This window comes from Hyperolius riggenbachi, chromosome 11, assembly GCF_040937935.1.
Source record: "Hyperolius riggenbachi isolate aHypRig1 chromosome 11, aHypRig1.pri, whole genome shotgun sequence".
Classification (NCBI taxonomy): domain Eukaryota; kingdom Metazoa; phylum Chordata; class Amphibia; order Anura; family Hyperoliidae; genus Hyperolius; species Hyperolius riggenbachi.
In genome coordinates this window covers 51,552,015-51,624,103 of record NC_090656.1, presented here as the reverse complement: position 1 = coordinate 51,624,103, position 72,089 = coordinate 51,552,015, and the positions used below count along the sequence as shown (strand labels likewise).

The 72,089-nt window shown below is 44.1% G+C and overlaps 1 protein-coding gene across 1 annotated transcript; it reads left to right on the top strand.

Annotated features, from left to right (window-relative positions):
- The first annotated feature begins 17,415 nt into the window (after positions 1-17,415).
- LOC137539040 (chymotrypsin A-like) lies at positions 17,416-44,058 on the top strand. The gene is made up of 7 exons (XM_068261504.1): positions 17,416-17,467; positions 23,937-24,040; positions 25,664-25,740; positions 28,660-28,738; positions 30,407-30,587; positions 35,590-35,723; positions 43,833-44,058. Exons 1-7 carry the CDS (start codon positions 17,416-17,418, stop codon positions 43,992-43,994), a joined length of 789 nt encoding a protein of 262 aa, XP_068117605.1. The 3' UTR covers positions 43,995-44,058.
- The last annotated feature ends 28,031 nt before the right edge of the window (positions 44,059-72,089 follow it).

Below are 72,089 nucleotides of genomic sequence, written 5' to 3'. Positions count from 1 at the left end.
CTAATAGTATAAGTGGCAGACTTTACCCACATAATATACCTCCCCTAGTGGGCAGGTGTTTTTTATATATGTAAACAGTCAAGAAAATCGGCTTCTTTTGGTCAAGCACACTGCCCATCAGGATATTTCTGATGCAAACATATGCGAGATAGCTACACCCCATACATACTGTTGGGGGGGATCAGCAAAGACCCTCACTATAGTGTTGCAGTTAATTGATGGAACATTGTGCTGCATATTTATGCAAACCAAATGACTGTTAAATTGGTCTACAGGTATTGTGAAGCAAACTCTCCTGTTGATAACAGAGCAAGCAGACAGCTTGTATATGGAGTAATACAGGAGGAAAGGGCTAATTTAATCTCCTTTGTTTGTGTACATAAACGGTCAGGCCTTTGAAGGCAAAGTGTTTTATTGTTTATTTACCTGTACAATTTATTCGGTAGTGTGCTAGATAGGCAAGCTGCTCTGCATCTCCACCCCTCAGCCTGTGACAACTCCCCTCCCCTCTCCTCCTCTCCTCTCCTCTCTGCCCCCTTGCTTCTGGAATCTCGTGCATGCTTCAGCAAAAGCCTCCTCCTCCCCAGGCTGAGCTTCCATGAGCACTTGCAGCATGGGACTCAGAATGCCTAGGCGTTGGAGGAGCTGGGTGCGTGGATGCATTAATTTACATGCAATTAGGTAATACATTAAGTAAAAAAAAAGCATTTGGTGGGGAAGAATGCCCAATAGACTGCAAATAAGGGACAGTAGAAGAAAGGCTTAAAAACAAGAAGAGAATCGAGAGCCCAATATGGTGCAGTATTGTTAGGTAAAATGAAGAGTTCAATACAATTTTATGTGTATATACTCACAAACACGGGTTACCCATAGGCAACCCCTTTAAATGCAGGTGGGGAGCATTAGGACCTGACCCCACTCAGGTTAAGAAGTCGCTCTCTGTAGATAGTAGATGGGGATGCACCCCTCCACCCAGGGTGGACTAGAAGATCAGCAAAAGCTCGGTATACAGAGGCGCCAGAGTAGAGTAAACCGTTTTAAAAACCGTTTAAAAGCAGAGGGGGATGTTAGGGTGGTCTTACCTCACTCTTACAAAAAAGAAAACTCACTCGAGTCTCAATAAAACAGAATTGACAAATAATTTATTCAACTCCACAAATGCAACGCGTTTCGCGGGCGTGACCCCGCTTCCTCAGGCAAAAATGGGAGCACAACTGGAATAAAAACAAAAATGTACACACAATAACTACCCACAGAATTGCAACAATCAGCGCAGCAGATAATTGGTAGAAAGCACATAAAATAATTGCTACATAAAGCATTGCTGCAAAAAAAAAAAAAAAAATTACGGCCCACATAAACACAGGGCCATGCAAACAAGCTTAGATGTCAGAAATCAAATAGCTAAGGCTTAATGCTCACAGATTAGAGGTTTCATATTATATGTCTCAAAGTGAAACAGTTAAATGGTAGAGCTGGGTATAGGGCACGGTCTATTCCCAGACAGCATATAAAGCTTTATATGGACACAAAAGGAATTAATATAAACTGCAAGCATAAAGTATATGATAACTTACCTCAGTGGGTCAAGCAGTAGGTTTGAGCGCCTCTGTGTCACTATGAAGTGAGGCTTGCTTTAAATAGGGAGAAAGGTTAAACTGACAGGACTGAAGTCCAATCAGGAAGTGTTTGGTGACAGGAAGTGTTTAGTAACAGGAAGTGTGACTAAGGTCGCACAGGAAGTGAGCGCTTCCAGTGGGATAGTTATGGGATACCCAGCAGTGGCTGGAATATGGGATAGCCAGTAATGGCTGGATAGTGTAATGGTCAAGGGCTCTGCCAACGACACAGGCGACCCAGGTTCAAAACCCGGCTCCGCCAGTTCAGCAAGTCAGCATGTAATTCAGTGATATGGTAATAAGAGAGACTGTGCATGTGCGGAAACCCAAAGACAGGGGAAAATAGCTTTCTTTTGGGCAGATAGCTTTGTTGTCTAGCTGCCCAAAAGAAAGCTATTTTCCCCTGTCTTTGGGTTTCCGCACATGCACAGTCTCTCTTATTACCATATCACTGAATTACATGCTGACTTGCTGAACTGGCGGAGCCGGGTTTTGAACCTGGGTCACCTGTGTCGTAGGCAGAGCCCTTGACCATTACACTATCCAGCCATTACTGGCTATCTCATATTCCAGCCACTACTGGGTATCCCATAACTATCCCACTGGAAGCGCTCACTTTCTGTGCGACCTTAGTCACACTTCCTGTTACTAAACACTTCCTGTTACCAAACACTTCCTGATTGGACTTCAGTCCTGTCAGTTTAACCTTTCTCCCTATTTAAAGCAAGCCTCACTTCATAATGACACAGAGGCGCTCAAACCTACTGCTTGACCCACTGAGGTAAGTTATCATATACTTTATGCTTGCAGTTTATATTAATTCCTTTTATGTCCATATAAAGCTTTATATGCTGTCTGGGAATAGACCGTGCCCTATACCCAGCTCTACCATTTAACTGTTTCACTTTGAGACATATAATATGAAACCTCTAATCTGTGAGCATTAAGCCTTAGCTATTTGATTTCTGACATCTAAGCTTGTTTGCATGGCCCTGTGTTTATGTGGGCCATAATTTTTTTTTTTTTTGCAGCAATGCTTTATATAGCAATTATTTTATGTGCTTTCTACCAATTATCTGCTGCGCCGATTGTTGCAATTCTGTGGGTAGTTATTGTGTGTACATTTTTGTTTTTATTCCAGTTGTGCTCCCATTTTTGCCTGAGGAAGCGGGGTCACGCCCGCGAAACGCGTTGCATTTGTGGAGTTGAATAAATTATTTGTCAATTCTGTTTTATTGAGACTCGAGTGAGTTTTCTTTTTTGTAAGAGGGAGGTAAGTCCACCCTAACATCCCCCTCTGCTTTTAAACGGTTTTTAAAACGGTTTACTCTACTCTGGCGCCTCTGTATACCGAGCTTTTGCTAAAAGAAAGGCATTAAAAGTTTGTCTTGGAACCACTTTAAGAAATGTGCCCTTGGTGTAATTAACTATCGCAAGAAGTCGCTCTGCGCCGTGACTCTAGGCAGACATGCACGGTCCACTATAGCCTTTATAGACTAAGGAGGCGGGTGTGAGGTGTGTCAGCTGACGTAGGAGTCAGCTGACACTGGCTCCCGCAGGAGCGCTGCTGATTGGCTGGAAGTTCCGGGGTTGTGGTTATGTACTTTACCTTGGTATTTAAGTCCTGACTTGACAGTTGTCCAGTGTCCATTATAGCTATCAGTTTGCTGAGTGCTGGGCCTTGCCTTACTGCTGTGCCTAGTCAGCTAGCTTTCAGAGATATATATATATATATATATATATATATATATATATATATATATATATAATATATATATATATATTCTGTGTATGACCCGGCTTGCCCCTCTCTTTGATTTTGACTCATCCTTCTTGTACTGCAGTCATCTGATACTAGTTATGATCTCGGTGTGTTAAACTACTCTGACTCTGCCTTATCCACGGTACCTCAATTTCTGATAGTGTATGACCTTTGGCTATTCCTGACTTCCCGATATCTCTTTATTCTAAGTATCTAGTGTTCAGGCGTTACATTATAACGGACCTAAAAAATTACTATCATGGAGGAATAACAATGGCAGGTTCAGCTTCTTGCGACAGCGGTGAATCAACTCAAAACAACAGTTGCTGCTCAGCAAGATCAGTTGACACAGTTGCTAAACACACCTCAACCTGAGCACTCAGCAGGTCGTAGAGAGCAGTTTGTAGTTCTTCCTCTCATGGAACCTAAGATGCCACTGCTAGAAAAATTCTCTGGTTCCAGATCTGATTTCAGTAATTTTATGAATCGATGCTTGACATACTTTGAGGATAGACCAAGGTCATCTGGTTCTGAATCCCAGAAAATATCCTTCATTAAGACTCTCTTACAAGGCGACTCTCAAACTTGGGCTTATGGGTTATTCCCCGATCACGAAGCTCTGTCATCTGTTCTTTAAGGTTATGGCTGTGATTTATGCCAATCCAAACGTGTCTGCTACCGCAGTTTGTATACTTTACGAACTCCGGCAGGGCCGTCATACTGTGAAGGATTACGCCGCTGAATTTAGGCGTTAGTCAGTTTCTTACAAGTGGGGGGAGGCTACACTCCTTGATCAATTTCTATTTGGTTTGGCAGACTCTGTAAACGATGGCCTGGTTAGTCACCCTGAGCCAAAAACTCTTGAGGAAGCTATTGATTTGGCTATTCGTGTTGATAGGCAAATTAGATATTGCCATCATGGTGGTGCTCATTCATCTTCCACGCCTGCTCCTCATTCTATTAGTGCTGCTACATCCTCTGGTGAGGAACCCATGCAGTTGGGGTATTCCAGATTATCTCCCTCTGAGAAACTCAGAAGACGTCATGAGGGGTTGTGTATGTATTGTGGTGAAAAGGGGCATTTTGTTCTGAATTGCTCAGCAAAGAGGAAGGCAGAAAACTTCCGCGTCTAGGTGTAGTTGTGGAGTCTCACCTGGGTGAGCAGATTCTTCCCCTTAAAGTAAAAAAAAATATTACTGCCAGTAACTATCCTGTGGAATAATCTGTCAAGCACTGCTCAGGCCTTTGTAGACTCTGAGGCAGCGGGTAACTTTATTGATTCAGAGTTTGCTGCAAGTTTAGGAATTCCAACCTTACCTTTGTTAAACAAGCTTTATGTTACTGCCGTTGACAATTATCCTCTTCAGAGTGACCAACCCATTGCTATTACTCCTGAAGTTTCTCTACAGATTGGAGTTTTGCATTTTGAGAAACTGCAGTTTTTCATTCTCAGAATGCCTTCTAGTCCCTTGGTTTTAGGTCTTCCGTGGTTGAAGACACACAATCCACACATTGATTGGTCAACTTAGCAATTGGTATTCTCAGTGTTCTGAGAAGTGTTTAAAAAAAATTCCACTACACAACATGGAGATTGTGTCTGACAAATTACCGTATCCTTATAAATCTTTTGCTGATGTTTTTTCTCCTCAGTCTGCTGACAAATTGCCTCCTCACAGACTCTATGACTGTCCTATTGATTTGCTGCCAGGAACTATGCCTTCCCGGGCATAGTATATCCCATGCTAGTATAAATGTAGGTGTTGTGGTTGGTTTCATTATACACCTGATGAAGAACCGTGATGGTTCGTAACATGTAGTGTTGCTCCACTATCAATATATGCTTTAATTAGCAAGCCCTTTGTGTGCCGCCTCTTTACTATTTCTGTACTTGTATGCTCAAGTGGGTGACCTGAGCGAGGCGAAGCACCGGCAACGCAGGGAACGTTTTCCGTGCTGGGTTCCTGAACCGTGACCTATCCTTCATACATTTATATAACTAATCTGGCCCTGAAAAACAGGCTACAAAAGAGTATATTAAAGAGAACCTTGACAAGGGGTTTATTTTACCATCTACTTCCCCAGCTGGGGCAGGTCTTTTCTTTTTAGAAAAAAAGATGGTGGATTATGTCCGTGCATAGATTACAGGAGCTTGAATAAGATTACTGTAAAAAACATATCCGTTACCTCTTATTGATGATTTGTTTTCTCAGGTATCTGGCGCAAGAATTTTCAGTAAATTGGACTTGAGGGGAGCATATAATTTGATCAGGATATGTCAAGGTAATGAATGGAAGACAGCTTTTAACACCCAGGATGAACATTACGAGTATCTCATAATGCCCTTTAGCCTTTTGGCCTATGTAATGCTCCATCCGTCTTTCAAGACTTTGTGAATGATGTATTCAGGGATGTTCTAGGCAAATTTGTTTTGGTTTCTTTGGACAATATTTTGATCTACTCTAACTCATTATCAGAACATCTGGAACACATTAAATGGGTTCTGCAGAGGCTAGGAAAGAATTCCCTGTTTGCTAAACTAGAAAAATGCCTTTTTGAGGTTACTCAGGTACCATTTTTGGGGTATATAATTTCTGACTCTGGTCTGTCTATGGATAAGAAAAAAGTATCTGCAGTTTTGGATTGGCCACAACCCGGAGATCTTAAGGCCTTGCAACGTTTTCTAGGGTTCGCTAATTACTATCGCAAATTTATCAGGAAGATGGAGAACCTTGGTGGCACCTTTCACAGATCTGACCAAGAAAGGAGCTCAGCTGATCCTTCTAATTGGCCAGTTTTGGCCCTGCAAAGCCTTTGCCACACTTTTTGTTCCGCTCCCATATTAACGCACCCTAATGTCTCTTTGCCTTTCTGTGTAGAAGTTGATGCATCTGAATTGGGAGTGGGGGCAGTTCTCTCACAATATTCGGGTCAGCCAGAACGGTTGCAACCCTGTGCTTTTTTTTCTAAAAAGTTTTCACCGGCAGAGCATAATTATGACATAGGGAACAGGGAACTTTTGGCTGTCAAGATGGCTTTTGAAGAATGGAGGCATTGGTTGAAGGGCGCTGAACATCCTGTCACTGTTTACACCGACCATAAAAACCTGGGATATGTAGAAAAGGCCAAGAGACTCAATCACAGACACGCACGATGTGCGTTGTTCTTCTCACGTTTCAATTTCACCATCACTTATAAACCGGGAAGTAAAAATGTGAAGGCCGATGCTTTGTCCAGGTGTTTTGATTCTGAAGTTTCAAAACCTAAGTCTCCTGTTTCTATAATTCCTAAGCATTGTCATAATTCATAATTATTGTCTTCTTTTCAGGAGAACTGTCTACCCGGAAAACCCTTGAATGTATACTATGTACCGATTCACCTTCGTCTACAGGTGCTTCAGCAATTTCTTTTTTGGCGCATGCAGCACCTGTGCCAGAAGAAAAGTCTCTAGGAATGCTCCTAGAGGTAATCTGATGCCTTTACCCATCCCTCAGGTTCCTTGGACACATATTTCTATGGATTTTGTGGTCGATTTGCCTTCTTCTGATGGGAAGAGTGTAATTTGGGTGATCATGGACAGGTTCAGCAAGATGGCTCATTTTGTTCCCTTGTGTAAATTGCCTTATGTTAAAGAGTTGGCAGAATTGTTTATAGAGCATGTCTTTCATTTACATGATATTCCGGAGAACATTGTGTCTGATAGGGGAGTTCAGTTTATCTCCCAATTCTGGCGGTCATTTTGTTCTCGTTTGGGAATCTCCTTGTCATTTTCATCAGGTTTCCATCCTGAGACCAACGGTCAGACTGAAAGAACCAATCAATCCCTGGAACAGTATCTCAGGAGGTGTTTTGTGTCTGACGGTCAAGAGACCTGGCTTCAGTTTTTACCATTTGCTGAATTTGCATTCAATAATCTTTCTAGTTCTTCCACCAAGTTGTCACCATTTCAAGTAGTTACTGGCCTGAGTCCTAAATTTACTTCATTCTCCAGTTCACATTCTTCTTACCCTGTCTTCGAAGAATGGATCTCTCACATGCAGACAGTCTGGGATCAGGTCCTAAAAAATTTGGAAAGAGCAGTAGCTCAGCAAAAATTGCAGGCCGAACTTCATCGGTCTCCTGAGTAGGAGTTTACACCGGGGAATCTGGTTTAGGGATCTATTCGCAACATTCCTCTTCATCAGCCATCTGCCAAGCTAGGTCCCAAATACATTGGTCCTTATCCTATTGCTGAAAAAATTAATGATGTTGTATATCGGGTGACGTTGCCTCAATCTATGAGGGGAGTAAGGTCTTTTCATGTATCCTTATTAAAACCGGCAGCCAATGTGTCATCTCCTAATCCACCAATTGAGGTGGATGGGGAACCTGAGTATGAAATAGAAAGAATTCTAGATTCTTGGAAGTTCCGCAATTCTCTGCAATACCTGGTGGATTGGAAAGGTTATGGTCCAGAAGAGAGGAGTTGGGTTCCTGCCCGGCAAGCTCATGCCGATAATTTAATTCAGGAATTTCATTGTCCTTATCCAGATAAGCCAGGCAGGGAGCGTCCGGAGGCCACTCCTCAAGGGGGGGGGGGGGGTAATGTTACAAACTTATCTGACACTGCTGCCGGGGGCTCCTTCGGCGTTACTTCATCACCCCTGTGCATGTGAGCCAGCGCTGCGGTTCCGGCCCTGACTCTAGGTGGATGCGCACAGTCCAGAATAGCCTTTATAGGGTAAGGAGGCAGGTGTGAGGCGTGCCAGTTGACGTAGAGGTCAGCTGACACTGGCTCCCGCAGGAGCGCTGCTGATTGGCTGGAAGTTCCGGGGGTGTGGTTCTGTACTTTACCTCGGTACTTAAGTCCTGACTTTGTCAGTTGTCCAGTGCCCGTTATAGCTACCAGTTTGCTGAGCGCTGGACCTTGCCTTACTGCTGTGCCTAGTCAGCTAGCTTTTAGAGCTATATACAGTGGCTTGCAAAAGTATTCGGCCCCCTTGAAATTTTCCAGATTTTGTCACATTACTGCCACAAACATGAATCAAATTTATTGGAATTTCACATGAAAGACCAATACAAAGTGGTGTACACGTGAGGAGTGGAATGAAAATCATACATGATTCCAAACATTTTTTACAAATAAATAACTGCAAAGTGGGGTGTGCGTAATTATTAAGCCCCCTTTGGTCTGAGTGCAGTCAGTTGCCTACAGACATTGCCTGATGAGTGCTAATGACTAAGTAGAGTGCACCTGTATGTAATCTAATGTCAGTACAAATACAGCTGCTCTGTGACGGCCTCAGAGGTTGTCCAAGAGAATATTGGGAGCAACAACACCATGAAGTCCAAAGAACACACCAGACAGGTCAGGGATAAAGTTATTGAGAAATTTAAAGCAGGCTTAGGCTACAAAAAGATTTCCAAAGCCTTGAAAATCCGACGGAGCACTGTTCAAGTGATCAGTCAAAAAAGGAAGGAGTATGGCACAACTGTAAACCTACCAAGACGAGGTCATCCACCTAAACTCACAGGCCAAACAAGGAGAGCGCTGATCAGAAATGCAATCAAGAGGCCCATGGTGATTCTGGATGAGCTGCAAAGATCTACAGCTCAGGTGGGGGAATCTGTCCATAGGACAACTATTAGCCGTGCACTGCACAAAGTTGGCCTTTATGGAAGAGTGGCAAGAAGAAAGCCATTATTAACAGAAAAGCATAAGAAGTCCTGTTTGCAGTTTGCCACAAGCCATGTGGGGGACACAGCAAACATGTGGAAGAAGGCGCTCTGGTCAGATGAGACCAAAATGGAACTTTTTGGCCAAAATGCAAAACGCTATGTCTGGCAGAAACTAACACTGCACATCACTCTGAACACACCATCCCCAGTGTCAAATATGGTGGTGGCAGCATCATGCTCTGGGGGTGCTTCTCTTCAGCAGGGACAGGGAAGCTGGTCAGAGTTGATGGGAAGATGGACGGAGCCAAATACAGGGCAATCTTGGAAGAAAACCTCATGGAGTCTGCAAAAGACTTGAGACTGGGGTGGAGATTCACCTTCCAGCAGGACAACAACCCTAAACATAAAGCCAGGGCAACAATGGAATGATTTAAAACAAAACATATCCATGTGTTAGAATGGCCCAGCCAAAGTCCAGATCTAAATCCAATTGAGAATCTGTGGTAAGATCTGAAAACTGCTGTTCACAAACTCTGTCCATCTAATCTGACTGAGCTGGAGCTGTTTTGCAAAGAAGAATGGGCAAGGATTTCAGTCTCTAGATGTGCAAAGCTGGTAGAGACATACCCTAAAAGACTGGCAGCTCCAATTGCAGCAAAAGGTGGTTCTACAAAGTATTGACTCAGGGGGCTGAATAATTATTCACACCCCACTTTGCAGTTATTTATTTGTAAAAAAAATTTGGAATCATGTATGATTTTCGTTCCACTTCTCATGCGTACACCACTTTGTATTGTTCTTTCATGTGAAATTTCAATACAATTGATTCATGTTTGTGGCAGTAATGTGACAAAATGTGGAAAACTTCAAGGGGGCCGAATACTTTTGCAAGCCACTGAATATATATATATGCAGACACTGCTGATATATATGTACTCTAGTTAGATCAATATTGTATTATTGTATATTGTAATTCTCTGTCATCTGTCTTGTTCTTCTGATATATATATTCTGCGTATGACCCGACTTGCCCCTCACTTTGATTTTGTCTCATCCTTCTTGTACTGCAGTCATCTGATACTAGTTGTGATCTTGGCCTGTTAAACTACTCTATCTCTGCCTCATCCTCGGTACCTTAATTTCTGATATGGCTATTCCTGACTTCCCGATAATTCTTTATTCTAAGTTTCTAGTGTTCAGGCATTATACTGAGAAGGCTACCCAGCCGAAAACGTACTCTTATTCTTTTAAGTTAGCCAACAAATTGTATCATCTTGATTCACAACTTCTTGCTTTTACTGATGGCTAACACGGTACAACACTCCACTGCTACTACATTATGAAATGGGAAGTCAGTATCCTAACTAAATACACCTATAGTATTTATAGAAAGGACTGCAAAATGTATTATTTACACTGATATTAAATTATTATTTACAGTGAGATAACAATGCACAAGACTCTATTTCATTATCTTGCAGGAGAACCTTAAAAGCCAGTGCATGAAAAAAGAGGCAGTTGATTTACTTGGTTACAGCAAATTAAACACATACATTTATATAAAATATACATACACCCATTTGCTGCTTTTTCTGGTTTGCCAGTTATTATTATTATTCAGTAAATTATTATGTAGTTTAAAACAACACCTTTGACACAGAGTATCAGGGTTCAAATTCTGTCAGGAGTCACTTTTCCTAATTAGGTGAACAAATAGTGTAGGTGATACTGCTGATACAGCACTGTGTAAGAACACTCTTGCTAGCATGTGCCGGTTATCGCAACTATGGATTGCATACTGGGTAAGCTTCCGGCATGCCGGGAATGTTTCCAGGTGTTTTTCACTATCTCCTTCACAATGCAATTATATGCCTAGTTACAAATGAAAGCACATAAGTAGCAATGAAAAGACTTTACACTGGTGGGTAAAATTGGAACAGCTTTTCTGTTTCACATTAACCTCCTTGGCATTATGATTATTTCCAGATTTAGCGTCTAAAAGCCTTGCAATTTTTTCAAAGCTTTTAGACCCTAAAAACAAGAAAAAAACATACTATAGAGAGATCTGCAGCAGCTCTTGAATATAACTCACTCAGGCACGGGTATACAGCTCTGAGCTGTGGATTCCTGTCCCGAGCCTGACTCGGGATTATCACCAAGGAGGTTAAAGGATACCCAAGATAAAAAAATAGGCACTAAAACATGCTAATCCGTTTCTCCATGTAAGGCTCTGTTTGCCTGGCATTCTTCCTGTACTAGGCCCGACTAACACTGGTCAGAACCTTTGAGCCGGGAACTGATATGCGCATGCACAGTAACTGAACTGATATGCCCCATGCTAGCGCAGTAGCTATTTTGTAACTGATATGGCTGTGTGCTGTCCACACTCCAGGCTCTCCTATCTCAGGGTTCTTGCTCAAAGCTCTCTCAGCAGTGCAGAGTGGGCACAATGTAGGTACTGCACTTGTATGGGAAAATCAGTCCCGGTTGAAAGCGCCTGACCAATACTAATCGGGGCCTAGTATGGGAGGAATGCCGGTGGAGGGAAGCCTTATATGGGGAAATGGACTACGCTGTACAGCAGGGGATACCAACCTGCATGTAAGTGCACACTGTTTTATTGCAGATTTTTTTTCACCTTGAACATCTTTAAGCATGACGCCCAGTTTCTGATTCAAAAGATTAATCGATCTCTTAAGGGGCCCATAAACCTAACGATTTTCGCGCCGATATACAGCCGATTCAATCACTGTGATCGAATCGACTGTGAAATCGTTGCGCAAACGCTGACCGAACGATTGATTTCTGTCCGAAATCGATCGTTCCCATCGATTCCCGTTGATCTGTCCATGCGGAAGATTTCGCTCAATCGCCGGCGGGTCGGGAGTGCGTCAATAGCGGCAATTGAATGCCCGACGACCGACGCAATACCGCGCGAATCCCTGCTGTCACTGCTGCTTCTTCTCCGTGCTGGGCTGCGAGTCCGGCAGGCTTCACTTCTTCCTGTCCGGACAGGAAGTTTAAACAGTAGAGGGCACCTCGCGCGCCGCGGTGAAAAGTGGGGAGGACTGAGGAGCGCGCAGCAACAAAGACTAGGGGGGGGGGAGCGCCGCGGTTAAAAATGGGCGTGACCATGACATTGTATGGGCGGAGCTAACATAATGATGTAACAGCGAGGCATAAGAAAGCAGTGTTTACGCCATGATGTGGACAAACGAGACTTTGCATCATGGGTGTGCAGAAACTGTGTGATGCTAATAGTATACCGTAACCACACAGCAGCAAACATAGCCATCTATGACCATTAAATAATAAATGCAGTAACAGTTACCCCGGACACCAGAAAATAACCGCAATGGGCAACATGTCAGTACAAAATAAACGCAATGCGGGCAACATGTCAGTATAAAATACAATGCGGGCAACATGTCAGTACAAAATAAACGCAATGCGGGCAAACATGTCAGTACAAAATAAACGCAATGCGGGCAACATGTCAGTACAAAATAAACGCAATGCGGGCAAACATTTCACCAGAAAATAAACGCAATGCGGGCAAACATTTCACCAGAAAATAAACGTAATGCGGGCAAACATGTCAGTACAAAATAAACGCAATGCGGGCAAACATGTCAGTACAAAATAAACGCAATGCGGGCAAACATTTCACCAGAAAATAATGCAATGCGGGCAAACATTTCACCAGAAAAGAAACGCAATGCGGGCAAACATTTCACCAGAAAAGAAACGCAATGCGGGCAAACATTTCACCAGAAAAGAAACGCAATGCGGGCAAACATTTCACCAGAAAAGAAACGCAATGCGGGCAAACATTTCACCAGAAAAGAAACGCAATGCGGGCAAACATTTCACCTGGAAAAGAAAGCATTTACTCACCTGGCAGAGTCCCGAGGCCGGGACGTCCCGCTCCTGAAAGCGGGACGTTTCCCGGGACCTCATGCAGCCTGGGACAGCGGACCCCGAATCCGGGACGTGTCCCGGGCAATCCGGGACGTCTGGTCACTCTAACTCAGCGAGTCTATAAATGCCTGTAAGGTATCTGAGGCGACTCCCAGCCTATAACAATCAGCTGTCCCGTTTCCTGGACCTGTAGCTCTAGGAGTGCTTCACCTCAAAAGAAGAAATGGCTCCTCATAATGTAAATCCACTTTAAAAGTTTTTCGTCATAAAACAAATAAAATCTGTGCGATATACAGGCAGTGATGTATAAGCGCAGGTGTTGTGAACAAGCAGCCAGGTACCGGGTGCCGTAGCCGCCTCCTCGAATTGCACCGCTCGATCTACCTGTGTGATGCAGACGCAACCACGCTGCCTGATTTGCTTCTTACTTCCGCTATCAGTGACATTCCCGCGGCTCCACCCTATGCATTTCATTTTCCAAGGAAACTCATCAGCCCAACTGTGGGAGATGTCACAACTAGTGAGTATAGTGTCCAATGCTGTGCACTCATTTTCAAGAACATTATAAATATACTAGTGATCTTACCCCATTTAAAAACGGGCTAGGTCTGTCAGTTAACCGCCGTGTGCGGGCACCTGCCACGCGAACCCACACACGACCGCCCCTTCTGGCCCTGTCCTCCTTCGGCTCTCGGCAGTGTCTCTGCGTCTTGTCCATGCACATGCGCAGTGCTAAAAAGCACTGACACACACGGACAGACGCAGGGACACTTGCCTATTATAAGGTAGGATTGAGACAGGCGTGGGGCAGGTAGACTAATTAGACATGTCAGAGAGTGTAATGGAGGCAATGGTGATTGCCTCGGGTTCAAGATATGGGCGGTAACCATAACCAAGAGCAAATTTTATTGCAACAAGAAGCTAAAATAATTTCTGAGACCAAAGCTTGTGGTCCTTTGGGTCTCAATAACAGAAATGAATTGTTACTAGTAGTTTGTGTACAATTGTGCTGAGCCTCTTTAAATTATGCATGTCTACAGAATCCTCATATTTAATTGCACTGTGCATTAATTTACAGTTTATGTGATACGTTGATATGCTAGTTACATTATAATCCTTTGTTAATTACTTTTATGTACATTTTTTTATACTGGCAACAGCTTACTATTGGGGTGGGGAAGGGGTTGTCAGAATGCCCACACTTTCAGTAAAAGGCTAAGAGGTGCTGTCCTGCCCACACATGTTATGATGGAGGTTGCTGCAAGACAAGGTGATCTTGTCTTGTCTTGCAGCACCAGAATCCTAGGCCTGATCTCCAATGCCTGCATGAAGTTTATGTATTCTAATCTCCATATTTGCTCGGGTTTCCCTCCCCCCCCCCCCCCAAAAAAAAAAATAAGACATTTGAAATCTCATTAAAATCTCCCTAAACTGCCATAAATATTTTAGATTGTGAGCTCCTCTGAGGGACAGTTAGTGGCATTAATTATTCAGTGTAATTTATAAAGCACTGTACTAGCATTTTAAAGGGGCACTACAGCGAAAAACTGTAAACTTTAAAATATGTGCAACCATATACAAATAAGAAGTAATTTTTTTTCCAGAGTAAAATGAGCCATAAATTACTTTTCTCCTATGTTGCTGTCACTTACAGTAGGTAGTAGAAATCTGACAGAAGTGACAGGTTTTGGACTAGTCCATCTCTTCATAGGGGATTCTCAGCAAGGCTTTTATTCTTTACGGTGGCCATACACGGTACAATTTTTTTCATCTAATCTTACCATTTCTATGTATTATAATGGTAAATCAAGTGAATATACTGAAAGGATAATATAGGCTTATATTACATAGAAATGGTAAGATTGGATGAAAAAATTGTACCATGTATGGCCACCATTATAAAGATACTCCCGAAAAAGGATTTAAACAATGATGCTGGCCAGCTTCCCTGCTCTCTACACAGTTTTTTGGCAGTTGGACAGAGCAACTGCCATTCACTAAGTGCTTTTTAAAATAAATATATCCCTGAGAATCCCCTATAAAACGATGGGCTAGTCCAAAACCTGTCACTTCTATCAGATTTCTACTACCTACTGTAAGTGACAGCAACATAGGAGATAAGTAATTTATGGCTCATTTTACTCTGGAAAAAATGTACTTCTTATTTGTATATGTTTGCACATATTTTAAATTGTAAAGTTTTTTCACTGTAGTGCCCCTTTAAGTATAATCATAACAAGACATTGCCATTAACGGTCAAGGACGACGCTAGTTGAAATCTGTGCCCTGTTTTAAATGCTGTTGTGGCTGCCAGGCTGTAAATTTCAGCTCACCGTGCATTCTCGCGGCTCTCATCGCTCCAGCCAATCGTGTCGCTCTCTGCCCGCCACAGCTTACTCACCCTGCTGTCTCTATCACGGTAGAGCCCTGTGAGCCGGTCAGGAGCTGATTTCATTGACTCCTGATCCTGTCTATCAATGTAAGAAACACCCATTGGCTTACATTGATAGACAGGGTCAAGAGCCAATGAAAGGGGCTCCTGACCAGCTCACAGGAACTCTGCCATCATAGAGATGTGCAGCACGGATGGCGGTTGTGGTGGGTATGTGCGGTGATTTGTCGGTATTCCGCAGTTTATGGTACCAGTGGTCTCTGGTCCTTAAAGGGAAGGTTCAGGGACAGTTGGTAAAAAATAAAAATCCGAATCCACTTACCTGGGGCTTCCTCCAGCCCGTGGCAGGCAGGAGGTGCCCTCGGCGCCGCTCCGCAGGCTCCCGGTGGTCTCCGGTGGCCGACCCGACCTGGCCAGGCCGGCGGCCAGGTCGGGCCTCTCCTGCGCTCCATTGTGCGTTCCACGCCGGCGCGCTGACGTCATCGGACGTCCTCCGGGCTGTACTGCGCAGGCTCAGTAGTTCTGAGCCTGCGCAGTACAGCCCGGAGGACGTCCGATGACATCAGCGCGCCGGCGTGGAACGCACAATGGAGCGCAGAAGAGGCCCGACCTGGCCGCCGGCCTAACCAGGTCGGGTCGGCCACCGGAGACCACCGGGAGCCTGCGGAGCGGCGCTGAGGGCACCTCCTGCCTGCCACGGGTTGGAGGAAGCCCCAGGTAAGTTGATTCGGATTTTATTTTTTACCAACTGTCCCTGAACCTTCCCTTTAAAGAGGAACTTCAGCCTAAACAAACATACTGTTATTAAGTTACATTAGTTATGTTAATTAAAATAGATAGGTACTATAATCTCTTACCCACCCTGTTTTAAAAGAACAGGCAAATGTTTGATTTCATGAGGGCAGCCATCTTTTTGGTTGAAAGGAGGTGACAGGGAGCATGAGACACAGTTTCAACGGTCCTGTGTGCTGATCACCCCTCTCAGTTGCTAGGCGACGTGAATAACAACATAGGAAATCCCGCCATTATTTGTACAGCATCAGGGAAAAAATGCCCGGCAGTTTTCTTTGATGGGTGGAGCTTAGCTAAAAATGCAGCTAAAAATGATGCTTTGGTAAGAAAAACAAAGTTCTGATGCTGTGAAACTGTTAACGAAACACCAAGCCTTTTCAGTTCTGCTGAGTAGATTTTTAGTTCGGAGGTTCACTTTAAGTGGTCAAAGACCACTGGTACTTAAGTGGTTAAAGGATAACTGTAGGATATAAAAAAACAAAACAAAACAAAAAGTTTAACTTACCTGGTACTTCTTACTCCCTGCAGATGTCCTGTGCCGTGCGCATCCTCGCTACTGCTCATGTCGCCAGGAGCGTACTGCGCCTGTGCAGGATGGAAGTGAGCCACGGCGGGTGACCGGAGGATCGTATTGCGGGCACATGACGCCTGCAGCAAGACGGTAGAAGCCCCAGGTAAGTAAAACTCCTTTTTTTTCAATAGCTTACAGTTATCCTTTAAGTAAGTAGACCAGGGCAAGATCTCCCAGCTCCACATTAGTATGTCTCTCTTGTAGATTCTATGATGTGTTCTCTTTGATATGCAACATTTACTGGTTAGATGAAGATCTGTATGCAGGCCCAGACCTATTACATCAGAGAACGCACTATATATCAGCCTGCTGGCTCTGACTGTCTCCGGCACTTAGAAAAGTCTATTCTTTATAAAATGACAATGAAAAACTATGATATCTGTGTCAAATAAATTCTGCAGCTGACTCCAACAAAGAGAAAGCGGGTTTTATTGTGCCACCAATTGCTGCTGAAAATGAAATATCAGGACTTTTATTAATTGAATGGAGTAGGTTATCAGCTTGGAGGCGTAGTGTTCTGTACAAACTTCATTGCCATGTCTAAGTTTAGAAATGGTTATCAGCGTACCTAAGCTTTAACACGTGAAGGGGCGGCTCACTCACCTTGAACTTCCATATGTCATCTGGTCAGTTTCCAATCAACTCTGGTTCAGTTTCTATATAAAACTCAGTGTTAGATCCGGACATTCTTCATCTTGCAACAATGGCTTTCCTGTGGCTCGTCTCCTGTCTGGCTCTCATTAGTGCAGCCTATGGTAAGACTATTTGATCAACCAATATATCTAAGTGGATAACACCTCCTGTGAAACACACAGCACGGGTAAAGAGGTGTCCAGATAGAATTAAAATTAGGTTATAAACCAAGACAATGTAAATAAATGAGGAGATGAGAAGAGGTGCTCGATACTATTGGCAACGACTACTTAGGCACTTTTTATTGGCCTGAGGAAGCAGGCTTACACCCACGAAACACATTGCCTGTGCAAAATAAACCTAGTTTGTTGCATACAACTGTCATTATTGAGGTAAGCCACCTCATTTATTTACATTTTATTGTTTTTTAACCTAATTTTATTCTATCCGGGTGCCTCTTTACCCCTGCTGCATGTTTGATGCCCCCCCCCCCCCCACCTCTGTTGAGCTAGCTCTGATTACGCATGGTTGACGCCATTGCGATACTCAGTTGGTTTTCAGATCAACATGCCTTAAGTGGTTGGTTGCCCCAGATCTCCGATGAAGGACAGAGGTCCGACACACGCGTCAGATAGGCGCGGAGTTGGGCATCACTGTGCAGATACCATCACTTTGGGGGTAAGCATTTATTTTATATGTGCTGCAATGTGTTTATTTATGCATTGATTCATACAGGGTGCACATTGGCTTTTATTATGCCACCCTGATTTGCTGCAGCCCAGGCTTCATACCTGTCTACATTTTGCATTGCGAGGGTTTGTCCCCCATACCCTGCACACTAATTATGTATTTTACATGTCCGCACTCTGGTTTGCCCAACTACTGTGTTTGTTTTTTTATTGTTTTTATTTATGTATTCCTTAAATAAAGGTTACCATTTATTGTTCATGGAGCTGGATTGGTTTTGATTTCATTATGTCTTGGACGTCTTTTTGCTTATTACAGCTACAGCAAATGGCGGCCTGACAGCCGTTTCGCAAGAACACTTGCTTCCTCAGAGACGAGTCTCTGTGGTGTGGTGCACTTTGCAACTCAACTGGTGCCCGGATATCTGCTTCTCTTTACGTTTGAGATATATATATATATATATATATATATATATATATATATATATATATATATATATATATCAAGGGGAAGAATTGGATCACACATTATATACAGACCATATGTTCATTTTTAATTTACTGTGAGCAACTGCTATTTTTTATACAATTCAATCTGATTTATCTTTAAAAAAACGTGTACCATTAATGAGCTCCTACTTGCATGCTGTAGAAACAAAGGATTGTTCCTGCTTACGTTATTTCAGCTGTGTCTGTCAAAACAGGTTAAATCACACTCTGAAAAAGTCCCAAATCCTAGGTCAGATGTGTGTAGAATAGAAAATCTCACTGAATCTTTGTAGTACCAGATCTTGGAGAATCAGAATGGAGTACCAGATTTGACTAGTTTTCTATGTGCACATGGCTATCCTCACATTTCTCATTCATTGTAGAAATGGACTGTGAAGGATTAAGAGCATATGTGATTTAGCAGGCAACCTTACACTTTATAAGAGATGAATAAGAAACTGATTAGCGCATCATGTAGCTAAGGAGCAATGTTTTTTTTTCATAATTATTTATGAGATGTGTGAGGGTGTGTGTGTGTGTGTGTGTGTGTGTGTGTGTGTGTGTGTGTGTGTGTGTGTGTGTGTGTGTGTGTGTGTGTGTGTGTGTGTGTATGTATATATGTGTGTGTGTGTGCGTGTGTGTGTGTGAGAGTGTGTGTGTGTGTGTTGTAAATAGACAATAGAATTTATTACAAGCTCTCCAAATATGCAGAGAGCTTGTAATAAATTCTATTGTCTATTTACAACGACTCGTTGGCTGATCATTATATACCTGAGGGTGGTGTCCACCTACCCCTCTCCTTTTAAACAATTTTTAACCATTTTATTCCTCTGTTACTATCTAAAAAGGAAACTAAAGTTGAAGAGAAATCGAGAGCCCAATATGGTGTAGTATGTCAAAATTGATTGGATAAATGAAACAGTGAGATGGTAATACTCACAAACACGGGTTACCACCTAGGTAACCACTCATTAGGCAGGTGAGGAGATTAGACCTGTCCTCACTCAGGATTAAGAAGTCGCTCTCTGTAGATAGGAAGAAAGGGGGTAGATCACCCCTCCACCTGGGGTGGACTCAAATATATTGGTAGGTGAACAGAGGCGCCAGAAGGATAAAAGTACATAACATTTTTAAAAAATTGCTGGGAGGAAGTGGTGGACTCGCCTCCGTTAAAGCAGACACCAAGGACTGTAAATGTATAGACATACACATTTATTGAAAATACCCCAAAGATGCAACGCGTTTCGCGGGCACAGCCCACTTCTTCAGGCAATAAGCAGGGGATAAACAACAGCAATTCAGTTATAGCAAGCAGAGCACCTCTGTCCTCACCTCACAGAGGTGCTCTGCTTGCTATAACTGAATTGCTGTTGTTTATCCCCTGCTTATTGCTGAAGAAGTGGGCTGTGCCCGCGAAACGCGTTGCATCTTTGGGGTATTTTCAATAAATGTGTATATCTATACATTTACAGTCCTTGGTGTCTGCTTTAACGGAGGCGAGTCCACCACTTCCTCCCAGCAATTTTTTAAAAATGTTATGTACTTTTATCCTTCTGGCGCCTCTGTTCACCTACCAATATATCTAAAAAGGAAGTTGACATCCCTGTTGCTTTCTCCTTTGTGCAGTCGTAATTTGGGGTTGTCATAATTTTCCTTTAACCTACCTAACAGTATTTTTGACCAAGGCTCAGGGTGAAAAAAACATGCTGCGAGCAGTAATCTCGAGTCAGGGTCTAAAGAGGTTACTATGCAGAGCGGATGCAGCCAGGCTCGGATTTACATCACAGGAGCCTATAGGCACAGATGTCCTGGCACCCTAGACATCGTCCTTCATAAACCTACAAGCCCCCGCCAAACCACACAGCAAGTGTGCTGATGGTCCAGCTGTCACTTCTCCCTTACTTCTCTTGCCCATCATAGGTAGCTACAGGTATCCCTTAGTATTAGGTAGCCAGAGGTACCCTCAGGATCAAGAATCTAGAGGTACCCCCAAGTATTAGGTAGCTAGAGGTCCCCTGACTGAAGGGAGGTCTCGTCAGTGAAATTCCAAGAGTAGCCTCTCACTTATGCTCTGCTCAGGACTCTGAATAGGGAAGGCGGGAGGGAGGTACTCGGGGAAGGGAATGAGCTGCCTTTCCATCAGGCGCCTGTGCAGCAGAGTGGCACTTCTTACTCCAATCCCCAGGATCTGGACAGTCTCCTCCGTGTCCTCCAAGGCTCTCGGTCCCTCGGGTGAGATTGCCATCTGTCACGTCATGACCAATAGTGATCTCACCAAAGAGATAGCTGCTTAACTCTCCTAGTGGTACTGGGTCCCCATCAGCTATCTGGGTACTCTGCAATACCTTGCAAATGTAAACATGTTTTACAATATAGGAGTTAAAGTGTACCTGAAGCATATATTTTTATTTAAAATGGAGCACACAGGGATGCTAACATTGATCATACACACCTAAGTGTCTATAGCGCTGTACCCCTGCAATCATTATTTTATGTTCCACAAGTGGCTTGTGTGGAACAGTGCAAAGAAGAAGAGTCATCAGTAGAAGCAACGAGGCACCCAAAACATGCCAATTGCAGCCTAAAACATGACTTCTCTTTCACTTTAAAGCCTTTCCTTGTTTTTCTGACCTCACAAGTTGTAAGCCTCTGTGAAGAACTATTGTTACATTTTGAAAAATGACCTCTGATGCTACGCTTTTCTCATATTAAACATACACTACCATATTTTTACATTTTATGAGTGTGGCTAATATATTGTAGTCTGACTGCAGGGGATTGAAAAGCATAAAATCCATTAGTAGAATTGTAGAGCTGAATTATTATGTTTTAGATTCCATCAATTTATTGTTAGATGATTTGCTTTTTGTTAGACCGCTTGGCTTATTAAGCCATGTTTACACTCCGGCAATGAAAGAAGACATCAAAATTCCTTTCATGGTGTTCTTATTATCCTTAGCATAGCTTATTTTTATTATTTTAGCAAATAGTGATGAGAGAAAGGAATATTTTTTCATTTTGTTCAACTTTTATTTTGCACTTATTTTCGCAACTATAAAAATCATGTAAAAAGTTGAACTCTTCTAGTTCTGAGACCTTAAATTTAAGCTGTTTATGGAGTGGGAACACGGCTTAAATTGTGCCCACCCCTTCCTCCTGCATAAAACTGTCCCATTGTTATTATCTCTAGTCATGTGATATTGTGACAAGATTATTGGGCACTGGTCTAGAAGAGACAGTTGACTTATAGTTGCAGCTTAGTGAGAGAGGGTCATTTAAAACGTGGTCTTCCCACGTTGTAATCCGCAACAGTACTGGAATTCCTGATTGCTGATCACTATAGCCAAACCAAAGCTGAACAATGAACGGATTGCTATTGCAATCGCTTTTTAAACCACGTTCTTACAATTTCTTTCAGTTTATCATTCGTAAAAGTAATCAAATTTGATTTTTAAGTTGAAATCTTTTGTGCAATCGATTGTGAAAGGGGGCCGGTGCAGGCAAGGAATGGGTGGCGCTAAGCGAACAAACTTCCGACTGGAAGTATGCCCTGAAGTGCAACGTGGTCAGCACACAAGTGATTCCCCACCCCTTTTCTGCCCACCTACAGAGCTTTCTGTTGGTGTGCTATGATTGCTCCTAGGATGGTTATTTTCTTCTATAAATATTTATTGTAATTTTTTCTAAATAAATAAACCTATTTTTTTTTAAATTATTTTTCTAATCCCCCCTCCCTCCCACAGCCAGCCAATGACAGCGATCGGCTGTAATAGGCTTCAGCCTATGACATCGGATCGCTTCCCTGCTGGCAATCGTAGCGCTGTACAGTGTAAATAGACCGCATTTTCACCGTCTAACAGTCTCCTATCATCGATCACCACTGGGAGACTTCTGCTCCGTCATCCAAGTGGAGATGCCTTACTCCTGCAAATCCCCACCCCAGGACTTTACACCGATCGGCATTAGGCGGTCCTGGGGCTGCCGCCGCGATCACGCCCATCTGCATGACGCAGTCGTAGACCAGTTAAAGAGCTCAATAGAGACTCACAGTGTGGTCACTGGAGACAGCAGGTGACTTCTTCAATCACAACTCTGAAAAAGAAAAAAAAAAAAAACTTCCTCTCTGCTCTACAAGACTGGGCACAGCATGATAACCTTTGTGGTACCCATACATGATACAATAAAAACATTTATTCGCCCAAACGATCAAATCAGATGAAAATCAAAAATAATCTTTTTTTTTTTATTAAGAAAAATGAACAATTATCCCATTTTTTAAAATAAAAATCTGATTGGACATGTTAGAAAAATCTTTATATTCAAACAAAATTATCTAATCGAAAAAAAAAAAATTGTACCATGTTTGGACACCTTTAGGGGAACAATATGTTTTCAGTACAATTTAAGGTAATCCTAAAAAAACCCCTAAATTTATGAAAGGATGAACCTTGCAGGGAGCACTGAAAAGGTTAAGCCTCTGTCTTTTATGCAGAGGCAGAGTTGAGCCAGAGGCCAGGCAGTGCTATGAGCCCCATCTGCTGATAAGCTAAGTACACTGTAATGTAGGTAAACAAACACACAGGGCACATGACAATTAATTTCTACAGCACTTATATGTGGAGTGAAAAACCTTTCAAAATGTAATAGTGCAAGAGTTTGGGTCCACTTTCTGAAACAAAACATTGGCTATTCCTCTGAATTTCTATACAAAAGTAGTTTTATAGTCTCTCTCTTTATGTGCGTCCTTTACCCCGTTATTCAAAAATGTTCCTAGCTCTTTTCACTGGTGTTCGATGACTGTGCACACCTTACCCTCCCTCCAAAGCAAGGTTGTATACAGTAATCCATGAATAATATCACACTTAGCAGAGTAGCACAAGGCAGCTATCACTGTCACGGACAAATTGTAAAGAGGAGAGCAGACTAGCATAGACTAGGAGCATCATGGGAAAAAAAATCCTAACAGCCTACTGGCTGTTTTAATGATACAGGAGTTTGTGCCTGCAGTACCTATTTTCTGCCCCTAGAGAAGGGCCTAAGGTAAGCGTTTAAGGGTATATGACGGGGAAGAGGCGTGTGTCCCCGTCTATAGCGATTGCGAGCTGTGCACGCAGAAACACGTGGACGGCAGCTGAAGATGTGACGCCAGCTCGACCCGTAATCCGGCTGCACGGCCTGGCTCTCAATGTACGGGGGACTCGCTGTGGAAACGATCAGTAGGTAAGTTCCTTACATGTACTTTCTTTGATTTTGCTTTGTAGCATTTTATCCTTCCCTTCCAGTAGTAGTTCACAAATATTTTTACTTTTTTTTTCCCACCGTCTGTACTGAATAACACATTCTTCTCCTGTATATATAACATTTTGAATAGTGTAAGGCTTTACCTTTTAAAAGTTATTTAACTCAACTCCTATAGGCTGCGGAGTTCCTCGCATCCCCCCTGTGGTGACTGGTTATGCCAGGATTGTGAATGGTGAGGAAGCCGTCCCCGGATCTTGGCCATGGCAGGTGTCTCTGCAGGTAACTGAACATGTTTCTATCGTATAGATGAAATAACTTAATAATAACATTAATCCTTTTTTTTTATGCTATAATGATTTAAACTTACTAGCATGTATGTCAAAAAAATAAACTAAAAACTAAGTTTATATAAATAACAATAAAAAAAACCACCACCACCAACAACAACAACAACAAAAAACACTCTTAGGCCTAGAACCCACTAGGAGAGCTTTCCTGAGTGCTTTGTGATTTGTGATTTGAAAAGCTCTTGCTAATGTAATGCTATGGGTGTGATCCCATTTGAGAGATGTGATTACAAAAAAATCCCCCCTAGTATTGCATTAGCAAGAGGTTTTTCAAATCACTAGTGCTTAGAAAAGGCTGCTAGTGGGTTTAAGCCCTAAGGGTTAAAGGATACCACAACTGACATGTGGCATAATGAGATAGACATGGGTATGTACAGTGCCTAACACACAAATAACTATGCTGTGTTCCTTTTTTTCTTTCTCTGCCTGAAAGAGGTAAATATCAGGTATGTAAGTGGCTGACTCAGTCCTGACTCAGACAGGAAGTGACTACAGTGTGACCCTCACTGATAAGAATTTCCCCCTTTTTTATCTCTTTCTTGCTCTCAGAAGCCATTTTCTTCTAGGAAAGTGTTTTATAGTTGGAATTTCATATCAGTGAAGGTCACACTGTAGTCACTTCCTGTCTGAGTCAGGACTGAGTCAGCCACTTACATACCTGATATTTACCTCTTTCAGACAGAGAAAGAAAAAAAGGAACACAGCATAGTTATTTGTGTGCTAGGCACTGTACATACCCATGTCTATCTCATTATGCCACATGTCAGTTGTGGTATCCTTTAAGCATTATCTATGGGCCATAATTGCTGATTTATTTTGGCATTGTGAAATGTCATGAAAAACTGCATGTAGTGTGAATGGGGCAACAAGGGGTGTGCAAGGGGTAACACTTCAATCTAAAGGGGTTGATGCTGTGCTGGATTTTTTGGCAAAAGCACCCCTAGCGGTGGAAAAGTTATCATGTTACCAAACCGTGCAACAATTACTTAGAGAACAATATACCAATTAAGAAAGCTGTCCTACAGGAATCTGCGTGAAATATTGCAAATTGTTTTTTTATCACTTTAATTTTTTTTATTGCATGAAACAAAATACATCAGTAAATGAATTATGCTAAATCACTATACATTTCTTTTAATATACATACTTATTTTCTTAGCTAATACTCATGAGTACTAACTAAGAAAAAAAAGTCTTAGCTTTCCTGTTCAGTATCAATTAGTTAGTAATTAGTGTTGAAAAAAAAGACTATAATTAACTCCACCAGTGATTCAGCAAATTGGCATTTAAGCTAAATTATTTTTTTTCCAAACTATATCCTCTCTTCCCCTCATCCACTCTAGGAATGTGAGAAACAATACAGCGCCCCCTAAGTGACCTCTGGGGGCTTTCATCTTTGGGGTCATGTGACTCCACCAATTAAATTAACCGGCTGCTAACATTTGTATAAGTATTAATCACTGTTAAAAAAAATCGTTTTATTTGCTGGTTATTAGAAAATGGGATCTTCTGAACATGATATTGTGCTGACCGACGTTATGTCTTTGTATTGTAGGACAATGGATGGCACTTCTGTGGTGGTTCCCTCATTAACAGCAACTGGGTGGTCACTGCTGCTCACTGTGGTGTGATGTAAGTTTCGGATCTTCATAGTTACCAGAAACCTGTGGTCAAATCATAACTGGTAAAAGCAACATGGAGCAAACATAGGGAAAATGAGGGGGGTGGGGGTGGTCAACAGCTTGGGCGACATGGGGCTGCAAGGGTTAATGCTAACATTAGTGTATAGGTTAAAGATATCATTAAAGTTATTCTACACTAGGGCTAGTTTAGGTGCAGGATTAAGGTCTGACCCTACAGTCAGGTAATAGCTTTGAGGGTAGGAGGGGGTGGGAGAAAGGTGAGATACATAAAGAGTTGGGAAGAAAGCATCAAAGCTTAGCAATACAGTACCATGATTTGTAGTTATGCCCCTGGAACATGATGAAGGTGCAATTAATTTGTCTTTTTTTTTACACATTTACTAAATGCATAAAAAATCCTGGATGGTCTTTGAGTAGCCAGTGGTTTAGCCACAGCATTATAAGAGGAGTTTAAACCGTCAGTAGGAAAGATTAACACCAAACTTACATTACTGCTGTTTATTTGGCTTCCACATGGAGAAATGATGTGGAATTTTTAATCACTATACTGCTATGAGAAATAAGTAATCACACTCTGTTGCGTCCACTCTTACGCATATGCCATGCGTAATAATGCAAGACGCAAATACCAATTGGCTCGCATCCATTTAATGCGTCATAGGTACGTTTATGCGCGTGCACGACGCACGCGCATAAACATACCTATGACGCATTAAATGGATGCAAGCCAATTGGTATTTGCGTCTTGCACCAGCACGACGCTGATGCGCAGATGTACCCCAAGCTGGCACATTCGCACAGAGGATTACAGGGTGGCGCTACCTTGCGGCGTGAAGTCACACGGCCTATGCCCGTGGATTTGTAGCCTCCATAGAAGCACAGCAGGGCCCGAAACGGCCGTCGGGCATCCTGTAACCAGCACCCATCACTACTGTCCCTTCTCTCACGTCTGGTATGAGAACCACAAGTTTTATGATGTATGCAAGTTTGCACCTGTGATTTCTTTTTTTGTATCAATAAATCAAGCGCTTACAGCAGCGCCAGCTTTCCTCCTCCTTCATCTATCTATGAGAAATGTTTGCCAGGCCACAAAAAGTTTTATGTTCTTTGATTAGTCCTGAGGAGCTGCCACTGCAGTCAGGAACAGCTAAATGGAGAGCGACAAATTTGGGCGGGCCGTATCGATAGTGGGCTGCCCCAGCGCCCGCTATTTAGTGGTCGCCTAAATTTGTCTCAGGGGTTTAGGGTTGGGCAGGTGGGCTTGATGCTAGGGTTAGAGGGGTTAAGGTTAGTTGCCCACTGGGGAGGTTAAAGTTAGACACCATCGGATGGGGTGGGGGGAGGTTAAGGTTAGGCACCACCACAGTGGAGGTTAAGGTTAGGCACCATCAGGGGGGAGGTTAGATTAGACATCATCTGGGGGGAATTTGTGGGAGTAGGGAGAGTTTAGGTCATAGTGAAATATATGATATTTCATGATATCAAATAGGTAGTTGAATATGATTATTCTATTACTGCTATTTCCTGTGCCCTTTCAATCTTTTTTTTTTTCTATGTTTTTTTTTCTGCATCCAAATTAGTGTGTGACACTTTTAAATGTACATCTGCAGTCCCACTGTTCGCAGGGTCGGTTGTAGTTTCAATGTTGCCCCTGGGCAAAATTAACCTGGGGCCCCCCCTGACACCCCCGTTAGGCTCATTAAGGGCCCCTTTGTTAATGGCAACCAGGTAAAAAAATGTATATTTTGCTATGCTCCTCATCAGGCCATCCAGGTGATTGGAATGCCATTTTTTTTTAAAGGCTAGAAGCTTACTATACACCAGCAGTTCTGGGGCATAAACAAATGATTTGCATACTCAGCAGTGACGCTCCATGGGAGATCTGACTTGCTCACTTAAAGCTGGATTATAGCAAATACCTTCTGTTTTAAGAAGACAAAATTATGTTTAGCATAATTGTTTGTTTTTTGTAAGCGAGGGCTTTTTGGATTCTTTAAAGGCTCGTACACACATTGGATTTTTCCAAACGTCCGGTCGTTTGAACGTCCGGTAGTTTGGACGTCAAATCGGGCATTTGTACGACTAATAAGACTGGTTTTGACGGATCCACTTGGCAGATTGGCCGTTTGGAAAAATCAGACGTGTGCATGTACCTTAAGTCTTTTACACCTCCCTAGTTGTTCGGGTTCACTATGAGCTATCTGGGTATTCTTCAGTATGGAAGCAAAGCTCTTTTGAATGCCTTTTTAGCGAACCACCTAGTCAGATTACTGTTGGGATCTGTTTCCAATTGATTCTAGTAGAAGCAGTAGGTTCAAAACCAACTGATACTAGAAAACAAAGGGAGACATGGTGCCTTGGCAGGCACCAGGACACATCCCCACCCATAGGGCTCTCTGCAGGGTATATGAAGTACAGCATTAATGATGTGATATGCAGCGCCCAGCCACCTTCAGTATAATAGTGGAAGTGAAGGGGAAGAACTTGAAAGTCATGTGATTGCAAAATAAATTTAAAAAAAGTATTTAAAATATCTCTTTTTAGCTCTAATCAGCTGATAGATTTGGTGGAGGGCATGGATGGAACATTGCAATGCAAAGCAACACCTATGCATTGTTCACAGTGCGGCTGGTGCGGTATGGTCTAACAGTGTGTGGCATCTTAACGCACTACATGCAATGCATTACCACAAAACATGCAGTAAGGCATACGTTTCATTGACTGTATGCTTCACTGTATGTGATGCAACGTACAGATAATGTGCAGCACGACTTTTCCACTGCGTTCCATTGTCTTCCTGCTTTTACAGGGAACACAATGCCCAGAGCGAACGTAGCCTAAATCTGAATTATTATGTGTAGAGAAATATAAGCTGTTATAAATCTTGCTTTTGCATTGCTTCTCATAGAAGCACTGACCGTATCGTTCTTGGAGAACACGACAGAAGCTCTAATGCTGAACCAATCCAGACTCTGGCTGTCGGAAAAGTGAGTAGTTACGTTCTTTTCTACGTTCAACTCTTAACTGAAATATCCATGAATATTACTCTATGGAACTGAAAAGAATACTGCAAGTAACTGGTCCAAATCATCCTTTACCCATATAGTATACAATAATAAATATACATATAGCTAGCCACCCCTCTAAAAGAGCATCAGGAAAGTAGCAAAAACAAAATTGAACGGGATGTTTACATTTTGTTATACGGGATGTTTTAATAGTTATGTGATCATAAAATGTAACTTTTAATAATGATTTCCATGTAGCGATAGATGCAATAGTAAAAGTCCATAAGCCACATACTCTTGGTGAATGCGGCCTATTCCCCCATTCAATTTTTTTGTTTTGCTATTTTCCATTAACCCCGATAGCAAACTATAGCTGTGGACAGTGGACACTCTGGGCTTCATATTTAGACTCAGCATAGTTCAAAAGGCTTATTATAAAAAAAATGTATACACGGGCGTGTGGGCTGCTACTAAGGCACTTTTGTATTGACCTGAGGAAGTGGGCCAGCATTTGTAAATTGCGTTTCTGTCTTATGTGCATGAATTATTATTATTTATTGTATTTATAAAGCACCAACATATTACGCAGCGCTGAATAAAAAGTAAACTTACCTTTGTGATTTATCCATAAGAAGGTACGATCCAAAAACTCCTAGATGCACCAACCTGTTACTAGAATTATTAGGGTGCCTCCAACAGAGTATCTTAGATTTTTATACGTTTATCTCTGTGTATTGCAGGGATTACTGATAAGCATTATTTCAGTCATTTAGAAATGATGCTTTTAGATATTGATGGATAAGAATATAAATATTTGCTGTTAATCACTGGTCTATTGAAACTAATTAACTAAAGCTCTTGCCATGAGAACTAATTACTTGCAGCAAGGTTAGAGTTTCTAGTAACAGTGCTCCAAACAGAGAATTGTTGCCAAGGTTGCAAAGAAGTTAGTATTAAATTACAAAAATAATTGTGTAGAACTAATACATGCTCATGGCAATTTTATATTGTAATGAAAATTAAAAACAAATCTTTCCTGGACAATTATATATATTGCCATTATTTCAGGAAACAGCCTGTTCCTTCCTATGCAGAAGGGAAGTTGGAAAGTGAGCAGGATACTGACTATAATAGCAGATGGTTGAGGCATTCCCTGGAAATGCCTGTACACACAGTAGACTTTCACCATTAATGTGATCATTTAGGGTAAAACAGTTGTGTACATAACTCACAGCCAAGTTCCAAGACTATATGTATTTTGAACTTATTGTTCCTACTCCCCTCACACACACACTCCTGATGTACAAATCTACCCTACCCCCAACATTATTCCTAAAACTTCCTTCATATTTATCTATGGGGTCTGTCAGTTTTGGAGGTCATGTGATCTCCTGCTTTGGAGGAAGTGTGATGGGCAGGCTAGTGATGTCTCCTCCCATAGCCCCGCCTTCCTTTCTGATTAGGCCACAACAATGCCATAATGCAGTGCCCCAGTCATTGGCTATTTTACCCACAGCAGTGTTGGCCCACAATATATATCAGCTTCAGGGGAACATAACTATAGTGTATGAGTTCTAAGCAATTTAGAGAAATGTGATTTGCGTGTGCTAAGTGAGCAAAGCTAAAATATGTTTCTTTTTTTCTAAGGTTTTCACTCATCCCAACTGGAACTCCAACACCATCAACAATGACATTTCCCTGATTAAGCTTGCCACTCCCGCTACCATCTCCTCCACCGTATCCCCAGTGTGCCTTGCCAGCCCTGGTCAGGTGTACGATGATGGTCGCCTCTGTGTTACCAGTGGATGGGGAAAGACCAGATACAATGGTGAGCCTGAATAATAATTAATGTAAAATACCAGCAAGAAACTGCATTCACAAACACCCTTGCAACGTGCTATTTGCGCATACAATAGCTACAAATTTCCTGATGGAAAGACTGTTGCTTAATACACATGCTAGATGGGTTTCAGCCAAAGCAGCTGATTGGGAATGCTCTAACATGTGTATTGCAGCCCCCAATCTCCATAGATGTGCCAGCAACAAGCAATCAGCCTGGTGGATCTACTCAGGATAGGAGCAGGCCGAGGGCATTGTTCTCTATCCTTCTCCCCCCCCCCCCCCCCCGCCTTCATGATGCTTTATCATGGACCTTTTTCACCCTGCTGTAGCAACAGAATGCATTCCTAGCCAGTGCGCCTGTATGGAACAACTGAACCGTGGGCACCAGTCCAACTTCAACTAAGACTTCATCTGTTCATTATCAGCAAATCCCCCCCCCCTCCAAAAAAAACAAAAACAAAAAAAACAACAACACAGAATACAGGGGCGTAACTTGAAACCACTGGGCCCCCCTGCAAACCCCCCCAACCCCCCAAGAAAAAAAATCTGGCTGGAACCCCCCACTAACAAACTAGAAATCATGCAGGCCGCCAAGCCCCCCTGCCCCAAACCGAATTCAGGCACGCACCGCCCCCTCTCTCAATAAGTAAATCAGGCAGGAGCATCCTGAATGAGACACACACACAAAGCATAGCACCCTGACTGAGACACACACAGCACCACATCCTGACTGAGACACACACACAGCAGCACACTGACTGAGATACACACACACAGCACACTGACTGAGACACACACAGCACACTGCCAGAGATGCACACAGCACACACAGCACACTGACTGAGATACACACTGACTGAGACACACACACAGCACACTGACTGAGATACACACAGCACAGCATCCTGACTGAGACGCACACACAGCACACTGACTGAGACGCACACACAGCACACTGACTGAGACGCACACACAGCACACTGACTGAGACGCACACACCGCACACTGACTGAGACACACACACAGCACACTGACTGAGACACACACAGCACAGCATCCTGACTGAGACGCACACACAGCACACTGACTGAGACGCACACACAGCACACTGACTGAGACGCACACACAGCACACTGACTGAGACGCACACACAGCACACTGACTGAGACGCACACACAGCACACTGACTGAGACGCACACACAGCACACTGACTGAGATGCACACACAGCACACTGACTGAGATGCACACTGACTGAGATACACACACAGCACACTGACTGAGATGCACACACAGCACACTGACTGAGATGCACACACAGCACACTGACTGAGATGCACACACAGCACACTGACTGAGATACACACAGTACACTGACTGAGACACACACAGTACACTGACTGAGATGCACACTGACTGAGACACACACACAGCACACTGACTGAGACACACACAGCACACTGACTGAGACACACTCAGTACACTGACTGAGACACACACAGTACACTGACTGACATACACACAGCACAGCGTCTGACTCCTGACAGACACTCACACACAGTTTCTCACAACTAACGGCAGGGTGACATCTTCCTCCTGGCTGACGGCTGTGTCTCCCTCCGTCTTGCGTGCTTGAGGGGGCGGGAACCGGAGGCCGAGAAAGCATCTGAGCATCCGAGAGGAAGTAAGCCCCCAGGTCCTAGTGCCCTCCACCGCTCAGAAAGCCTGCTGCTGCTCTGCTCAGCAAGGAAAACATTATTGCGTCCGTCCACCCGCTCGTTACTGCACACGGGCGGGCGGTGGGTCCCAGAGCTGCGGGCCCCCTCTCACTCCGGGCCCCCCTGCATTTGCTACCCTTGCAGGGGCGGTAGTTCCGCCGGTGACCGAATAGGGTGTCCAGATAGCCTGAGAGCCATTCTGGGGGTGTCCCTGCTTCATCAGAGGGCACATTTTTTATGGCCTCTGATAAAGCGAATGTGCCAACGAAATGGCTGTCAGGCCATCTGTAGTTGCCAATCTGTGTTTGTAATTTTTTGTTGAGGATGAAATAAACAGGTGAAGTCTTAATTGAAGTTGGACTGGTGATTTAGGGTTCTTTTGACTTGAATTACGTTTGAATCTTCAGGCAAGCATGCGGCCATACACTTATATTCCCTCTGCCATTAACCAATCCTAAGTGTTTGGTGCCAGCCAATCTATTTTCTTTGTATAATATAGTGTCCAAACAGAACTTGGTCCCAGGATTCAATGCCTTGGGTGACAGTCGTCATATGTGTGCATGAGGCTTTTCAAATACTGTATATGTCTAAAGGCCCATACACACGTCGGATTTTCGTGAATGACGAGTCGTTTGAACGCCCCGTCGTTCAGTCGTTCGCCCACTAAATCAGGCGTGTGTACAGACTGTCGTTCGCGTGATAAAACTGAGTTTTTATCACCCGAACGACAGTCTGTACACACCCCCAGATTTAGTGGACGAACGACTGAACGACGGGACGTTCAAACGACCCGTCCACGAAAATCTAACGTGTGAATGGGCCTTTAAGCTACATACAAAATCTAGATTTGAGATTCGGTTTGAGATTCTCTCAGGAAAAAATCACAGGTCCACTGTCATTGTTGACAAAGTAATTAGTGCTCCATTATGTTAGATCTGTAGCTACTTATCTCTGTTGTTTATCTTGCCAGTAAGATGCTTTCGATTCTTCCTGCCCCTGCTCCCTTATAGTTGAGCTTTTCAAGCAGAATATAGACATTTATCAAAAAAATTAGCAATAAAATGTCATATTTATCATAACCTTCTGAAAATGCTAGTGTTCAACTGCAATGCAGTCCAAATATCAGAAGCATAATTGTCCTCCAGCCATTCCTTAGCAATAATGCCTGACTTGTGGTCGTGGTTCTTAAAGGCAATAATGTTTGCTCAGCAGTTTATAGTAAATCCATACATCTAAAACCAAATTAATGGGTTATCAGATGGAATGACACTGTGGAATTGTTGGGTGTCAAATAGTGATGTCCGGTTCATGAGTGATTGGTTCATTTGAGCTGGTTCTTTCCTGTGAGTTGAGTGATCCGACTCATCACACTGAACCGAATCAGTTCAATCGATGAGACAGGGGGCTTGATTCACAAAAGAGTGCTAAGTGTTAGCACACCAGTGATAAGCCACTTTGCATGTGCTAACATGTTTTGCACGTGCTAACTAGGGTGCTAAGAAGTTAGCACATGCAAACTACTTAGCACCCTAGTTAGCAGTAGCACGTGCAAACTACTTAGCACACTTGTTAGCACGGTGCTAGGTAGTAGTTTGCATGTACTAACTACGGTGCTAAGTAGTTTGCATGTGCTAACTACGGTGCTAAATTTGCATGTGCTAACTACGGTGCTAAGTAGTTTGCAGGTGCTAACTACTTAGCACCCTAGTTAGCACGTCCAAAGCTTTTAGGCATGCTAACTATGTTAGAACCCTTTTGTGAATCAAGCCCTGGAACTGCAGCTGCACAGGGTCCTTTTCCACTGCAAAACGCAATTTTGTTGTGCGCTTTTTTATGCGTTTGAGGTGCATTTTTTGTGCGTTTTTTATGCGTTCACATTTTTCTGATTGGCAAGTGTTTTTTATTTGTGATTTTTGAAAATAGGTACTAGTGGTTAAATCAATACAAAATGCAAACACATTTCTATGCGCTTTTCATGTGTTCCTATACTTTACATTAAAACGCAAAACACATCATAATCGCACAGACATGCGTTTGCTTTTTTTAAAAAAAATTGGAAAGCAGCAGTGGAAAAGGCCACCCAGGATTATTATTTTAAACAGGCTGCACTTAAGAATCAGCAAACGCATGCGTTTTGTGTTTTCGCAGCTAGTGGAAAAGGGCCCACACACACAGCTAAAGGAGAAGGAGCCAGGAGGAGGAATAATAGATATCTGGTCCAATTAGCAGGGGAGGGGAGTGACTAGCACTAGTTACTGCTAGCCACACCCTCCCCAGTGAAATGAATCAATGATTCGGTTCTTTTTATTGAGTTGAATCAAATGAATCGATTCATTGAAAAGAACCGGACTTCCCATCACTAGTGTCAGGTATAAAAGATATATGGTTACCTCGGCACCAAAGGATGGGCACCCAGGACCATCAAACCTGATACATCAAACTTTTGGGGTGTCGCTATATTGGACAACCCATTTACTATTTATAATGTTTACAGTTTTATTTAAAACTTTTTAGCAAGCATTGAGAGTTCTCTTGCTTGTGGTGAAGTTGGGCAGTAGGCCACAAAATGTGCATTAGGCCTTATTATTGTGGAATACCGTAATTTGCTGACAATGGTTCTCTGGACGTTCGATCCACATTATGTTGGGTCATACCATTTTTAGAAGATTGTAATAAATATAGAACTTGTTAACTAAAGCCACCTTGATAATTGGTTGCTGTCTATTTGAAAAGCTAAAAAGCCCAATATCTTGCTCTTTGTTTATGCATACTATATTTCTATATGGGGTGCTTTTATAAGCAGATTTCTACATCATAGTTCATTTCTTTTTTTGTTGTTGTTGCTTTTTTGTATATAATTATTATGGCCAAATCGGTCAGGTTTTATACTTAGTTTACATAAATGGATTAACATGATATGATGTTTCCTTTTTCTAGGGTAAATCTCCACTAGGTCCATGTGAACTTTTTCATGCCCGTTGTTCTGGGCCCGATGTACATGTGCATAGCTGTGCATTGTGCGGCAATAGACAAACACACAAAGTATCCAGAAAAAAGCAACATGCAATTCATTGTTTTGTTGTGTGTGCACAAAAAGCACATTATAGATGGAAACAGGCCATTGATTTTTCACTGGGCTGTTTAGCTCTAATGTAATTTTCAGGTACGGTAATGTGCAGAAATACACAAAAAACAGACCCAATTTCATCCAAACCCCTTTCCTATTAATGATGAGACCTATTTCTTAATATAAATGCTTGTTAATTTACAGCCGCGAACACCCCAAGCCTGCTTCAGCAGACTGCTCTGCCAGTGCTCAGCAATGCTCAGTGCAAGACCTACTGGGGAAACAACATCAGCGATATCATGGTCTGTGCAGGTGCAGCTGGATCCTCATCTTGCATGGTTTGTATTCATTTTTTTTTTAATTTTAGGCTGACATTTTTTTTTTACCATGTTTATTGAACAACGTATGCCCCAAATGATATTTCAGAGCGACTCACAATCTAATGTCAATATCACTGTCTTAGGGTTGATTGCCATTTTAGGACATGGGAAGGAACCAAAAAACCCTAAAAAAAGGCCCAGAACAGACACAAAAAACCTGTGTGTGCTGAATTAAGTGCTTGGTATTACAGTACATGGTCACAGAGGCCTGCGCTATGTGTGTGTTTATAGTTAGTACACAACTATATGTATAAAACATGAAATATTACTTCTTGTAGAGCTCTACCAGGTGGTTTGACTGGCAAATGCTACAAAAAGAAAAACAACATTCTCTTCTGCCAAAGTAAACACATCATTTTACTAAATGATGCCCAATGCTATGACTTGCAGACTAATAATTAACCCATTAGGTAAATAGTTATATAATTCTGCCTCCTTTTTGCAGAGCACACTCCATGGCAAGAACAATGTGGGCTGGTATTGTTTAGGGAGTGGAACCCCACACTCATGGGATCAGTTAGTTTGGCAGTATTAGCCTGCATGGGGTGCATGGGGTTAAAAGGCTTGGGGAGTGTGCTGTTTTTTATGTAATATTTATTTAAAAAATGTTAATTCAAAATCAAATAAAAATAAAATTATTATAAGTGTAAGTGAACCAACAGGCGAGAATAGGCAAGAAGTGATGTGTAGTATTGAAGAAAGCACGGCAAAAACAAAATCAATCACCCACCAATATTACTGAAAGCAGCATATCAATAGCCAAGCAACACTTGCAGCAGCAGTGAGTGTTAAACCGGTAACTGGATCTGACGTTAAAATGTAGGAAGTTCGTGAACTCAAATGTGTTTTGAGCACTTGGGATTGCATCGAGTTCCTGCTATGGTACTGGACGTTACTATATATGACAATATAAATTATAGAGTGGTACTCAGAAATAAAGGAATCCAAATGTCAGACCAATTTGTAGACTTAACAGGAACTTTTACAGGATCATGCTGCCCCAATCTCGCCAGAACCACTAGTTGCTCTTCTAGGAAGAAAGATGTTAAGAAAATAATAGTGACCCTTCTGAGAGCCCCAAAAAAGGGGATAATAATAATAAGTAAACAATGCAGAAGATTGAAGACGGAGCTTTTACCTCAGTTAGGAAATATTTTCTGTCAATACTGATGGAAAAAATATTGACTTTTTTTGATACATGACCATCGTCCTTCTCAGAGCTATGCAAGTTTATAAGTGACATGCTGCAGACTTCCGTGTCTAAAATGTTGTGAAACATTGTAATGTAGAAATAAAGGCCCGTATTTGTGTACGTGTCATGGCGCCAACGTGTGAAGGCGCTAGATGGTGCTACCTACAAGTATAAGTATTGGTTATTTACATTACTGATATTTTACTATGCACTTACCCAGAACTCATTCTTACTTGAACCCTCCCCTCCTAGTACTGCACCTAAAGGCTCATACACACGTACCAACAATCTGTCCAACTACCTTCCAAACTTGTCTGTTCGGAGATAAGCTGAGTGTGTGTACAGCTGATATGGATCAGTCTGCCCAACTATCCTGCAGGTTAAAATGTGTGTACAAGTCTTTTGAACAACTTTATTGTTTTTTAATGCAATATGTTGTGAAGCTTGTCATTTAGCTTGCACGCAAAGTACTTAAAGAGACACTGTAACGAGAAAAACCTCCCCTGGGGGGTACTCACCTCGGAAGAGGGAAGCCTCAGGATCCTAATGAGGCTTCCCTATCCTTCTCTGTCCCACAGGGGTCTCACTGCTGCCCTTCAAAGCCGGCGTGACAAATCCGACAGCCTGTTCAATATTTACCTTTCCAGGCTCCACCGGGAGCGCTGTTTTGGCTCTTTGGACAGAGATAGGCAGAAATAGCCGATCTCCGTCGGGTCCGCTCTACTACGCAGGCACAGGAGACTATTTCCGCCTATCTCCGTGGGAAGAGCGGATACTGCGCCTGCGCTGGAGCCATGCAGGTAAATATTTACATCGCTGCCATTCCGGGAGGATTTTCACCGCCACCGTGGGACCGAGGAGGACGGGGGAGCCTCAATAGGATCTGGAGGCTTCCCCCACCCGAGGTGAGTACCCCCCAGGGGACGTTTTTTTTCGTTACAGATTTTCTTTAAGTGAGTTGGTTGCTTAGTTGGTTGGCGTGTGTGTACGTACTTGTCAGGTAAACAACTTCCTGTGTGGTAGGTCATGTTGTGCGGTTGGTTGTGTATAAAGTTGGACGTGTGTCTAAATCTTAATACTAGCCCCCCCCTAATGCCTAACACTAGCCCCTCTCCTAGTGCCTAACACTAACTTCCCCTCCTAATGCCAAACACTAACCCCCCTCCTAGTGCCTAACACTAACCTCCCTCCTAATGCCTAACACTAACTTCCCCTCCTAATGCCTAACACTAACCCCCCTCCTAGTGCCTAATGCTTACTGCACATCTAATGCCTAACAATAGCCCCCCTCCTAGTGCCTAACAATAACCCCCCTCCCTAGTGCCTAACACTAAACCCCCTCCTGAGTGCCTAACACTAAACCCCCAAGTAATGGCCAACAGTAAACCCCAACATAATGTCTAACACTAATCTCCCCTTCCTATTGCCTAATAATACCTCCCCACATAATGCCTAAAACTACCTCTCCCCCCCTTACTGCTTAACACTCGCCCCCCCCCCCCCTTTCTTAGTGCTTAAAACTAAACCTCCACATGAGGCCTAACACTAGCCCACCTCTTAGTGCCTAACACTAGCCCATGCTTCATAGTGCCTAACACTAACCACCCCTTCCTATCAGCTAACATTCCCCCACCCTCACTTAATTCCTTCCACTATTTCCCACTCCTAGTGCCCCTCTAACACTAACTTCCCCTCTTCCTTGTGCCCAACACTAACCGCCCCTAACTGCAACTAGAATAGGGTTGTCTGAGTGAGGAGACATTGCTCTTACTTTCTCCATATATGGGTACTCTTTGCAGTATGAGCAGTTGTTGCTGTTTCACAGAATGAGTCCATACCATAATACTGCTGAGGCCTGCTATACAAAGGCAATAAGCCACTGACACTCAGTCCACACTGTGTGCACTGCTGAACTGTTTTCTGAAGGGAACAGGAGCAGACCAACAGACATGCAGAGTGGATTCACGCTTTCACCATGTCTGAGTGTGTCTGCTGCTTTATCGCAATGGACAGATTCAATCTCCAAGACATTTAACGCCAGTGGATGTGTTGCAAATTCATACCATGTACAGGGATAGTGATTGTCTGGCTGGGTCAGTTCCCATGTCAAACAAGCCCGAGGAAGCTTTTACACTTAATGCGTGGCAATGTGTTGCATTTAAACTTTCCGTAGCTGTGCATTGTGAAAATGCTTTCTTTTCTTCAGCGTATAGTGTGAAAAAGGCCATAGGAAAACATGGACCCTTACCTTGCACATCAGTTGTCTTTTCAGTTATAACTGACAGCAACTGATATACGGTAGTGTGAAAGAACTGTTAGGACTCTTTTACACGTAATGCATTGGTATGCGTTATTTGTTCTCCTTAGCAGTGTATTGTGAAAAAGTTTTCAATTTAAACGCATAAAGTGGGAGCTGAGCCATAGGGAAACATGGGCATTACTTTGAAAATCAGTTGTCTTTGTGTTATAACTGTGAGTAACTGATTAAGTGTAAAAGGACCATTATGCTGGAAAAAAGATAATGGACAGGATTTTGTATGCAGTATTATGTTTTTTCATGGAGTTTTTCTTCAACAAGACAATAACACATTTTATTTAGTATAAACCACATTTTAAGTGAATAATATAAATGTATCCCTACAAAATTTACTTCTATTCAGTGTTCATTTCTTTTTTATTTGAACAGACAAGTGTTTATTGGGATTGATTTACAAAAGCTGGATAAGCAGTGATCCTTGTAATGCTGAAAAATAATCCTAAGTATTCTATTGATGAAAAGGGTGCCTAAGCGTAACAGTGCCTGTGCCATCCACTGCTGCTATGTCCTGATATGATGCAGGCAATGACTGAGGTCGGTTTCAGATTACAAACCTTCGTCAGTGATACGTCACGCTCGACGCACCGCATCACACCATCAAAAACTGGCCTTCTGCATACCCGAAGCAGGAAGTGACGACAAGTGTGCGTCACTTCCTGCTTGGCTGGTGTCCAGAAAGGGAACACACACTTCCGGCCAAGCAGGAAGTGACATGTACTTGCCGTCACTTCCTGCTTCAGGTATGCTGAAGTGCACGGAAGCGTATTGCTAAAATATGCTTCCGCGCATGTGCACCGCAACGTCGCGCCAGTGATTTTTTTCCACAAATCCACGCATCACCATAAACTAGCATGACTTCCAGGCCGAGGCAAATCACTGCAACTCGATGCAGAAGGCACGCGGTAATGTAGTTCTTGACCTGCGTTGGGGATGCAGCGAAAATGTCACTACTGTCGCGCCGTAAAGTTACAGTATAAAAGTCTCCATAGACTTTCATTGTACGGTGGTGGGGTGAGGTAATCATACCGCACCATACCGCCTCGGTGTGAAAGGGCCATCAAGCTATTACTATCAAACGGTAGGCAATCCCTCTGTATTACCACAGAATTTGAATGATCTCTATTTTCTCAGCTCTGCAGCCACAAATAACTTTAACCTCCTTAGCGGTATGCCCAACCCTGTGGTGGGCATACTGCTTTCTGGCCTCAGGAGTCCCCCATGAAATTTTTTTGAGATCCAATGGCTGCAAGACCTTTAGCTAGCACTAGACTAGCTAGTATATGTGGCCGGCACCCCCCCCCCCCACACACACACACACACCATTCCCCTTGATCCAGCCTGTTAATACATTACTCAGCCTAGATCCAGCGATCGGCACATCCTTCCCGCACGGTTCCGGTCTCTCTATGGGGAGGATCGGGTCTGTGCATGACGTCATGACGTCATGATATCAGTGACATCATGTGCGATCCTCCCCATAGCGAAGAGCGGAGCTGTGCAGGGAGGCTGCGCCGATCGCTGGATCCAGGCTGGGTAATGTATTAACTGGCTGGATCAAGCAATCGGAGGCGATTGGGGGGTGCCGGCTACATATACTAGCTAGTCTAGTGCTAGCTAAAGGTCTTACAGCCATTGGATGCATTTTAACAGGAAGAATAAGAAAAAAGCGGAAAAAAACATTATTTCTCAGTTTTCAGCCATTATAGTTTTAAAATAATACATGCCTCCATAATTAAAACTCACGTATTGTATTTGCCCATATGTCCCGGTTATTACACCATTAAAATTATGTCCCTATCACAATGTATGGTGACAATATTTTATTTGGAAATAAAGGTGTATTTTTTCTGTTTTGCATCTATCACTATTTACAAGTTTAAAATTAAAAAAATATAGAAATATTTCATCTTTACATTGATATTTAAAAAGTTTAGACCCTTAGGTAAATATTTACATGGGGTTTTTTTTATTGTAATGTTTTTTTTTGGTTTTTTTTTTATATTAACCACCCTGGCGTTCTGATTAAATCGCCAGGGTGGCTGCGGGAGGGTTTTTTTTAAATAAAAAAAAAACTATTTCATGCAGCCAACTGAAAGTTGGCTGCATGAAAGCCCACTAGAGGGCGCTCCGGAGGCGATCTTCCGATCGCCTCCGGCGCCCAGAATAAACAAGGAAAGCCGCAATGAGCGGCCTTCCTTGTTTTGCTTATATCGTCGCCTTAGCGACGAGCGGAGTGACGTCATCGACGTCAGCCGACGTCCTGACGTCAGCCGCCTCCGATCCAGCCCTTAGCGCTGGCCGGAACTTTTTGTTCCGGCTACGCTGGGCTCAGGCGGCTGGGGGGACCCTCTTTCGCCGCTGCTCGCGGCGAATCGCCGCAGAGCGGCGGCGATCAGGCAGCACACGCGGCTGGCAAAGTGCCGGCTGCGTGTGCTGCTTTTTATTTCATTAAAATCGGCCCAGCAGGGCCTGAGCGGCAGCCGCTGGCGGTGTTGGACGAGCTGAGCTCGTCCAGACCGCTCAGCTGGTTAAACATTTTATTTGGGTATTTTTGGGAGGGTGGGAAGTAAACTATAGTTTTATAATGTAATTGTGTGTTGTTTTTAATTTTCTTTACTTTTAGTTGTAGTTTTACTTTTTGGCCACTAGATGGCGACCATGAGTTTGTTTACATGACGTCACTCTAAGCATAACACACGCTTAGAGAGACGCAGGGGGAGGCAATGGCCAGAAAAAGCACAGCTTCCGAGGGAAGCTTTCGCTTTTTCAGCAGGGGAGAGGAGTCAGTGATTGGGCACCATAGCCCGATACATTGATTCCGTGGCTACCGAATCCGCGGCCAGGAGTGCGTGTGCACGCGCGCGATCGGCCGCGGGAGCGCACGGTAGCGCGCATGGTTCCTGGACGTAGTTTCTACGTCCATGAACCAAAATAGGTTAAAAAGATCTGGACTTTCCATCACTATCCTGGAGCGGCTGCTTTGAGAGCCACATAACATGGCTTAATCTGACGTCCAACTTCAACACCACCACGCGTTGCGTTATGGGCATGTTATGCAACCTTAACGTCCCCTAAAACGCAACGTCTTGGTGGGAAAGAGGCCTAAGGCACTGCATGCAGTGTTGGGTTGTTGCATGTTCGCACTGACCGCACTGGGAATGTTGCATAAGTGTTGCATTGCAGTGCAACTTTCTGTGTTACAATGCAGCTGTTATGCTGCACCGCAATGCACAACTATTAATGTAGCATTATCCTAATGCATGCAGCTTGGGATTTGAACCACCAAAGTCATCAGATACTTCATTTTAGTTCAAATTTCAAACTGGACTCTTTTGCATAAAAACAACAACATTTGCATCAAGTACCCCTGAACTGACAGGCATAGGGAGGCTGCCATATTTATTTCCTTTTAAACAATTCCAGTTGCCTGGTGTCCTGCTGATCTCTTTGGCAGCAGTAGTGTCTGAATCACACACCTGAAACAATCTAGTCAGACTTCCGTCAAAAACATCTGATCTGCATGCTTGTTCAGCATCTATGGTTTAAAGTATTACAGGCAGAGGGTCAGCAGGACAGCCAGCCAGGTAAAGTGCATTGCTTAAAAGGAAATAAATGTCAGCCTCCATATCCCTCTCAATACAGGTGTGCTTTAATCTCTCATTGATCTCTACTGCTGTGGGTCATGTTCTGTGCAGGAGTGTGATTGCGGCGAATACTGGCGAACTAGTTTGCCTGCTCAAACTAAAATAAAGCATTGCAGCTGTTACAAGACAAGACACAGAACATTTATATCACCTCCTGGCAGCGAATTCAAAGCACCAGAGCTGCAGCCACTACGGCACGCTCAGTAGGCAGTAGCAGGGTTAGGAAGTCTTGCCCAATGTCTCCTTACTGAATTCTGGCTTACTGAACAGGCAGAGCCGAGATTCAAACCCTGATCTCCTGTCTCAGAGACTGAGGCCTTAACTAGTAGACTATGGGCTTGATTCACAAAGCCGTGCAAACTGTTTAGCACATGTGTGCTAAACAGTTAGCACGTAAAGTGCCGTTCGCGGACTGTTGCGCGCGCAAAGTGCCGCAACTCGCCCGCAAAAGCCCGCGAACGGCACTTCACGTGCTAAACAGTTTGCACGGCTTTGTGAATCAAGCCCAATATCCAACCACATCTCAGGCATAGTAAATCGAGCTTTTTGTGTACACTAGTTTCAAGGATCACAATTCTTGTTTATGGTGTACTAAGCTTCTAAAGGGATAGATTTGATTGCGACAACAGAACATTTAATAAAACGTCTATTATTGAGCTAATGCTTGTGTGTTGAAGGCTGACATTGAGTGACTCATCAGCTGTTTGTTAGCTACATGACAGAGAAGCACCTGTTTAGCATCATTGTGAGTCAAGGGAAAGCCTTGGAACAGGAATGCAATTTGTGAGTCAGAAAATAAGTCTGCTTTTTGAGAAATAATTTGTTTCTTTATGATTCCCACTGGTTCTGCCTTCAAGCCTTCTTCTCACTACCGGTTGTAAGAGTCATTAAGCTCTTGCTTTCTTTCCCTGCAGGGTGATTCCGGTGGACCCCTCGTCTGTCAGAACGCCGGTGCTTGGACTCTGGTCGGCATTGTCTCCTGGGGAAGCAGCCAATGCTCACCTGCCAGCCCCGGTGTCTATGCCCGTGTCACAGAACTCCGCAACTGGGTGGACCAGACTGTAGCAGCCAATTAAATATGTAAAGACAAACCTGTACTAAACCTGGAGAATATTTAGACAATAAAGGTTTATTGCAATACATTTGAAGTAAGGACATTTATTATAATTACCAGTATACCCAGGGCTGTTTCTAGCCTTTTCGGCACTCCAGGCAAGAAGTCCTGTGTCAACCCACCTCCCCCCCCCCAAAAAAAAAACAAACCCACCACATACTAGAGAATATAAACCATAAACCATGTTCTGTATAGGGTGGATGCATAATACAGGGGAGTCCCTGGGATACCAACAACTCACGCAACTCTCACATTTTGTTGCACTCCCCCTTCCTGCACTACCCCAGCTTACAGTGTAATTGCAGAGTATGGTGCCGCAGAAGCTGTGCTCTCACCTCTCCGCTGGAGTCCAGTGCTGTGCTTTTGCCTGTCTGTTCACCACTGTTAGGCTTGGTGGTATATTCTCCACAGTCAGCACGTGGTGCATATCCTGATGTGAAGGAGGTACACACGCTAGCACAAGGAATCAGGATATCCCCAGTTTAGTGGAGGAGAGGACTGACTCCCGTAGGAGATGTGGCACACAGAGCAGGCGTAGATCCAAGCAACCACAAAAAATACTTAAATACAATGGATACAATATTCCCAGCGTATTACAATTACAGCTATCAATGAAGCTACAAATGACTGACTAACATATGTATATATTGGCGATGAACCGATATATAACATAAGCAAGGAACACTAGCTAGGAACTGGAAAAATCCATGCAAGGTAACAGGAACAGGACTAGGAAGGATTCGCTACTTCTACACAGAAGTGAGCACAATCCATGCAAGGTAACAGGAACAGGACTCAGAAGGATTCGCTACTTTTACGCAGAAGTGAGCGCAATCCACGCAAGGTAACAGGAACAGGACTGAACTAACTAAGCACGGGTGATCACGATACGCGCAACCTACCAAAGCGTGCTAGAAACTGACTGTCTGAACACAGGATATACACATTTAGAGTACGTATATATCAGCGACACTGATGTATTAACGTAACACGAATACAAGGAAAATAACAAACGCGCTAGTATGCGTATATATCGGCGATGAACCAATATATGATGCAAAACCAGCAAAGTAACAAATACTGATAAACAGGATCAGGACCAGATGGACTCACTGTCGCCTTCGCAGGAGTCAGTGCAGTCCACACAAGATCTAGGAGCGAGGGGGGCCCAGACAGAGTAACAGACTGATCTGAAACTATGATAGCCCGTGGAGCCCTGCAGGAAGCAGATCTTTATACTGAGGTCATCCAATGGGAGCAGACATGCAGATTCCCACACACAGGTGAATGGTAATTATTCAATCCTGAGCTGGCCAGAACTGCAGAGCCACTGCAGATGGAATCAGCAGCTAGTTTGAGTGCAAAGCAAATGCATGTAATGACATCAGAACTGCTTGGGTTGCAATACCACTGCAACCAGCAGTACACGCTGCAGAAGCGATCGTGACAACCACAGTACCTAGTGCCCAGCATCTCCTACCACATGTAGCATGATTACATGCTACATAAGAAGAGCCAGCACTAGAGGGAGCAGGAAACAGACATGATGGTCGCACATGCACAGCACTGGACTACAAAGGGAAGGTTAGAGCACAGCTTCTGCTGCACTATACTCTGCCTTTACACACTGGAGTGTGGGAAGCACAGGAGGGGGATGGGAATGGATAATGTGACAAGGGAACAAAGGGAGACAAAAAGGGAAACAGAAGGAGGCACAGTGGGACAGAGGGAGGCACAGAGGGACACACACAGAGCTGGATCATCCACAAGGCAACTTAAGCAGGTGCCTAAGGCCTGGAGAGAGTCCTGGTTTATGCTAACCCCCAACAAATCTTGCCAAAAAGCTAGGTGGCAATCAAGTGTGGGTTTAAAGTCGTTGGGAGACAGAAGGATGCACAGGGGGACAGAGGGACACACACGGGGCAGAGGTGGCACAGGGGGACTGAAGGTGTGCAAGGAGACTGAAGGTGTGCAAGGAGGCACAAGGGGACAGAAGGAGGTACAAACACCCTTGAGGGTGTGACATAGTTCAGTGGGCAGGGCTTAGTTCAGGGGTGGGGCTTAATCAGGGGAATGGTGCCCCCCAGGACCAATGGCGCTCCAGGCAGTGGCCTGTACTGCCTATGCCTAAAAACGCCCCTGAGTACACCAGGTTTGACTAGTGAGAGATTTTGGTGGGTGGCGGTGGCATGTGATGAGTGTCTACATTGGGCAATGTCTGCACAGGGGCACTACAGGCATGCAGAAAGAGAGATGCAACTTCCCGATGCTTAGAGTGAGATTGAGACTTGCCAGGAGGAGGTAATAGATGACCATGTGATGATGGCATGTACCAACAGAGTGAAAGTAGAGAGGGTTGAGGAGGATAATGTTGTACAGCAGAAACATCCAAGGAGAGGTAGAAGGCCAACAGAATCCCATTGCAGCAGTGGTCAGTTAGAAGCAGGGTCAGAAAATCAGGCTGTCCTCCTCACTGTAAGCAAGGGTATGCAGGAACCACTGCAGCCCACATTTGGTCTGCTCACAGGAACTTGGTGTTGTTTTATCATTTAGGATTTAATCTACAGATGTCAACATTAACAAAGGGGGTCCCACATGCAAGAAGTATAAAGATCCATTCGTTATGTCTGTGGAGAGCTCTTTTGGCCCAGAAACAGAGGTGACACAGAGGTGGACGCTGTAGGTACAGGGGGGCATAGAGGAAGTTCAGGGGGCAGAGATGTCATAGGGCCTGATTCACAAAGCGGTGATAACTCAGTTATCACGCCTAAAAGACTTTAGGCGTGATAATCTTTGCACTGCTGAGTTAGCACCGTTTTGTGCTCTTTATCGCGCGCAAAGTCCCGCGCGCAACTCCGCCCACAGCGCCCATAGGGTTTAATGGCCGCGCGAGTTTAATTTTATCACGCGTAAACTGAGTTTAGGCGTGATAAAGGGCTTTTCACAGGCGTGCAAACAGTTTGCACCGCTTTGAGAATCAGGCCCATAGTGTTTCAACCTAAAGGGCAACTGAAGTAGGAATATGGAGGTTTGCATATTTATTTCATTTTAAACAATACCAGTTGCCTGGCTATCCTGCTGATCCTCTGCCTCTAATACTTTTAGCTCTAGACTCTGAAGCTGGTTTCACACTACAAATTGGTGTTAGCATTGTGGTGCGCAGCACCGCCAAAAACAAGCCTTCAGGGAACACCGTGTTAGTACATGGTGTTCCCTGTCTGGCATCCGTCCAAACAGGAAGTGGCACACGTGTGTGGATACTTCCTGTTTCAGGTATACGAAAGTGCATGGAAGTGTATTGTAAAAATACACTTTGTAAAAATACACTTCCGTGCATACGCGCCTTGACATCGCAACACCAACGTGTTTACAGAACCCTGTGTCCCCATAGACTAACATGACTTCCAGCGAGACGCAGATCCCCGCGATACCGTTAAATCGGGCACTTCCAGTTCCAGCGCAGGGTACCGCAACGTGGGAAATACAAACTTTCCCATAGACTTTCATTAGGCCGTGGTAGCAGTGTGGCAATTTGCCGCACCGCACTGCCACAGTGTGAAAGTGCCATGAACAAGCATATGCAGACCAGGTGTTTCTGATATTACATAGTTACATAGTTATTTGGGTTGAAAAAAGACATACGTCCATCGAGTTCATTAATATCAAACCTGACTAGATTAGTAGCATGCTTGTTTGTGGTGTTATTCGGACACTACTGCAGCTAAATGGACCAGCAGAACGGCCAGGTAACTGGTATTGTTTAAAAGGAAATAAATATGGCAGCCTCCATATTCGTTCAGTTGTTGTCCTTAAAGGGAAGCTGAAGTGAGTAAAATTATTTAAAATAAACACATGATGTACCTGCAAATGAATAATACATACTTACCATGCCGTCATTTCCTCTCAGGAGCTCACCATTTTTTTCTTACAGTGATCCTTCCAGTTCTGACAATATTTTGTCAGGTCTGAAATATACCAGTTGCTGTCAGTTACACAGGATCTTCTCAAAAAATTAGCATATTGTGATAAAGTTCATTATTTTCTGTAATGTACTGATAAACATTAGACTTTTATATATTTTACATTCAAATACACACAACTGAAGTAGTTCAAGCCTTTTATTGTTTTAATATCGATGATTTTGGCATACAGCTCATGAAAACCCCAAATTCCTATCTAAAAAAATTAGCATATTTCATCCGACCAATAAAAGAAAAGTGTTTTTAAAACAAAAAAAGTCAACCTTCAAATAATTATGTTCAGTTATGCACTCAATACTTGGTCGGGAATCCTTTTGCAGAAATGACTGCTTCAATGCGGCGTGGCATGGAGGTAATCAGCCTGTGGCACTGCTCAGGTGTTATGGAGGCCCAGGATGTTTCTTTACAGTAAGAGTGATTCTTTACAGTAAGAGTGATTAAGATGTGGAATGCATTGCCACAGGAAGTCGTTATGGCAAACTCTATACCTGCATTTAAAGGGGGCTTAGATGCTTTCCTCGCGTTGAAAGACATCCATGGCTACAATTACTAGGTTATGCCTAATGATGTTGATCCAGGGATTTTATCTGATTGCCATCTGGAGTCAGGAAGGAATTTTTCCCTTTTGGGGCTAATTGGACCATGCCTTGTGGGTTTTTTTTCGCCTTCCTCTGGATCAACAGGGGAATGTGGGGGACGGGCTGGAGTTGTACTTTGTACTGGTTGAACTCGATGGACGTATGTCTTTTTTCAACCAAAATAACTATAACTATGATAGCGGCCTTAAGCTCATCAAGTGTGTTGGGTCTTGCGTCTCTAAACTTTCTCTTCACAATATCCCACAGATTCTCTATGGGGTTCAGGTCAGGAGAGTTGGCAGGCCAATTGAGCACAGTAATACCATGGTCAGTAAACCATTTACCAGTGGTTTTGGCACTGTGAGCAGGTGCCAGGTCATGCTGAAAAATGAAATCTTCATCTCCATAAAGCTTTTCAGCAGATGGAAGCATGAACCCACTTTAAAATATATGAAAGTCTAATGTTTATCAGTACATTACAGAAAATAATGAACTTTATCATAATATGCTAATTTTTTGAGAAGATCCTGTATATCAGCAGCTGTCAGTTACAACTGAATGTGCAAGGTAATCTCCATGTTTCCCTATGGCTCAAGTGGGATATATTACAGTTTAACAGTGTGCTGACCAGGAAGTTGTTATGGGGTAATGGCCATTTTTAAAATGGAGGATGGATAATTCCATTGATCACAGTGGACAAATGGGACGCAAAAGAGGAGAAAGAGATTGAGGAGTAGACTACACAGGAGGTAAGTATGACCTGTGTATGGTTATTGTGACTTTTTATTTTCAGTTCAGGTTCTTTTTAAAGAATGGATTCAGGTTAAAGAGAATCCCAAATATTTCCCATTATTCGAGTAATTCGTGGATTCACCCGATTCAGCGTCCCATCCCTAGTTTATTTTAAATAATTTTAGTTGTTTCAGGTTCCCTTTACAGGATGGATTCAGGTTAAGAATGAACCTGCAGACAGTCTCTAACTTGTTGGTTATCCGGGGACTACCTGTATTGGTAACAGAATATTAGCAAGATTCTACTTACCGGCATCTCCCGGCTCCCCAATTAACAGGTACCTCTTTTAAACGTAAGCTACTTAAGGACCGCCTAACGCTGATAGGCGGCGGCGGGTTTAAGTGGTTATTACATGGAAATGGCTGCTCGTTCGAGTGGCCTTTCCATGTCAGTTCACGGAGACTGTCTCCGTGAACAGTGTGCGAGCCGGCGATCGCGGCTTGCACGCCTAATGTAAACACGCGGGGAAGAAATCCCTGCTGTTTACATCAGTACGGCAATGCTGCTGCGCAGCAGCGACGTAAGGCAGATCGGCGATCCCTGGTCTCTGATTGGCCGGGGATCGCCGTCATTTGATAAGCTGAAGCCTATCCTACATGCCACAGGACGGATATCCATCCTGCGCAGCCTAAAGAGGAAGAGGGAGGTAAGGGGAAGGAGGGAGCGTGAAAAACGCTGCAGAGGGAGGTTTGAAGAGCCCCTCCGCTCGGCCACACGGAGCGGCGGCGATCAGACCACCCCAGCAGGTCATCCCCCTAGTGGGGAAAGAAGGGGGGAAGTCTGATTGCCCTGCCGTGCACACGATCTGCGCTGCGGGCTGGAGAGCCCACGCAGCGCAGATCTGAAAGAACAGCCCCGGTCCTTAAGTGGCGGTTTATTTAATTGTATGCATATAAATAATACATGTATAGCTTTTCGGCCCAGCTTTAGATGTTCACAACCCCATCTGTGATTTTTGGGATGAATTTAGCATTTTCCCCCAAACATGAACAGCAATACTACCTATAAGCAGGGACAGGGGACCTTTGTTTTCATTTAGTCTTTTCTACTTGACAGGGCTTGTCATTTAACTGCCATATAAGCTTTGCACATAGCTCTGCAGTGAGGGAAGAGGCCAAGTGAGCTGAGGATACTTGGCTATGCTAGTGGCCCCGCTGGCAGATAACAAGCTGTCAGCTGTTACAAAGTGGCATTTCTGAAAATTTTTGACACCACTTATCTTGGACATTTTATTCTGTTTCTAGTCCATGAAAAACTATTTCAGTGGCAGAATGTTGAATGTTCACTATAGTTGTCCTTTAATAGGCATTAGTGAAGGCAGAACAGTTCCGGGCAGACATCAGCCGTTCGCCAGCTCGCCTTAGCAGCGAATAGTACAGGACGTTTGCACCTTCCCTATACTTTCCCATAGGGGTCCAGTTAAAAATGGCGCATGATGAAAAATGGTGCACCGTTCCGCCGATAAATGTATCATAAAATGATATTTATTGTTTTAATGTAAATACATGAAAACTGTAAATAACGTTTTATGATACATTTATCGGTGGAGTGGTGCGCCATTAAAAAATGTAGGGGGGCTAGTGTTAGGCAGCACGGGTCGGGGGTGAGAGGCAGCGTGACAGGCAGCGGGGTAAAGGGAGTAGGATTAGGTGGAGGGAGGATGTGTGCATAGGCATACATTACCTTGTCCAGGCCGGCAATCGCTCTTTCACTTCCTAGTTAGTTTGCTGTATTCCTGCATCCAGCCAATCATCATGCAGGGACTGAGGCCACATGGTGATTGGCTGGATGCAGGAATACAGCAAACTAAGTGAGGAAGTGAGATTGCCTGCACAAGTTAATGTATGCGTATGCACACATTCTTCCTCCACCGAATTCTACTCCCTCCACCCCGCTGCCTTACACCAGTATTGTGCTGTTTAGCTGCTCTGCTGCTCCTGGTGCACCAGCTAGGGACTCTCCAGTAGTGTTTTGAGGACTCATCCTGACCTCAAAAGTCATTTTTTGTACTGACATTGACCCTGCTGTGTGCTGTACTGACATTTTTGCATTGTGGTGTGTGTTGTAGAAACACAACAACCATATACAGTTATACAGTGCAGTGTGTGGCTAGCTGCATCACTATTCTAGTCCGCTGTCAATGTGCATAAACGTTTGCTTGTCACTGACCCCCACACCACCCCCGCTTTCAGGGATGTGTAGGCCGTGTGACTGCCCAGATCGCAGAGGGAGGGGGGCGCCGTGATGGAGGGGGGAGCCGCAGCCACACTGGGACTCAGCCGTAGGGTGGGTGGCCCGACTTCTCCCTCCCTTCCTCTCCCCGGGGACACAATCCATGCTCCCCCCTCCACTGCAGAGTAAGCGCAGGGAAGCCTGGTAAGAGGAACTCACCTCCCTGCCATTTCAATCGCCACTCATTTGCCACTGGTCTCCTCTGCATAGCCGCTGATACACGCTCTACTTCCTGTTAACCAGCAAATGTTTGCTCTCATTGATTGTTGATTAGCATACGTACAAACTGTACTGTGCTGTGTGTTACTTTGTGTCATATCAGACAACCATTTTGGTGGAGGTGGATGTCGCTCAAATCCCTGGTGGCTCTAAATACTATTCCCCCTCTCGGTTGTAGCAGCTCAGAGGAAGATGTAATTCGGGGTCTGGCGATCGCCGGATGTCCGAATTAATCTTGCGCAGGGCGCCCAGCATAGCACTAGTGCTATGACAGCACCCAGCTTCAAGTACTAGTACAGGGTTAAAAAAATATTAACGGCAATATTAGATATGGGATGCACTCCCTTGCAAAAAGTGCAGGGACGCAATTGTTGTTTCCTGCAGGCAATATGTCTCAATCACTCTAACTGACTCAAAGCTGTGATATCCTTCTTGTACAACATTGTAGCCTGTGGAGAGGACACAACTCATAACTACACAATAATGCCCCCCCTCCCCCCCCCCGGTAAAAGTTGATGGACCCAACTACATTCACAACCTCTTCTCTCATCTCTTTGATGCTGTTTTAATCCTTTATGAACTGGGGACCCAACTGTACATGATGCATGCCCCTCCCCCAGCCATATCAAGTTTGGCCAAAGCAAATGCCTGTTGTGGAGTGGGGACCCCTGTACTGGAGGACAGGGCTGGTTCTAGCTACAATGGGGCCCCAGGGCAAAAGTTATTTGGGAGCCCTCCTTAGAAATGCTGCCCCCTCCCACACACACAGTCCCCGAGCCAACTCCCAGGACCCATTCCACCACACTCCCAACCACATGAAATCATTAGGTGTCCATCATATGTCCCAAAAAGCATTGTTGGGGACCCCATTATTTCCCTCGTCCTTTAACTTACCAATGCAGAATGTACACACAGCGGAATCTTACCTAATCCAGGCAGGAAACAGGAGACACCCCTCTTCCTTGTTTCCTGCAGGCATGTATTGGGTCACCATAGCTAGAAGGGAGGGGGGGACACACCTTAGGGGCTCCTACAGGCTCTGGGGCCCTAGGGCAATTGCCCCCTTTGCCTTCCTGCTGGAGGGCAGTAAGCATGTTAGGTAGTTGAGTTTTTGGCAGGGGGCACCAGTGAGTTTATCACTCTGAGGGCCAGTTCACACTTGGTGCTTGGAGTGCAGCTAGCCCACGATCACGTTTGGCTCATGACCGCGATATTTACTTAAATCTCGCAATTCTTGCACGCTTTGCGCTTGTGATTTCCGTTCAACAGAATGGGAATCACAGAGCAATTGCCCCCAAAACGCTGCATGCAGTGTGTTTGCGATTGATCCCAACCTAGCAGTGTGAATGTATCCATAGGCAGTGGTGCTCATCCGGATTACGGATAACCGAACTACCCAGATAGTCCGAACTTTTTCCACTATCTGAAATTTGAATAGCAATTTCGGATATTTTTTTAAAATCCGAATAGCACTATCCGACAAATTTGGATTTCCCATCTGAAATCCGAGCGGATAGTTAGTTCAGATATCCGAGCAGAAGCTACAATCACCTTCAATGGCAAAAATCCCTTTCGAAGGGAGGGAGGGAGGGAGGGAGAGAGAGAGAGAGAGAGAGAGAGAGAAAGATAAAGAGAGAGAAAGAGAGAGAGAGAGACCTCCAAAAAGGAATTTTGACCATTTGAAGAGACTTTCGAATCATTTTAAGCCATTTTCAGGTCACTTCCGGTTTTCTATCGGGATATCCGAATCCGGCCGGATATTGGGTTCGGATATCCAAGTTTACTCGTATACCAAAAAGTTCGGATTCGGATATCCGATACGGATCCGGATATCTGGGTATCCGGATCAATTTGGATTTTGAAAAGGGGTATCCGAGCACCCCTGTCCATAGGGATACATTATAGCAGCGCTTTGCTGATTGTCTGCGATTAGCAAAGCGCTCAAGAATCGCCCCAATGTGAACCAGCCCTGAGAGTTTACCCAGCTCACCTCCTCCCAGTTCTCAGCAGGAGGGTTCAGAGGAAGGAGTTGGGTGGGGGTCAGGTAATCTGTTCTGTGCAGAGGAAGAAGCCTTCCATCTTTTGGCAGCTTAATAATTTGTGTGCAGATTTCTGGGTCATGTAGTTCACTTTTCTAAATGGAAACCGCTGCATCCAGAATGGAAATTGTATGAGTGGTAGAGTTTCCTATTTATCTTTACTAACAATTATGAACACATTTTCAGAAGGCGCTCCAATGTAATACCTTACTCCAGAAATGTTTATGTTACCTGACAATGGGCTTGATGCAATAAACATCTTTAACACCTGTTTTATCTATTTTTTTTTTTATAATGATTGTGCTGGGTCTACTTAATCTCATGATTCACAAACAATTAACATCCATAAGAAAAATTTGCATTCATTTAGTGTCTAATTAAATGCATAAATTAATGCATATACATAAATGTTACATCATTTCATTCCGTGTTAGCAAATGATTCATGACAGCTTTTCAGCTGTGTCTCGGGCCTTGCTTCTGTTATGTGAAATAAATACTCTTGCAGCTCAGATATGTTTAGTTTTCTTTTTTTTTAATTAGTAAGAAAAAGAAATATAATGAGTCTCCTCTTCAAAGTTTTACTAGCCCCAGCCTCTTGCCTTAAAAGTTACCTTAAAGAGAAACCAAGGTGGGTGTTTAAATCTAAAAAAAAGGGACACCAAGGCTTGCTCCCATCTGCAGGACATGCCTCTGTGTGCCCAGACCGCCGCTCTCCATTCTCCCTACTCTCCGCTAGCCCCCCCCCCCCCGGAATCTGGCGACATTCATAATGTCGACAGACTACGACTAAGGGACTTCCCACTGCAGGCAAAGGAACGCCCCTTCTCCACCTATCAAAGCCTTCTAGCAGGCTCTAACAGGCTCTCCGCTGCCTGCTCTCCTCCTTTCCCCTGTCCCCTCCACGTCAATCAGTGCTGTGCTCTCAGAGGAGAGCGTTGTGACCCCAAAGGTCATCGAAGTAAAAGTGATGGATGGCAGCAGATAGGAGCAGCGGGGAGAGGAGGCAATGAGCGCTGCCTGGTCCAGCAAACCCCACGGACCAGGCAGCATGTTTTTTTTTTCTCTTGTAGAACCGGCTCGGCTTCTCTTTAAAGAGTAACTGTAAGCAAGAATTGAGCTTCATCCCAATCAGTAGCTGATACCCCCTTTTCCAGTGAGAAATCTTTACCTTTTCTCAAATAGATCATCAGGGGGTCTGTATAGTTGCTATTGTGGTGAAATCCCTCCTACAGTGTGATGTCACAACCATAGTCCTGACAGTTTGCTGTATGTAAACCTTGTTGCATTGTGGGAAATAATGGCTGCTTCCAACTGCCAAGAAACCAGTATCTCCCTCTGTGTATATGTATATCTATAAAAAAAAAATCGATTTTTTTTTTTTTAGCCTATTGCAATTTTAGGGGGGGTGGTTATAGATAATGACAGTTGGTGCTGTCTGTCTGGTGCTGTTGTTTTCTTGTCCGCTAGTAGTAAAGATGATTGTGGATCACACAACATGAACAAATTACATGGCTAATATCAATCATTTCTTGATATATCTTCTGTTTTTGAACTTCTCACCTCGCAAAGTATTGATTCCTTTTTCCCCCCTTTTCGCTAAAGTTCCTTTTCAAATAAGGGAGTTATGGAGGCTGCCATATTTACTGTATACCTTTTTAAAAATACTAGTTGACTGGCAGTCCTGCTGATCTTTCGTGCATCGTTTGTTGCCCAATCACAAACCTGAAACAAGCATGCAGCTAATCCAGTCAGACTTCAGTCAGAAACATCTGAATTGCATGCTTGTTCAGGGTCTATGGCTAAAAGTATTCAAGGCAAATGATCAGCAGGACACCTAGGTAATTAGCATTGTTTAAAAGGAAAAAAATATGGCAGCCTTCATATCTTTCTCACTTCAGGTATCCTTTAAGAGTTGACCACGAGGAGAAGAAGAGCTATTCACCAGCTACTGTGCTGCTGTGGAAGGTGGATGAGTCTGGTCAACTCAGTCGTGGACGTGGTGGGAAGTTCAAATAAACCTGAGGGCTCATTCGAATATTTTGATTTGTCAGCCTTGTCACTCCATTGCAAGCCCTAGGGCAAGCAGCAAAATGTCAAGTGTGAGGAAGGGCTCAAGGAGGATTGACCTACCAGTGAGTACAAGCAAGATACATGCCTGCAATCAACATGAAAGGTAGTAGACTACAATCAAGCAGCAGATTCAAGATGGGAGTCCTGGAGAAGAAACCAGAACTCTTCTATCATGTTAAAGATAATTCAATATTACCACAAACTGTGTTTACATGGAAGCCAGCTTACACTTTTGTCAAATGTGTAAGGAGTCAAAGCAGACCCCTGTATACATTAGTCAAGAATGGGGGCCGCTCATCTCATTGCTCTGACTTTAAAGCAACCTTCATCTATTATTGCTGGGCACTACCATGCAAGGGGATTTGGAAGAACTCCTGTACTCACAAGGGGAGTGGTTTTTAGCAAAAAAATGGAATAACTGTATTAGGAAAAGATGATTGCAGACATTGCATCCGCTACTTGGCCTCTGGTCCAAATGACCTGCAGAGGGCCCTGCATCAGCCTTTATGTTGACTCTTCAGTGTGGTGCTATAGTGGTAGTTATCAGCACTATGTGATCATTGCATAGTGGTAATTATTAATAAATGTACCCTTTGTTTAGACATCAGTGGCATAGCTAAGGACCTGTGGGCCCCAGTGCAAGTTTTACATGCCCCCCCCCAAGCACTCTATACATAACAATTGATACGGCGCACCAAAATCTGCCAAGGACAACCACAGTGTCAGAGGTGCAAGAAGGGGATGGGGAACCGTGTGTTAAGGACTACTACAATTCAAAGTATTTATAGAAGTGATTATTACCAGCACAGGAGCAACAGAGAGCTAATACTGTGATAGAGGGTGGACCCTTTGGGGCCCCTCTGGCCCAAGGGCCCCGATGCGGCCGCTACCTCTGCACCCCCTATTGCTACGCCCCTGTTAGACATCTCTCACTTCAGCTGTCTTTGGGAAGCAGATTCTGTGAAAGAAATAAGCGCAATGCTGGGTGTTTCCAGTAAATACATTCTGCTGGGTGGAGGAGCCCAGTGAGAAATGTACTCTCAGGCCCATATCTCTGTTGCTACACCAATGAATAGAAGGCTATGCCATGCCTCCTTCGAAGGTCCTATTCCACCCAACTCCCTTGCTGACAACTGTGTAAGTTGGAGGAAAGAGCTAAGGAGAAACCACCACACTTATTTTCTGCTCAATATCAGCTGGGTGGGGTTGGGGGTAGGGGGTTGGTTTAAAGGGAGAGCCATCATGCTTATTTTCCCTCTTTTCCACAGAATTCATAACAGGTAAAGCATTTTGGGCTGTGGTAATGGCACAGCCCATAATGAATAGTGCTTAGTTATAACTAGAGATGGTCAATAAAATACGAATAATTCTGGCTTGCATGCATATATAATGCCAATTGTAGGCAGCTTGGATTTAGCTGTAAGGAATTGGCTGTGTCTGCCTTAAAAGAAAAATCATCCAGCTTGGGTCATCGACTAATTAGAAAAACCAAAATAACTACTAATAGAAACCCTTGTCACCAATGTGCTACTGGTCATCCTCAAACCTTGAGCTTTGACGTTCCTCTGGTCAAAGTACAAATTTTGCTTATGCTGTAAGTGAAACAAAGATAATAACATCTTTACAAGGAACAAGAATACAGTCTGTCATTTCCTTTAAAAAAAATTACTCGTTTGGATAAATTTAATTCAATATTAGAAAATAAAAGGAGCAATCAAGAGCCCCTAATAGTTTAGTATATTAACACAAAAATATTTCATAAATTCAGAAGAAAGGGATTCTCACAAAGATGGGTTACCACTAAGGCAACCACTTGATCAGCAGGTGGGGGGATTAAACGTGACCCCACTCCTGTTAAAGTCACTGTTTGTAGGAGGAAACAGATAGCGGTAACACTCCACTCCCAAGGGTGGACAATAAGGCTTAGTCAAAAATAGAGTATAATAAGTTTAAAACAGTGTAAAGTGGGGTAGACTTACCTCCCCAGATAGACTCAAACAGTCAATATTTGGTTGAAAAATTATTTCATTGAAAACTCCAAAAAGTGCAACGCATTTTACGTGTTGGCTTTGTATTAAAATGTATGTCCAGTCTCCACTGCAGTTCACACACTCATTATAACACGTGCTATGCAACTGACCAATGTAAACCTAGCCTCAAAGTTATAAAACAGGTTAAGAATGGGTATTGGTGGTTCCCAGATTCGGTGACTTAGTTCAAAGTAGTAACAGATTGAGAATTTCCGCAACCTTGTACTTATGACAATGCAGAACACAGCAGTCTGTGCAGGGGCGTAACTAGAAATCACTGGGCCCCCCTGCGAATATTTGGATGGGCCCCCCCCCCCCCCCCATAGGTGCCAAATAATCGTAATGGGGCAGCGTTTCACTGTAAATTAATTGTAAAGTGGGCAGCATTTTACCAGACAATCGTAATGTGGGCCAGAAAATCGTAATGTGGGCAGAGTTCACCAGAAAATCGTAATGTGGGCCTTTAGAAAATCATAATGTGGGCAGAGTTCACCAGAAAATCGTAATATGGGCACCAGTCACCAGAAAATTGTAACGTGGACAGCATTCACCAGACAATCGTAATGTGGGCAGCGTTCACCAGAAAATCATAATGTGGGCAGAGTTCACCAGAAAATCATAATGTGGGCAGAGTTCACCAGAAAATCGTAATGTGGGCACCAGTCACCAGAAAATCGTAACGTGAGCAGCAGTCACCAGAAAATTGTAACGTGGACAGCATTCACCAGACAATTGTAATGTGGGCAGCGTTCACCAGAATATCGTAATGTGGGACAGAAAATCGTAATGTGGGCAGAGTTCACCAGAAAATCGCAATGTGGGCAGCAGTCACCAGAAAATCGCCATGTGGGCAGCAGTCACCAGAAAATCGCCATGTGGGCAGCAGTCACCAGAAAATCGCCATGTGGGCAGCAGTCACCAGAAAATCGCAATGTGGGCATCAGTCACCAGAAAATCCTAATGTGGGCAGCAGTCACCAGAATATCGTAATGTGGGCAGCAGTCACCAGAAAATCGCCATGTGGGCAGCAGTCACCAGAAAATCGCCATGTGGGCAGCAGTCACCAGAAAATCGCAATGTGGGCATCAGTCACCAGAAAATCCTAATGTGGGCAGCAGTCACCAGAATATCGTAATGTGGGCAGCAGTCACCAGAAAATCCTAATGTGGGCAGCAGTCAGTCACCAGAATATCATAATGTGGGCAGCACACACCAGAAAATCCTAATGTGGGCAGCAGTCACCAGAAAATCCTTATGTGGGCAGCAGTCACCAGAAAATCGCAATGTGGGCAGCAGTCACCAGAAAATCGCAATGTGGGCAGCAGTCACCAGAAAATCCTAATGTGGGCAGCATACACCAGAAAATCGTAATGTGGGCAGCAGACACCTGAAAATCGTAATGTGGGCAGCAGACACCTGAAAATCGTAATGTGGGCAGCAGACACCTGAAAATCGTAATGTGGGCAGCAGACACCTGAAAATCGTAATGTGGGCAGCAGGCACCTGAAAATCGTAATGTGGACAGCAGACACCTGAAAATCGTAATGTGGGCAGCAGACACCTGAAAATCGCAATGTGGGCAGCAGACACCTGAAAATCGTAATGTGGGCAGCAGACACCTGAAAATCGTAATGTGGGCAGCAGACACCAGAAAATCGCAATGTGGGCAGCAGACACCTGAAAATCGCAATGTGGGCAGCAGACACCTGAAAATCGTAATTTGGGCAGCAGACACCTGAAAATCGCAATGTGGGCAGCAGACACCTGAAAATCGCAATGTGGGCAGCAGACACCTGAAAATCGTAATGTGGGCAGCAGACACCTGAAAATCACAATATGGGCAGCAGGCACCTGAAAATCACAATGTGGGCAGCAGACACCTGAAAATCGTAATGTGGGCAGCAGACACCAGAAAATCGTAATGTGGGCAGCAGACACCTGAAAATTCCCCTGCAGAATTTCAGAGCGCCCCCCCCCCCCCCGGGGCCCGCTCGTGGCCGGTTTTTGGGGGCTGGAGGGGTGGCAGCATGAGGGGAAAGCCTTGCCCACAGTCGGCGGGGAGAGGGGAAGTTCCCCCCTCTCCCTCACCTCGGGGCTCTCCCCTCTGCGCCCCCCTCCAGCTAGTTACCGTCTGTGGGCAGCGGGCAGCAGCGGCGGCGGGATACATACCTTCTTCCTTGCGTTCCATCGCCGCCTTCTCGCTCTAGCGGCTGACGTCACTTCCGCTTCCGGAAGTGACGTCAGCCGCTAGAGCGAGAAGGCGGCAATGGAACGCAAGGAAGAAGGTATGTATCTGCCGCTGCTGCCCGCTGCCCACAGACGGTAACTAGCTGGAGGGGAGCGCAGAGGGGAGAGCCCCGAGGTGAGTGAGAGGGGGGAACTTCCCCTCTCCCCGCCGACTGTGGGCAAGGCTTTCCCCTCATGCTGCCACCCCTCCAGCCCCCAAAAAACGGCCCCGAGCGGGCCCCAGGGGGGGGCGGGCCCCCCCGCGGGCGCAGGCGCTGCAGGGCCTATTGCTACGCCCCTGAGTCTGTGGACTGATAAGGGTTCCAGAGAAACACACTCTGCCATAGAAGAGGATTGGCCAATCTGCGGTAAGTGGATATGTGTAACTTGGGCACATGGTGGTTCAATTTTATGTGGGATTTGTCTGTATTTATTTCTGATCAGCTATGTGACAGAACTTTTGGAGTTTGTGTCATGATATTTACCTTGTTGTTTCCTTTACAATAAAATATTCCCAATATAAACCTCTTGCTGATGCCTAATTCTACACTCACCAAATATAATGAATTATGTTCCTGATGCCTGACCCTAACATACTTCCAATTTTATAACCTTCTTGACCCCTAACCCTTACTCCCTCTCATGTTATCTCCTCCCTGACTCCTAACCCTAACTCCCTCTCATGTGATCTCCTCCCTGACTCCTAACCCTTACTCCCTCTCATGTTATCTCCTCCCTGACTCCTATCCCTAACTCCCTCTCATGTTATCTCCTCCCTGACTCCTAACCCTAACTCCCTCTCATGTTATCTCCTCCCTGACTCCTATCCCTAACTCCCTCTCATGTTATCTCCTCCCTGACTCCTAACCCTAACTCCCTCTCATGTTATCTCCTCCCTGACTCCTAACCCTTACTCCCTCTTATGTTATTACGTTCCTGACTCCTAACTCTTACCACCTCTCATGTTATCCCCTTCCTGACTCCTATCCCTAACTCCCTTTCATGTTATCTCCTCCCTGACTCCTAACCCTAACTCCCTCTCATGTTATCCCATTCCTGACTCCTAACCCTAACTCCCTCTCATGTTATCTCCTTCCTGACTCCTAACCCTAACTCCCTCTCATGTTATCCCATTCCTGACTCCTAAACCTATTCTCCTGACAGTAAACATTAAAGCTCATCTCTGCTTTTTCCCAAAACACTTGCTCTCCTAATCAATGTCTAACCCTTAACTTGTAACCTTGAATGATACGCACCTCCCCTTCCACTATCTTTATTGTTAATTCTGGTGCCTAAAAAGCACCTTCACATTTGACTTTGTATAGTTAAACAATGGCACTCAAATTAAGTAGCGGCGGGCCGGCGGCATTAACTATCCAATAGCTGAGAAAGGCTATTTGAGTTAAAGTAGTATGAAACTCAGCATTTCCTCTTTCCTCTAAGATTATTTACAGCATAAAATCTACTACCACGGGAAAAGAATGTAGCAGAACAGCATTCAAACAGTTAAACACAGCACGTTGTTGTTCAGTGGAAAGTTACTTGCATCAGTGGGCAGCTTCTGGCCACATCCAAAGAGGTGATAACATCATTTTTTGTTTACTTTCCTTTGTCAAATACGTTTAGTAAACATTAGCGAAGTGCAGGTAGAAAAAAAACCAAAGTCTTGTAAAAGTATACCTTTTAATGGCTAACTGATAAACTTAAATAATGCAAGCTTTCTGAGATCTAGTCCCCTTCTTCAGGCATATTTCTAGATGTTAGCTGAAGTAAACCACTGATGCAGGTAAATGGCAAACCCAGAAAGCTTGCATCATCGGTTAGCCATTAAAAGGTATTAATTTTACAAGACTTTGTTTTTTTATGCCTACATAATTTGTTTGGCTAACATGGTACAGAAACATTTTTAATATTAGCAAAGTGCAGAAACTGAGCTCTTTTTGTTTTCTAGTATATGTGCAACTGAGAAGTGATCACTAGATAGATTTTAATAAATAAATACAGCAGCTATGTAACAACATGCAATGGCAGCCTTCAGGGCAAATAAACTGTACTTTGGGAATGTGTAATTTGTAGACAAACAATATTACTTGTGGACAAAAGCAAATATGATAACTGTATGGGTAATACAAAGTAAGAAAACACATTTTTATTGAATGTTATGTCAGAGTTTTATCCCACTTTGAGTTACATTTTAACCTGTTCCCGCCTGCGTCACGCCAATGGGTGTGGCCGCGGCGGTAGCCCCAGGACCGCCTAACGCCAATTGGCGTAAAGTCCTGGGGCTGTGTTTTGCAGGAGATCGCGCACAAAGTGCGCGCGCATCTCCTGCTTGGTGGGTGGAGCGGAGCTCCGCCTTCAGTCCGCTCGGGAAACTGTTAGACGGCGTAATCGCCGTCTATTTACAAGTACAGCGCTGCGATCAGCAGCAGCGCTGTACTGGGGACAGCCGTGTGACACGGCTGTCCCATCCTGAGCAACAGAGGTGATCGGCTGTCATAGGCTGAAGCCTATGACAGTTGATCACGGGGATTGGCTAGCGGGGGGAGGGAGGGGGGTTTACACTGAATTTAAAAAAAACGACATTTTTGAAAAAAAATCAAATAAACAAACATAAATAAACACACAAACAAACAAACATTGGGGGGGGGGGGGGGGGGGGCTGCGCAATCAGACCCCACCAACAGGGAGCTATGTTGGTGGGGAGAAAAGGGGGGAAGAATCACTTTTGTGCTGTGTTGTGCCGCCCTGTAGCTTGGCCTTAAAGGGGAACTGAAGTAAGAGGTATACAGAGGCGGCCATATTTATTTCCTTTTAATCAATACCAGTTGCCTGGCAGCCCTGCTGGTCTTTTTCTCTGCAGTAGTATCTGAATAACACCAGAAACAAGCATGCAGCTAGTCTTGTCAGATCTGACTTTAAAGTCTGAAACACCTGATCTGCTGCATGCTTTTTCAGGGCTATGGCTAATAGTATTAGAGGCAGAGGATCAGCAGGGCTGCCAGGCAACTGGTATTGATTAAAAGGAAATAAATATGGCAGCCTCCGTATACCTCTTACTTCAGTTCCCCTTTAAAGCTGCAGTGGCCAAGTTTATGAAAAATTGCCTGGTCTTTAGGGGGGGTTAACACTGCGGTCCTCAAGAGGTTAACATAAAATGAGATCTGATAATGACAAGCTTGTTTATAGATCACATACCAACAGCCCAAGTGTTACTTTATTCTTCTGCAAGATCTCACCTTGCAAACAGCTGCCACACTAACAGTCTTCATTTGGTACAAACACTTACAATCTGTTATTGGATTGTCTGCTTGTAAATTTGCTCCTAACTACGCAGTCACTAATTGTCTGACAAACCTCACAGTAATCAATGCTGTTTCAGGTTCTCTACCCACAAATTTGTGTTAATTATCTAGGGTATGCTAATTATCACAAATCATTTGCTATATTCTCTGTCACCCTGGAAAACGTTAACAAGGGATATTTATGATCTTTTCCATTCTTGTAAATAATATCACAAAATTAAAGAGGTACCATTTGGATGTATGCAGAATACTGTATATACCGGTAGTTGTGTATATGCTATCTTGTGTATAGGCCGACCCCCCAACTTTTGCCCATGAAAAAAATCTAATTATGTTTGACCCGTGGATAATCCAACCCCCCAAAGTCTCCCCTTTATGTGGTGCAGTGTGCCTCCCCCGTATGTGGTTCGAGTGGGATGCATGTGATGCAGAGAGAAGAATTCTTGCACAGTGTATGTATGTGATGCCCATTACATGTATGTGATGCCCAGTATATCCATGTTCAACAGAGTGTATGTATGTGATGATGCAGTGTATGAATGTTCAGCACAGTGTATGTATGTGATGGTGCAGTGTATGAATGTTCAGCAGAACGTATGTATGTGATGAATCAGTGTATGAATGTTCAGCACAGTGTATGTATGTGATGATGCAGTGCATGTATGTTCAGCACAGTGTATGTATGTGATGATGCAGTGCATGAATGTTCAGCACAGTGTATGTATGTGATGATGCAGTGCATGTATGTTCAGCACAGTGTATGTATGTGATGATGCAGTGTATAAATGTTTAGCAGAGCGTCTGCATGTGATCATGCAGTGTATGAATGTTCAGCAGAGTGTATGTATGTGATGCCCAGTGTATGCATGCGATGTCCAGTGTATGTTTGTTCAGCAGAGAGCCTGTATGTGATGATGCAGTGTATGAATGTTCAGCACAGTGTCTGTATGTGATGATGCAGTGTATGAATGTTCAGCACAGGATATGTATGTGATGATGCAGTGTATGAATGTTCAGCAGCCAGGGCCGGCCTTTGATTTGAGTGACCGGAGCGATCGCTCAGGGCGCCAGCTCTCAAGGGCGCATGCGCCCCGTCGCCCCTTGCCACCTCGCTGTCTCTCCCTGTGTCCTCCCCGTCTGTAATTAGAGCAGGACTACAAGAACATGGTTGCCAATGTACACAAATGCGGACAATCGGCGGCCATTTTCTTGTAGCCCTGCTCTAACTACAGATGGAGCGGAGACGGGGAGAGAAGATTGACGTCAGCGCTGGAGCGTGGAAGTCAGGTGAGTCTGTCTCTGCCCGACCTGCTGCTGCAGAAGGGGGGGGGGGGTTGACTGGGGGCATACTATCTACACTGGGGGCATACTACCTACATTGGGGGCATACTACCTACACTGGGGGCATACTACCTACACTGGGGGCATACTACCTACACTGGGGGCATACTACCTACATTGGGGGCATACTACCTACACTGGGGGCATACCACCTACACTGGAGGCATACTACCTACACTGGGAGCATACTATCTACATTGGGGGCATACTACCTACACTGGGGGCAGCTATGCTACTACACTGGGGGCATACTACCTGCATTGGGGGCATACTACCTACACTGGAGGCAGCTATGCTACTACACTATGCATACTACCTACACTGGGGCATACTACCTACACTGGAGGCAGCTATGCTACTACACTGGGGGCATACTACCTGTGCTGGGGACATACTACCTACACTGGGGGAAACTATGGTACCTATATGGGGACAACTATGCTACTTACACTGGGGGCAACTATACTAGCTACCTATACTGGGGCAACTATACTACCTATACTGAGGGCTACTATACTAGCTACCTTTACTGTGGCAACTATACTACCTATGCTTGGCTACCTACACTGAGGGCACCTACACATGAGATCCTATACTGAAGGCACCTATACCTGGCTACCTACCTACCTATGCTGAGTCTGAGGGCATTTTTTGGGGAGGGACGCACCACAGCTATAACAAACGTTGCAAATTGTTGGTGCTATATATGGGCCTGTGTGTGTGTGTGCGTGCGTATGTGTGTACTAGTGATGGGCGAACAGTGTTCGCCACTGTTCGGGTTCGCCCGGATTTTGGCCTGTTCGGGTTCGGTTCGGCACCCCCCGAACACCCCATGGTGTTCGGGAGGGTGCTTGGGCATGCTGCCCGAACCCGATCAGGCGTTCTGTGTTCGGCCGAACACAGCCGTGTCCGGCCAAACAAAGCCCCCTATAGAGTCCCAGCATAAAGGGAGAGCATGCCCCGAGCACGGGGGGGGGGGGAAGGGGTCGGAAATGCCCCCCACCCCTCCCCGCTAAGCTCTCCCTTCTGCTGGACCCTACAAAATTTAATAGAAGTCCCCCAAAGTACCTGTAGCAGGCTGGCAGGAAGAGGACAGGAAGCGGGCAACCGGCGATCACAGGCAGTGCGTACTGCACAGGCAGAAGTACTGCGATGACGCGTACGAGGGTACGTGTCATCATGTAGATGACGCGTACACTCGTACACGTCATCGCAGTACTTCTGCTCTCTCTTGACGCGACTTACAAATTTAAACAGGAAGTGCATCAGAGAGAGGGCGGAAGTACCAGATGGTACTAGCGCCTATGCTCTCCGGCTGCCCACTTGCTGTCCTCTTCCTGCCAGCCTGCTACAGGTACTTTGGTGGACTTCTATTTCATTTTATAGGGTCCAGCAGAAGGGAGAGCTTAGCGGGGAGGGGTGGGGGGCATTTCCGACACCCCCCCCCCGCGCTCGGGGCATGCTCTCCCTTTATGCTGGGACCCTATAGGGGCCCCAAAGGGACATGTTCGGGTTGGTTTCGGGGTTCGGCCGAACATGCCGAATATCGGGGGCATGTTCGGCCGAACCCCCCAGAACCCGAACATCTGGATGTTCGCCCATTACTAGTGTGTACACGTGCAAAGAGGATGAGGGGGGCACCAAAATCCGGTTTCGCTCAGGATGCAGTGAAAGCTAAGGCCGGCCCTGTTCAGCACAGTATCTGTATGTGATCATGCAGTGTATGAATGTTCAGCAGTGTCTGTATGTGATCATGCAGTGTATGAATGTTCAGCAGTGTCTGTATGTGATCATGCAGTGTATGAATGTTCAGCAGAGTGTATGTATGTGATTCCCAGTGTATGCATGTGCTGCCCAGTGTATGTTTGTGCAGCTGGGTGTCTGTATGCGATGATGCAGTGAATTAATGTTCAGCAGAGTGTCTGTATGTGATCATGCAGTGTATGAATGTTCAGCAGTGTATGAATGTTCAGCAGTGTCTGTATGTGATCATGCAGTGTATGAATGTTCAGCAGAGTGTATGTATGTGATGCCCAGTGTATGCATGTGGTGCCCAGCGTATGTTTGTGCAGCAGAGTGTCTGTATGTGATGATGCAGTGTATGAATGTTAAGCAGAGTGTATGTATGTGATAATGCAGTGGATGAATGTTCAGCAGAAATGTCTGTATGTGATGATGCAGTGAATGCATGTTCAGCAGAATGTCTGTACAGTGGGATGCGAAAGTTTGGGCAACCTTGTTAATCGTCATGATTTTCCTGTATAAATCGTTGGTTGTTACGATAAAAAATGTCAGTTAAATACATCATATAGGAGACACACACAGTAATATTTGAGAAGTGAAATAAAGTGTATTGGATTTACAAAAAGTGTGCAATAATTGTTAATCCCTGGCGGTACGCAGTTACAGAGGCTAGTTTTTGGTAACAAAATGTGTTTTATATCTGTTAGCTAGCTAACTGTGTCCCCCAAGCCCCGCCGCACCATTTAGCACCCCCCCCGATCGCCGCCGGCAATACGTACCCCTCCGCGATCCTGCGAGAGCCGCAGCTTCCCATTGAGCTTCACTCGTCACTATGACGACGATCGGAGATGACGCAGTCCTGATCGCCGCCACAGTGAGGCCTGGAGCTGATTGGGAGGTGGCTCCATCACGGGATCCCTGGGGGGTATGTATTATGGCGGCGATCGCAGGGGATCGCGGGGGGGGGGAGTGGAGGCACTTGGGGAACATAGTTAGCTAGCTAAGTGCTAGGTAACAATTATAAAACACATTTTGCTACATAAAATCCTCCCGGGGCCGTGTGATCCCCTGCGGCGGCTAGCCCGAGCTTAGCTCGGGCTTACCGCCAGGGAGGTTAAATAAAATTAGACAGGTGCATACATTTGGGCATCACAAAAAATAAATGAAATCAATATTTAGTCGATCCTTATTTTGCAGAAATTACAGCCTCTAAACGCTTCCTGTAGGTTCCAATGAGAGTCTGGATTCTAGTTGAAGGTATTTTGGACCATTCCTCTTTACAAAACATCTTTAGTTCATTCAGGTTTGATGGCTTCTGAGCATGGTCAGCTCTCTTTAACTCACACCACAGATTTTCAATTATATTCAGGTCTGGGGACTGAGATGGCCATTCAAGAACGTTGTAATTGTTCCTTTGCATGAATGCCTTAGTGAATTTTGAGCAGTGTTTAGGGTCGTTGTCTTGTTGAAAAATCCAGCCCCGGTGCAGATTCAGCTTTGTCACTGATTCCTGGACATTGGTCTCCAGAATCTGCTGATACTGAGTGGAATCCATGCGTCCCTCAACTTTGACAAGATTCCCAGTCCCTGCACTGGCCACACAGCCCCAAAGCATGATGGAACCACCACCATATTTTACTGTAGGTAGCAGGTGTTTTTCTTGGAATGCTGTGTTGTTTTTCCTCCATGCATAAAGCCCCTTGTTATGCCCATATAACTCAATTCTAGTTTTATCAGTCCACAGCACCTTATTCAAAAATGAAGTGGGCTTGTCCAAATGTGCTTTATCACACCTGTTTGTGCTGTGGGTGGGGAAAAGGCTTCCTCTGCATCACTCTCGCATACAGCATCTCTTTGTGTAAAGTGCGTTGAATGGATGAAAGATACACAATGACTCCATCTGCAGCAAGATGATGTTGTAGGTCTTTGGTGCTGGTCTGTCGGTTGATTCTGACTGTTCTCACCATTTGTTGCTTCTGTTTATCAGAGATTTTTCTTGGTCTACCACTTCGAGCCTTAACTTGAACTGAGCCAGTGGTTTTCCATTTCTTCAATATGTTCCTAACTGTGGAAACAGATGCCTGAAATCTCTGAGACAGCTTTCTGTATCCTTCCCCTAAACCAGGATGGTGAACAATGTTTGTCTTCAGGTCATTTAAGAATTGTTTTGAATCCCCCATGTTGCTACTCTTCATAGAAAATTAAAATAGGAGGGACATTTACAATTGACCCCCTCGAATACTCTTTCTCATAACTGGATTCACCTGTGTATGTAGGTCAGGGGTCACTGAGCTTACTAAGCTAATTCGAGTTCCAATAATTAGTTCTAAAGGTTCTGGAATAAATAAAATGACAACAGTGCCTACATTTATGCACCTGCCTAATTATAGTTAAACAATTATTACTTTCTGTAAATCCAATAAATTTCATTTCACTTCTCAAATATTACTGTGTGCGTCTCCCATATGATATATTTAACTGACATTTTTTGTCAAAACAACCAACGATTTATACAGGAAAATCATGACGATTAACAAGGTTTCCCAAACTTTCGCATCCCACTGTATGTGATGATTCAGTGTATGAATGTTCAGCAGAAATGTCTGTATGTGATGATGCAATGTATAAATGTTCAGCAGAAATGTCTGTATGTGATGATGCAGTGTATAAATGTTCAGCAGAAATGTCTGTATGTGATGATGCAGTGTATAAATGTTCAGCAGAAATGTCTGTATGTGATGATGCAGTGTATAAATGTTCAGCAGAAATGTCTGTATGTGATGATGCAGTATATAAATGTTCAGCAGAAATGTCTGTATAGCCTGGTGCACACCAAAAACTGCTAGCAGATCCGGAAAATGCTAGCAGATTTTGAAACGCTTTTTCTTATTTTTCTGTAGCGTTTCAGCTAGCATTTTGCGGTTTTGTGAAGCGTTTTTGGTGTAGTAGATTTCATGTATTGTTACAGTAAATTTGTTACTGAACAGCTACTGTAACAAAAAACGCCTGGCAAACCGCTCTGAAGTGCCGTTTTTCAGAGCGGTTTGCGTTTTTCCTATACTTAACATTGAGGCAGAAACGTCTCCGCAATCCAAAATCTGCAGCAGCCCGGGAGTATGCGTTTCTGCAAAACGCCTCCCGCTCTGGTGTGCACCAGCCCATTGAAATACATTACCCAAGCGTATCCGCAGCCGCAAGCGGATCACAAAACGCAGCCGAACCGCTCTGGTGTGCACTAGGCCTAAGTGATGATGCAGTGTATAAATGTTCAGCAGAGTGTCTGTATGTGACGATGCAGTGTATGAATGTTCAGCACAGTGTATGTATGTGATGATGCAGTGTATGAATGTTCAGCAGAGTGTCTGTATGTGATGATGCAGTGTACGAATGTTTAGCGGAGTGTCTGTATGTGATGATGCAGTGTATGCATGTTCAGCAGAGTGTCTGTATGTGATGATGCAGTGTATAAATGTTCAGCAGAGTGTCTGTATGTGATGATGCAGTGTATGAATGTTCAGCACAGTGTATGTATGTGATGATGCAGTGTATGAATGTTCAGCACAGTGTATGTACAGTATGTGATGATGCAGTGTATGTATGTGATGATGCAGTGTATGAATGTTCAGCACAGTGTATGTATGTGATGGTGCAGTGTATGAATGTTCAGCAGAACGTATGTATGTGATGATTCAGTGTATGAATGTTCAGCAGAGTGTCTGTATGTGATGATGCAGTGTATGCATGTTCAGCAGAGTGTCTGTATGTGATGATGCAGTGTATGAATGTTCAGCACAGTGTATGTATGTGATGATTCAGTGTATGAATGTTCAGCAGAGTGTCTGTATGTGATGATGCAGTGTATGCATGTTCAGCAGAGTGTCTGTATGTGATGATGCAGTGTATGAATGTTCAGCACAGTGTATGTATGTGATGATGCAGTGTATGTATGTGATGATGCAGTGTATGAATGTTCAGCACAGTGTATGTACAGTATGTGATGATGCAGTGTATGTATGTGATGATGCAGTGTATGAATGTTCAGCCGAGTGTCTGTATGTGATGATGCAGTGTATGAATGTTCAGCACAGTGTATGTATGTGATGATTCAGTGTATGAATGTTCAGCAGAGTGTCTGTATGTGATGATGCAGTGTATGCATGTTCAGCAGAGTGTCTGTATGTGATGATGTAGTGTATGAATGTTCAGCAGAGTGTCTGTATGTGATGATGCAGTGTATGAATGTTCAGCAGAGTGTATGTATGTGATGATGCAGTGTATGAATGTTCAGTAGAGTGAATGTATGTAATGATGCAGTGAATTAATTTTCAGCAGAATGTATGTATGTGATGATGCAGTGTATAAGTGTATGTATGTTTAGCAGATTGTATGTGATGCAGAGGGCTGTGCAGTGTACATATACAGGTAGCTACCTCTCTTCCTTGTTCTGGGTGGTCATCTTCCCATTTCCTATGCAGCTCTGTACTTGCTAGAGATCCAGAAAGTATCTTTTGATCTCTGGGCAGCCATCTTACCTTTTCCCTTGCAGATTTGTACTCGCTGACCTCTAGTGGCCGAGTGCAGAACTGCAAGGGAAATAGAAAGTGGCTCTGTGGGATAAGGAGAAAGTGAAACCTGGGCATCTAGCAAGGAAAGCTCCATGGGAGATGGGGAGATTGCTGCCAGGAGCAAGGAGAGGTAACTATTCCCACACATGACTTGCATATAAGCTGACCCCCCAGTATATATGGTAATGTGCGTTAAGTCATACTGCATGATGAGTAGAACAGGATGCAATGCATTACGCATGCAATTCTGCTTAACACAGTTTAGTGGAGACACCCCTAAGTATCTCCATGTAGGTACCATGCAGGCCCCATGTTTAACTATGCAGTCCCATGTATATCTAGCGCAAACTTTCTGCCACATCCCTTCAAAGATAAACTTCATTCCACAATGCTTCTGGAAGTTGCTCAACTGAAAACTCAATCGTTTTTTTCCAAATAACCATCTTGCGGCACTGCGGGGCACTGCTGACTTAGAAAATAGATTATTCTGCAGTGAAGTGAGACAGACTTGTTTACTAAGGAGTAGGGAGAAAGTTCACGTGAACCAGGAAGAGGTGAGTTCACATTTCTGGAGGGGGGAACTGGAAACACTGAGGGAAAGAAATCCGAAGTGAGGCAGGGGGTCGGGTTCCCCTCCCCACCGGTGTGTGCCCGCTGCTCCCACTCCAGGCTACCTATACTGGGGGCACCTATAGACCTGGCTATCTATACTGGGGAACCTATACCTTACTAACCTGTGCTGGGGCACCTATTCTGCTATCTACACTGACTACCTATACTGGGGGCACCTATAGCTGGCTACCTATACTGGGGGGCACCTATATCTAGCTATCTATACTGGGGCACCTATACCTGACTAACCTGTGCTGGAGGCACCTATTCTGCTATCTACACTGACTACCTATACTGGGGGCACATATAGCTGGCTACCTATA

What these genes read in the sequence shown, in the direction of transcription:
- LOC137539040 (XM_068261504.1), top strand. Translation starts at nt 17,416, where the DNA reads ATGGCTTTCCTGTGGCTCGTCTCCTGTCTGGCTCTCATTAGTGCAGCC. An exon ending in GGGAAAGACCAGATACAATG is followed by an intron (nt 30,588 to 35,589) that starts GTGAGCCTGAAT and finishes GTTAATTTACAG; the next exon opens with CCGCGAACACCCCAAGCCTG. An exon ending in CTGGATCCTCATCTTGCATG is followed by an intron (nt 35,724 to 43,832) that starts GTTTGTATTCAT and finishes CTTTCCCTGCAG; the next exon opens with GGTGATTCCGGTGGACCCCT.